Source organism: Lontra canadensis, unplaced genomic scaffold, assembly GCF_010015895.1.
Source record: "Lontra canadensis isolate GAN:19392208 unplaced genomic scaffold, GSC_riverotter_1.0 scaffold5, whole genome shotgun sequence".
NCBI lineage: Eukaryota > Metazoa > Chordata > Mammalia > Carnivora > Mustelidae > Lontra > Lontra canadensis.
In genome coordinates, this window is record NW_022630999.1 from 38,624,392 (window position 1) to 38,693,258 (window position 68,867).

At 53.7% G+C, this 68,867-nt stretch overlaps 3 protein-coding genes across 4 annotated transcripts; 2 read left to right on the top strand and 1 right to left on the bottom strand.

Annotated features, from left to right (window-relative positions):
• Positions 1-6,206: 6,206 nt before the first annotated feature.
• SNCB (synuclein beta) lies at positions 6,207-14,996 on the bottom strand. Of its 2 annotated transcripts, none has more exons than XM_032851882.1 (6): positions 14,702-14,996; positions 13,927-14,056; positions 11,113-11,154; positions 10,774-10,892; positions 7,232-7,324; positions 6,207-6,861 (listed from the first exon to the last, which is right to left on the bottom strand). In XM_032851882.1, exons 2-6 carry the CDS (start codon positions 14,045-14,047, stop codon positions 6,829-6,831), a joined length of 408 nt encoding a protein of 135 aa, XP_032707773.1. In that variant the 5' UTR covers positions 14,048-14,056; positions 14,702-14,996; the 3' UTR covers positions 6,207-6,828. The 2 variants fall into 2 exon arrangements, with proteins under 2 accessions (XP_032707773.1, XP_032707774.1); XM_032851883.1 differs by having other exon boundaries at positions 7,232-7,321; positions 14,702-14,994.
• Positions 14,997-24,053: 9,057 nt separating this feature from the next.
• Positions 24,054-27,220, top strand: EIF4E1B (eukaryotic translation initiation factor 4E family member 1B). Its single transcript, XM_032851992.1, has 7 exons — positions 24,054-24,071; positions 24,162-24,358; positions 24,694-24,789; positions 25,530-25,593; positions 26,360-26,473; positions 26,623-26,762; positions 27,106-27,220. Exons 1-7 carry the CDS (start codon positions 24,054-24,056, stop codon positions 27,218-27,220), a joined length of 744 nt encoding a protein of 247 aa, XP_032707883.1.
• A 1,723-nt stretch (positions 27,221-28,943) lies between these two features.
• TSPAN17 (tetraspanin 17) lies at positions 28,944-38,083 on the top strand. Its single transcript, XM_032851884.1, has 9 exons — positions 28,944-29,165; positions 32,300-32,350; positions 32,442-32,588; positions 33,402-33,572; positions 34,195-34,320; positions 34,935-34,982; positions 35,625-35,741; positions 35,822-35,883; positions 36,435-38,083. Exons 1-9 carry the CDS (start codon positions 29,079-29,081, stop codon positions 36,469-36,471), a joined length of 846 nt encoding a protein of 281 aa, XP_032707775.1. The 5' UTR covers positions 28,944-29,078; the 3' UTR covers positions 36,472-38,083.
• The last annotated feature ends 30,784 nt before the right edge of the window (positions 38,084-68,867 follow it).

Here is a 68,867-nt window from a genome sequence, read left to right on the forward strand (position 1 = left end):
GCACCTCCATTTTCCTTGGGGACTACCTTCCCACCCCAGTCTATGTGGTGGCATTGGATGGGCCTCACTGTCAGCTGTAGGGGTGGGCAGTGACCTAGGACTGGCCAACCACCATTCAGTGATTAGTTCTGGGGGTGGGGCTAGAGCCCAAGACCACAACCAGGGCAACTGGCTCTCACACTTTCCTGGCCCTTTAGGGGTTGCTAAATTGGTGGTGTGTCTCTATGTGGAGCTGCTGGGGGTTCATCTCTGTCCCCATGTGGAGCAAATCTGCCCAGGCAGGGTTGTGGCTCACCCTGGGGCTCAGGCTCATCTTGTGATAACTAACATGGTCATCACACCCGTGTGAGTGTGTGTGCGCACGTATCTCGGGTTGGTCTGCTGCTGGGAAGCCATACACACTCTTACGCACCAGAAGATAAACAAGTGCCTGCAGCTCCTTGGCTGGCACCCAGGCTGGGGGTGGAATAAACAATCCCGGTGACTTTCTGAAAATCAAGCGTGTGTGGCAACAGGCGCCATGGAGATAAGCAGACTGTACCAGAGCAGAGACGCAGCCAACCCAATTCAACCCCTGTGTGCACGCGTGTGTGCCTGCACACACACACACACACACACACACAGAGCTCATGCTCTCTCATGTTCATATCCACTCCACATTCCCCCTTTCACACTCATTCCAGCTTTGCTTGAGGTTAAAGTCTTTTGAGAAAGTCTGAGATTGCCAATACAGCAGCGTCCACAGTTTCTCAACTCCTTTGCCTGAGCACTGGTCCTGGTCTAGGCTGAATTTCAGCAAATCATGGCCTCTCAGAGAGGTGTGATGTGTGTGTGTGTGTGTGTGTGAGTGTATGTATGTGTGTGAAAGGGTAGGGAGAGGGAGAGAAGGGGTGGGACCATATGGCAGACAGTGCCACATAAACCCACTTTCTGAAGAATTCTTATCTGTGCTTCAGAAACATACACACAGAATACGTTCACCCAGTTCAAGAAACACTCATCCAGACCCTCTCCCCACTGAGGCTTGTACCCACGCCCCTGAATACAAGCACTCAGGTATGTATCCATTCTCACACAAGCAATGTATAATCCACTCTACCCTAGATGATGGCGGTGGTGGTAGTGGTGTTCCGTTCATGGACTGCCCAGGTGTTTTTCAATCATCATCTTATTACATTTAATACTTAAGGAAAACCATCTGAGATTGATAATGTTTCCCATTTCCTAAGTGAGGAAACAGATGTTCAGAGAGAGGTTAAGTAACTTGCCAGGGTCACAGAGCTAGAAAGTGACAACACATATACGTGTGACACCCCGTACCTGTGCAGGCACACACACACACACACACACACACGAAAACCCTGCCTCCTCAGTCAGCCCAGATAACTGATGTCTGTGGGGTGACCTTCCCCACCCTGACGTCCTCATATGCATCACTCCCAGGCCCTCCCAGCTCTGCCCTGATATTCCTGAGAGCCCCTGGACTAGGCACCTCTGAGCACAATCTGCTGCCCACATAGGCCCCCTCCCTCCCTCGCCACACCCCCCCTCCCTCTGGCAGCTGCAGGCCCCGGCCCAGCTGGGGGCGGCCCTAGGATTTGGATGGGTGACTCAGGCTGAATCATGGCCCAGCTGCTCCTTGGCAGGCCTTTCTCCCATTCTCCCCAGAGAGGCTATTTTGAAGGCAGAGGTGGGCCTTGGGGTGGGGGACAAGAAGAGGGGGTAGTAGGGGATGGGGACAGGGAATAGGGGTGCTTGAGAAAGAGGAGTGAGGCACAAGAGCACACTCTGCTCTTCAGTGGCCTGCAGGTGCTCTCAGGCAGTCCCTACCCTTGGCCTTTATTCTGACAGGGAAGGAGCTCTATCTTCCCCCAACACAGGTCATGGGCTCCTTCTCTGATCCGAGGGCCCACTTTGGTTGCCCTGCCCCATCTCTTGGCCCTGATGATGACAACAATAACAACATTTACTATTCTAATTGATCACTCACATGATACAGCCCTCTATAGTTTGCAAAACACCTTTTCATCAGTATCTCATTTAATTCTCTTATCAGTGCTCTGGGGTGAAAATTCATATCCTTACTTTTGAGCTGAACAAACTGAAGCTTGGAGAGGTTACCTGAACTATTCAAGGTCACCCAGTTGGTGAAATGACAGAGCCAGGAACCAAGCTCAGGATTCCCGGTCCAGCCTGTGGAAGATAAGCATCAGGGCTAGAGAAGAGCTACAGCTGGACATGGTGGGGTATAGGGGCAACATGGTAGGGGGACTGCAGTGTGGCATGGTGAACTCATGGTTGGGGCATCAAAAGGGGCATGGTGGGGGTGCCAGGATGGGTCAGTTGGCTAAGCCTCCAACTCTTGATTTTGGCTGAAGTCATGATCTCAGCCTTGTGAGATCAAGCCCCACATCAGGCACCCATGCTGGGTGTGGAGCTCACTTAAGAGTTTCTCTCTGCCCCTCCGCCCTCTAAAGAAAAGGGGGTGCTGGTGGACCAGCACGAAGGGGCACCGTGGAGGGCATGGCAGAGGCATTCTTGGTTCCTTAGTGTGCAGAAGGATCGTGACAAGATGTTTCTCTTTACCCTCTGCAACTCATGGGTTATGGAATTTTTTATACTGTTAAATCTTCCTTTTCAGTGTCTCAGGCCAATATCCCCAAATTAACAAATTCAGAGCTGTGGCGTTGCTACTGAGAAGACCTCAGCTGTGGGGACTTTGCTTCCTGAAGCCTCAGTTTTCTCATCTGAGAAAATGGGTCCAGGCCTCTGGGGGGTAGGCCACTGAGAGGCCCAAGTGAAATCACAGGCAGCCTGCCCTTTAGAGGCTGTGAAGGGCTTTACCATAGCTGCTGTTTTTCACATTTTGTTTTATCTTTTAAAAAACACCCATGGGTGCTGGGCAGAGGGCAGGGTGGGCTTCTGGGAGCCTGGGGGTGGTGCTGAGGGGGGGTGTGGGTGACAGCTCTTCCTTCCCCCCTGCCTGGGCTCGGCCTGGCCTTCCCCCACCCTCAGCCCAGAGCCAGTTTCTAGGCAACGGGATGGATGCAGGGATGGTTCGGAGGGGAGAGAGCTATAAATAGGGAAGGGAGAAAACAAAAATAAAGTTCCAGAGAAAGCTGTGGAGCCAGATTACTAGGGGTGGGGGTGGGGAGACTGGGAGGGAGACAGGCAAATGGGAGGAACACCAGGACAGCCCTCAGCCCTTTGTCAGGGGAAGAGGACAATTTTCAGATGAGCCAGCCAGCAAAGGCCCACCAGGGCTGACATGGGAGTGGTGCAGGGGTGGGGGTAGGGCCTTGAGTGCCCAGCTGAGCAGAATGGGGTGGTAAGAAATCACTTGTGGTTGGAGAACAAGGGAAAGATCAGTGGAGGAAAGGATTTCGACAGGCACAGTTGAGGGCAGCTACCCAGGTGGAAGAAAGAGCACAGGCAGAAGAAGGGAAGGTGAGGTGGGGCTGGACCCACAGACTGGGGAGGCTGGGCCGGGCTCAGCCTCACTGACTGTCCACCCGCCATGGACACAGACACAGAGAGGTGGGCCCTTCCTCTGCTACAGTGCTCTTCTCCCCAGATCTTCCCATGCGAACCCCCTTTTTGTTCAGGTTTCTGCTCCAACCTCACCTCCTCAGATACCTGATCTGATCACCCCAATTTAATACTGGTCACAACCCTCTCATTGTCATCGTCTCTCACATCACTGTTTTCTGTTGGTCACGGAACTCCAGATTATCTTGTTCCAAGTATTTGCTGACTCGTGGGATGTGAGTCCTGTCACAGCTGTTGCCTGCAGCCCCTCCAGTCTCAGACACAGCAGGCATCATCGAAGGACTAAATAATCGCACACAACACACTCAGGCAACAGCCACAGACACACGTGGACACAGATACACCTGCATCACCCATAGCTCAGCCCTCTCCTCCTTGCTTGCAGCACCCGTGAAATTGCGTGTTTGTGATTTCTGTGCTGCAACCGCTTCCAAGTTTCCCTATGGTAGGTGTTCTTTGTCTTTCTCAGAGCAAGTCCGTTTTGGAAAATTCTGAAGGAGGTGAGCTTCAGACTCAGAGATGTGGCTGAAATGTGGTCTTTGCCACTTCCCCAGCAATGTGACCCAGAGCAGGCAACTTCGCCCCTCTGGCCTCCATTTTCTCCTCCATAAATTGGGGAGTTAGAATAACAAGGAATCCTTGAGGATGGTTTCAAATAAAATTAATGGAGTCAAGTGTTGGATGCTGGGGACCTACTGGGCACTTGAGAAATGGCTTCATCCTTTCATAAGAGAGGAACCCATGAGCTGTGTCTTCTCACACGTGTACCCAGAGTCAGGAGTGCCCTGTGACACAGGGCTGGCATCTTCTGAGGATGCGTCTGGGCCTGTGCCTGGAATGCATTTAAAGTGACCCTGGCAGATGAGAACATTAGTCTCTGAGCAGGAAACCAGGTGCGTGGCTTGGCACCCAGGAAGGAAGAATAAACCTCCCCACAAGCCAGATGGTGAACCTGGTTTCAGCATCCAAAAATGGAAATCAGGTGCTGGTAGCGGGAGGGGAGGTGGCAAACTCAAATTCTTTACCAGCCAGGTAGTTCATAAAAATGAGGAAAGTGGATGAGATGAAGACGAGAGGGAGGGAAAGGGGCTGTCGCTAACTGGAATCAAATGAGAAAAATTTAAACTTTGGGCTAGCACAAACATCCCTATAGGCCAAATTTAACACGAGGGCCACGACTTTGCAATCCTCGCGATGAGTGGGTTTGTAAATAGGGTCTTAATTCAGTCAAAAGGGATCTGAGATCCCGGCACCTGCATGCTGAATCAGAGGATCTGAGCCCACCGGTTTGTTCTCTACACGCACGTCTGCCAGCTGCCTCCTACTTCCGGAAATAATGGCTTGCACACTGCAGGCCAAGGTGACCCGAGTGGACCGGCCTCCTGCAGGGTTCAAGGCCTACCCAGGCCTGGCACCATCTCTCGCTCCCAACGCCTCAGGAAAGGACGAAGCGCTAACACCCGGGGGTTGATTAAATGGAGCAAGCTCCTTCCGGCCCTGGGGCTGAAGGGCGAAACAGGGCTAAAGTCGGAAAGGAGGTCGCACCCGGGAGAAAAAGGGTGACGTCTTGCACAGACTTGGTGGGGGCCCTTGCGGCAAAGCAGAGCGGGGCTTCCGCATGAGCGGGGGTGGGGCCTCGTACAAGCCTGGTAAGAGCCGCTGCGGCAAATGAGGCCAGAGCGCCGCACCGATGGGGGCGGGGCTTGTCACTAGTGGGGGCGGAGCTTCGGCGTGGGGCGCCTCAAAGCTGAGGAGAGTAGCGCCTTCGCCTTGCGGGAGGCGGGGCCTTTGCGCCTCACCGCGGCGTCTCCGCCCCCTTCTTCCCCACACCTTGGCGGTGTTGGGGGCCCTCTAGTGCCGATCCTTATCTGCTCAGGGCTTCGGACCGGCTTCCCAGCTTTCTGAGGACCCTTGCCCACCTTTGCGGAGGCCGCAAACCTCCGAGCGCTTTTCCGAGAGGGATGGAGCGCCGGTTGCCCGCGCTCTGCCTCCTTCTGGGGCAACTGTCCATTCCCCTTGTCCCTGGACGGGTCTTTCTGCGTAGGTCAGTTGTGCGCAGGGCTGAGCGCCTGTAAACGTTCTGCCTGAGCGTAAAAGGCTCTTTCAGTGCCCGCGCTGCTGGTTTCCGAGGGCTCCTGGCGGCGCGCGTAACTGAGTGCGCGCGCGAGTCCGCACGTGCCGGTCAGCAGGCGTGCATGCGTGTCTGCACGTGTGCCCCTGCCAGGGTGCGTACACTCAGGCGGGCGCGCCAGGACCATTGTACGCGCACACATGTCTGCGTGTGCGTTGTCATCCGCGACCCTGCTTTGCGTGTACAGAGAGGTGAGCCCGTCCACCCTGCGCTGCGGTGGCGAGGGGCTTCATTTCGCCTTGCACCCCCAGCGGGCGCTTTACAGTCCAGCAGGTGGCGCCGGAGGCCACCTTCACGCCTCCCAGCGAACCGCGATTCCCAGTCTGGGTAGACCCTCTCCCCTGCGTCATCCTGGGCGGGGTGGGGGAGGATAGGAGATGGAGAAACTGAGGCCCGAGGTGGTCAGTCTTGTACCTGGGCTGAAGGTGCCAGGCACCAAAGAGCGGAGCGGAGTAGTCTGGGGCGTGGAAGCCCGCCGGCCGCCCCCACCCACCGCCCAACCCTGCCTTGCCCGAGCGGCGGCGGCTACAGACAGATTGGCTTTATTCGTGGACACGCGGAGCGGGGAGGCACCCGGGCCCGCCCACCCAGGACACGCTCACACGGGGGTTGGGGAACTCTCCATGCCACAATCACGACACACGACGCCCGCGTTCGGACTGGGCTGGCTGAGGGAGGGGGCATGGCACAGCCTGGCTCCTGGTTTGGCTAAAAAAAAAAAAAGGTTCTTGGGGTCGTTGTGGGAGTGGGGTGGGAGGCTCTGGGGCTGCCCGGAGGACCCTCAGAGAGCCTCTGTTGGGAGTGTGTGGGGGGAGCCGTCGCTTTCTGATCTTCTTTTAAAAATACATAGAACATGCTACATCCGCGCAGACATTGGACGGGGTAGGATGGGGAGGAGGCAACATAGGTGGGGCGAAGCTACCAGCCACGGCCACAGCCCAGCCCCGGCCCTGTCCAGGCCCCAGGGATCCACGGGGGCGGGTAGGACAGACAGATGGACAGACACCAACACAGGCTCCAAGGGGGCCCTTGGAGTAAAGGAAGATCTTGTGTTTGGGGGGAAGGGGTAGAAGGACAGCCCTGGTTCTGGCGAAGGGGCAGGGGACAGGGAAGGGATTGTGCTGCTGGTGGGGGGCCGTCCTGGGCCCTTACGCCTCTGGCTCATACTCCTGATACTCCTCCTGCATCAGAGGGATGGGGGTGGAGTGGGGAAGAGCAAAAGAGGAAGGGGTTGGAAACCAAGTGGCCAGGTTCTGGCCCCGAGACTCCTCCCCCTCAAGGAGGAACAGTGCATTCCCCTCTCCCTGGGCAGGGGAAGAACCTGGAAATTGGGGACAGCCGGGACTTCCCTGGGCAGGGGTGCCTGGGCCCCAGTGCTTGGCCCCATCTGTTCTCCCTCTCTGCTGCCACCTCCTAGGGCCTGGGTTCTAGAAAAGGGGGTGTGAAGTTTCCTGGCCCAACCCTATCCTCTCAGGGACTTCCCACCCCAGCTGGGAATGGTGGCAATCTTCTGGGATGCCCAAAGACCCACCCAGCCCTGCCACCACTCACCTGGGGCGGTTCCTCATAACTCTCGCCTTCTGGCTCCATCAGGGGCTCGATCAGTGGCTCCTCAGCAGCTTCCTGGGCCACTTCCTCTGGCTGCCGGCAGAGAAGGGACAGGGCCATGAGGGCAGCTGGGAGATGCTCCCCCAAATTCCTACCCTGGGAAGCTTTTTTGGCTGATTGGGGGAAGGCTAGGCTTTGTTGGCTGTACAACCAGAAATTTTAATTCAATTGCCTTGGAATCCAGTTGCCTTGGAAGTGGACTAAGGCATGAGGGGTGAAATCCCCCTAGATCACCATGAAGCTGGGAGTGGTGAGAAGAGGGCCTCTCCATACCCCTCTCCCCAGTGCCTGGTAGCCTACTGCTCTTCCATCATTTGGACTGGATGGGATGGGGAGATAGACAGTATACTCCATCACCGACTTATCCTTACCTGCCTTGTGTTAGGCTCTGCTGAGCATGAGGACCCCAGAGAGAACCCTGGAGGCTCCTCTGAGCTGGAGGGAGATGGAAGCTCTGAGACAGGGCCAGGCAGGAGCTTGGAGCCATTCCCCTGCCACCTTCCACCCATCCCTCCCCCAGGGTCCTGTGTGGCCTGGTTTCTTCAGCTGTTGCTATTTTAAGATAAGCTGGAAGCAACAGCTCATGGTGTTGCTTGGATGTGTGAGCTAAGACTCTCCCCTCCCCCCTGCATCTGCTGCCCTAACGGGTGCAGACCAGCAGGCACACAAGCAGGGGGGCTGCCAGACACATGGCCAGCCACCTGTGTGTGAGCACACATGTATGCACACATACGAGACAGAGCTGGCCGCACACGCCCACCCACAATCACCTGGGGTCCATGCACGGCTGCACACGGTCACATGTGGGTGGCACACTCCTGGACCCCCGGAGGGGTGGAACCTGTAGGTAGGAGGTTATACCACCTCCCCATTCCCCACATATAACCACTGTCCCTCCCTACTGGGCAGAGATAAGAATCCTGGGAGCCTGGAGGGCTGGCCTAGAGAAGGCTTGCCTGACCCCCATCCAGGTAGCCTCAGTTCCTTCACGTGGCCAGTGGAGGCGGGCCCTGTGGGCACCCGAGTATACAGCTACTGCCCTGGCTCATTTTCCCCAGTGTACAGATGGGTATATCAAGGCCTAGGAGGTGGGGAAATTGGAAGTTTGCCCCAAGTCACCCAGTATTAAAAATCCCAGCTGGAACTCATTGCTTGGCAACAGCCCACACGTCCAGCAGCAGCAGAACGGAGGTGGGCAGTATGGCCCATCAGGGATGGATGGCGCACAGCGAGAGGGGAGAAGAGCCCGTGCTTTGTGGTAACATGGAAAGGGGGTTAAAAATACCCAACTCATCTATGCTGACAGAAGTCAAGGAGCAATGACCCTTGGTGAGGGAGGCAGGGCCAGGACCAAGGGAAGGTGAATGAGGCACTTAGGGCACACATTTAAGAAGGCCCCCACTCTTAGGGCCATGCACATGAGACCCCAGAGTGGGTGTCCCCCTCAAATTTTGGGCCCCCATATCCTCCCTCATCTTACCCTTGTCTTGGTCTCGGGGGTCAGGGACTGGAAGAAGGCCTAAGGAAGGCTTCTGAGGGGCTGATGTCCTGTGTCTTAATATGAGTGCTGGTTACACCGGGGGCTCGAGCTGTGAAAATGTATTGGGGCTGTGTGCTTTTTGTATGTATGTTGTACTTCAATAAAAAGTTTACTTTAAAAACATCCCAGCCCGGCCACTCATTAGCTTAGGTCAGTCACTTCACCTCTGGAGTCAGCTGCCTTAGATGGGAAATGCGATGGTGCTGTCTGGTCTGTAGGGGGACAGGGAGGGTCGCATGGTAAGGCACCGAAGCAGAATGGGAGGTGGGGACACTCGGAAATGTGCACCCTGGGCTTGCGTGGGTTCCACATGCCTCGTGGCCCCAAAGGGCTGCTGTTTAAATAGTAAGTCCATGATCCTGAGCTCCCTTGTGAGCAGAGGCTTGGGGTGTCAAAAGTGCTGGTAGGAAGGAGGAGGCCTGAAAGCAATGGTTCTGGGCAAAGGCCCCTCGAGGCTGAGAGCTCAGGCTCAGATCTGGCTTTCTCTGCACCCCAGCTCCCAGCACGGACCCTGGCCCTGGGGCGGCTACCAGCAACTTCACTGCCGTAAACCTGAGCTTCTCCTCCCAAGTACCTTCTTAGAGAGGCAGGCAAGTCACTTCACCTCTCTGGGCCTTGGCTCCTTCATCTGTAAAATGGACATGCTGTAGTGCCTTCTTCCCAGAGAATATAAAGATTCAGTGAGTTACTCCAGGTGCTGAGTCTAGAGCCTTGCCTGCCCACATAAGAGATCAGTGAACAGGAGGGATCCTTGGAACAATAATACATGGGGAGTCACACAGCTGGTAAAATGCATACACGGGACCTAAGCCAGAACTTCCAAGTCAAGCCCCAGACCAGTGACAGGTGAAAGGGTCAATGTGTAAAGGCCTGTGATGAAGGGTGGTCCTTGGACCCGCAGTACCAGCATCACTCTGGCATCTCTTTGAAATGCAAACTCTCAGGTCCCACCTCAGACCTACTGAATCAGAAATTCTAGGGAGGCGGCAGACAGTCTGTATTTTAACCTGGCCTCCTGCTGGTTTGGATGCACACAGAAGTTTTGAGAACCTCTGATAAATACCTAATGTGTGTAAAAGCCCTCTTGCATTCATCTTCTGTCTTATAGGCAAAGAAGCCCGCTCAGAGAGGTGATGGACTCTGCCCAGGGTCACGGAGTCAGGACGTAGTAGAGGTGGCACTTGAATCCAACTCTGGTGTTTCAGAGTTCACAGGTCTTATGCTATAGTGGGTCCCAGTGAAGGTGTCTTCCTTCACGCACGTGGGGTTACTGTTGTCCTGTCTGCACAAGTATGCGATGGACAACACAGCCCTCCCCCGTGGCCCACACTCGCTCATGCCTGCCTCAGGGCCTTTGCCAATGCTGTTCTACTGCCTGAAATACAATTCTCACAAAGCTCACCTCATCCCTTGGGGGTCAGCTCAAATGTCACCTCAACAGAGAAGCCCTCCCAACTACAGCAGTCCCTTTACGCCTCGACTCTCTACCATATCACCTTTGTCTTTTCTTCATAGCACTTAGCCCCGTCTAAAACCATCTCATTCATTGGTTATCTATCTTCTTCCACTATAGCATCTGCTCCCTGAACATAGGAACTTATTCGCCATGGCAACTTCTAGAATAATTCCTCTCTGGCATGGATACTTGTTGAAGACAAGAAAGAACAAACAATCTGTGACATGCGGACGTGGCCCAAAGTGGTCCGGGTCACACTCAGAAGCAGGATACATGTATACAGCCAGAACTGGGGGCACAGTCACAGGGACTACCGCACCCCTACCCACCCTGCGAACTCATTCTGAGCCGAGTCTAGCAGAGCTCCATAGAACGTGAGGCCAGGTGTGCCTCCAGCTGGCTGAGGCATGTTTATGGTGTGCCTGGCATGTGTGTGCATACACGCGTGGGTGTGTGCATGTGCGTGTGTATGGCAAGAGGACAGCTCACCTTCAGATCAGCGGAGAATTCCTCCTTCTTCACCAGGCCCGTGGCTGCGGCAATGTTCCCAGCCCCGGAGAACACGGCTCCTCCCAGATGGGACGCCTGCTCCTTGGTTTTTTCAGCCACTGGAGCAGGGAGACGATTGGGGAAGGGGGTTGGGGGCCCAGGTAAAGCAGAAAGAAATGCGTCTCTCTCCCACATGGTGTTCCAGCTGGCCTCCCTCATGGAGCACACTCTCAGGAATCCTTGGGGGTGCCCTCTTCCACCGCCACCCCCCTTCCAGATCCCGGCCAGATCCCAGGCCCGAGGTGAGGGAGGGGAGCTGTGCCAGGGCTGGGCTAGTACCTGAAGCCACTCCTTGCACCACCCCCTCTCGAGTCTTGCTTCCTGCAGGGACAAAAAGGAGCACACATCAGGACTCTGAGCTGAGGGAACAGAGCCTCTGGCAAGCGTGGTGGTTATGAAGTGGGCAGAGGGACCCAGTCGGCAGTGGGCATCCTGGCCCCATCACAAATCCCGCAGATCCCCCACCCCCCATCACAGCACTGAGTCCTCCACACCTACTTCCTGAGGAGTTCTCCCCAACCGCCGGCCCCTCCTCCACCTGAAAAGATCTCCATGCCTACTGGGGGGATGCTGCCTGGGAGCCAACACTGCTCAAAGCGCATTCCTTTACCTCTCAGCTCCGGGGTGAGCAGGTGAGGGTGGGAGTGGGGGTGGAGCGGGCGGGGGGGGGTGATAGTGGTGTGTATTTGGAAAGGTTCCTCTGGTGCCCTTGATACCTGACTGCCCACATCCCACCTATGGACCCTCACACCCACCAACCCCCACTCCATTTCTTCTAAAGTCTCTTCTAACTGGGGTGTGAGTTCCTTCTTCTGGCCAGAGTGAGGAGCTTCTCAAGTATGTGATGGGTCCGAGGGTGCCTGACACGCATGGCACTGGCTGGGTCTTCTCGGGAGGGTAACTGCTGGGAGAGGCAAGATGGTCTGATCCGAGGTGGGCGGGAAGGGGGGGCAGGAGGCTTCAGGGTAGTGGGGAGTCTCCTATTCTGGGAATGTAGCAATACAGACAACAGCTGGTAGACCCTGAAATGGGTAATGGGTGTCTGGGAGGGCTGAGGCTAGTGGAAGCAGAGGACAGCATGGGAAGGCAGAAACGCCCCAGGCTCTGGCCAGCCAGACAGAGACAGTGGGGGGTGGTGGTGTGCTGCATTGCATCCCATCATTCCTCCCACAAACATTTGTTGGCACCTGCTCTGTGCCAGGTCCTAGGCCAAAGGCTCACCATCAGATGGGGTAAGAGAAGAGCAGATTTGGTGCCCTGGACCTCAAGTAGTGGGGCAAGGACTTCCATCCAGCCTCCAAAGGGTACATGGTAGAGGAGGGGCACTACCTGGGCCTTGACAAATGGGGAGCAGGGAGATATGCAGAAAGGAGACTGGGGAGGGTATCTCAGGCACAGGAAACCACCCAGATAGGGCACAGAGAGGTGTCCTTTCCGGGCCTGCACAGAGCCCAGCAGTGCTATCTGTGCGCCTGGAGAGATGGACACATGGACTGAGGCAGGACGGAGAATGGCATTGAGTTACAGGCTGCAGGAAGCTGAGGCTTTAATGTGTAGGAACTGGGGGCCATTGGGGGTTCCTGGGCAGGCGGAAGAACAGGAGGTGCCAAACTAAGGGGAAGGGGGTGCTTCGAGTCTGTTAGCAGGGAGACCGAGCTGGTTGCCAGGGATACATAGGAGCGAAAGGGCGGCCAGATACATAGGAGGAGGGCAGCCAGAGCTGGGGCCTGGCAGGTGTGGGCTTAAGCCTCCAACTTATCTCCATCACCTGTGCCCTAGTTCCAGCCACCCTCATCTGCTGGCTACACTACCCTCCACCAGGCCTCCCTGCATTTGGTCCCTCCACAGAGACCCAAGGAAACTTTCTACGATGAAGTCAGATCATGTCAGTTCCTAGCTTACAATCTCTCCTGGCAGGTAGGTCATAATGATCCTTTGGCCTGGGCATCAAGACCCCCTTGTGAGCTGCCACTCCCGGTTTTTCTGATCTCAACCCCCACCATTGCTGCCTGCCCTCTGCTCTCTGGCCCTGTCTCCATCAGCCCTTTTCTGCTTCCTCCAACTCCCCTCCTCCAGCCAGCTTCTTATTCTTTGGGGTTCAGCTCAAATGCTAGCCTCTATGATTACGCTACTGCAGTGGTCCCCATCCCAGCCGCTGGATGTCAGATCCCACAACTAGAGTGCTCTGTATCACTATCAGGAGAGTCGGCACCTACTAGCGTGTAGTAAGAAGTCAGTATTTTTCAAATTGCCACAATCCCAAATCTGCCACAACCACGGGCAAATTAACCAGCCCTCTTCCGCCCACACAAAGGATCATTCTGCCTACTACACGCCGGTAAGCCCCGAATCGCCACGGAAATTCGGTAATCAGTGAGTTTGGGGCTTTGCATCCCCTTATGCAAATGACCCTGTGGGCTCCCTCTCCTCTCACACTTAGGATGAGAGATTTTAATCACTCGGCCTTTCTCTTCACACAGCTGGAAGCGGCAAGGAGGAGGGACCCAGAGGCAATGATGGAGCTCCTGGCATCAGGAGGCAGGAAGACCCTAACAGCGGCTCTGAGGTGGACCTTGCAGGAGAGGAGGGCTAAGGGGCAGTCCCAATAGCACAGGGGCTCTGGAGTCCATAAGGCTTGGCTCCAACTCCAGCTTCAGGTTTCAGCAGCTGTGTGACCTTGAGCACTGTAGTTAAACCTCTGGGAACCCCACTTTTCTTGGTCTGTGGAATGGGCGAGGGGCATGACGTGAGGTAATGGATGTTATGGCATTTCCCAGGGTACTCGGCAGAGAGTAAGGGCTAAACACCAGGAAATAGTAATCATGTGAATAAGAACAAGGCTGTCTGCTTTGACCCATGCATCTGTCCCCGGCCTTTCAGCTGAACCCCACCCTCCCCAACTCTTCCCTCCATTTTCCTCTCCCCATAGGTCTCATCACTGACCCAGGCTTCCTTCCGCTGGCTGAGTCCCCAGTGACCCCTACTGACCCCGCCCCATCTGCTGACTCATATTCTCCCGCCTAGACCCTGGTCCCACTCCCTCCAAGGACCCCCAAACCCCGCAGACCCCTGGAAGCCTTGCCCCTTGCCCACCGACGTAGAGGACGCCCTCCTTGGTCTTCTCCGCGGCCTCGGTGACCCCCTGCTTGGTTTTCTCCGCGGCGGCCACGACGCCCTCCTTGGCCATGGACAGGCCCTTCATGAACACGTCCATCCTGGCGGCCTGGGGAGGACGAACACACCGGCACGGGTGCGCTGGCCCCGCACCCTCACCCCATTCCTTTCCCTGGGACGCTGGTTACCACCACCCCCCTTCGCTCCTGAGACCCCGGCGCCCTTCCAGGCCGGGCCCCCTCCTGTCATACCCCCTCCCCAGCGGGAGGCCACAGGGCCGCGACAAGTCCCGGCGTCCTTGAAACCCGCGGACGCGGGAGGAGCCACTGCCTCGGTTATTCGGGGCATTGCAACCTGCAGCCCCGCGCAATCGGGGTGCTGGGCTCGGCGCGAAGTCCGGGGACCTGCCTGTATACACGACAGAGTCACACGACCATACACACAAACATTCTCCACCGACACGCTCACGTGCACATACAGGACACGCAGACGTTCAAACGCGCACGGACACCCTGACACACAGGAACACACGGGCCTGGAAGCACGACCACACGGCCACCCAGCCAGTTGCGGGCACAGGGCAGCAGTCACACAAACACCCCAGGACGCGCACCGACACGCACCTACCGGAACCCTCTCTGCGTTCTCGCGCGGGTTCCCCGTCTCCGCTCCCAGCCGCTTCCCATCCCGCCCAGTCCCCTCTCCTTCCCCTGCCCCTTCCCGGGCCCCGGCGTCCGGAGCGCGGCCGCCTCACCTGGAAGCTGGGCCCGGGCTGGGGATGGAGGAGCGGCTGCGGCTGCGGCGCGCGGACGCAGGGGATCGGCTAGGCCGGGCTGGGGTGGGCTTGGGGCGGATGGGGGAATCGGGGCCTCGCCAAGTGCCCAGGTCGGTCGGCAGCAGGCGGGGCGCGGGCCCTGAGCCGGGGCGCAGCGATGCCCGGGCCTTCGGTGCGTCGCCGACCGCGGATCGCGCCTTGCGCCCTGCGGGACCGCACGCTCCGGCTCTGGTTCCGGCTCCGGCTCCCGCTCGGGCGCTGCGGCAGCTCTGAGCTCAGCGCCCCCTCTGGCGGCCGCACCGCCCCCTCAGCCTGACTGACAGGGGGCGGGGAGGGTGACATATCCACGGAGCCCGCTAGCCTCCCGGGGCCGGTCCCCGAAGCACCGCTGGGGACCTCGGAGCGTCAGACCCGCATCCAGCCCCGGAGAGCCTAATCGGTTGGGGGAGACAATGCAGAGCGCCAAGAGTAGGAAAGACATACTGTCTGCAGTTGGCTTTGGGGTTCAAATGGATTTGAATCTCAGGAGTGCTTCTTATTAACTGTGGGACCTTGGGCTACTCAGTCTTCCTATCTGAACGCCAGTTTCTTTTCCGGCAAAATAATAGATGACTCGCTCAACGAATGTTGATTGAACGTTTAGACAGATGCTAGGCAGGTTTGAGGCTGGGGACAGTGGAAAAGGAAACCAAGGTCCCTGCCCTTGGGGAGTTTACAATGATGTGTTTGTGTGTGTGCAGAAATGGGAAAACAAACGTGTCAGCACTTAAACCTAACAAGGTTGTTTCAGCTTGTGAGCAATGTTATGAAGATAATGGAATGGTGATGTAACAGAATGACTAGAGGAGGGTGCTTGAGACAGAGTGGCCAGGGAAGGCCAGTGGGAGCAGAGACCCCAAAGAGGCATCCGGGTCAATATGGGGAAGATCCATAGGGAGGCAGCTGCACATACAAAGGTCCTGAGACAGAACTGTGCTTAGGAACAGATAAAAGGAAGTACAGCTGGATAGCCAGGCGTGAATGAGGATTAGACAAGACCATTTTTTGGTGTGTGGTTATGGTGGGGATTGTCAAATGGCCATAGAATGCCAGGTACACATAGGTCCTCAGTTGGAGCAATGACAGAATTATGCCCAAGAAATTATGGGATCTGAGAGGAAGAGGACTGCAGCTGATCAGGGGAATCAGGAAAGTCTGAACAGAGGAGGTGACCTCTGTGCTAGGTTTCATGGGAGAGATAAGTTTTTACCTGGAAGACAGGCTGGAATGGCATTTTAGGCTATGGGTATAGCATGGGCAAAGGCACTGTGGCGGGAAATGTAGAGTGGGTAAATGACAGGGGATGAGGTGAGGAGGCAGCCAGACGGTGCAAGGGCCTGGGAGGGAAAGTGTTCATAGGCCACTGATAGAGCTGCAAATTGGTGCATGGTTTTTGGAAGGCAGTCTGCCAGTGTTTACCAAAAACATAAATGCATGTTCCTTTTGAGCCAACAGAACAGTTCCCCTTCCAGGAATTCATTCCTTGGATTGGCTCACACAAGCGCACAAAGCCATTTGTACAAGGATGTTCACTACAGCACTGAAAATAATGCAAATGTCCATCTGTATGGGACTGGCTAGTTAACTGTGGGACATCTGTCCAGTGAAAGGATGAGCAGGACCCATGTGTACTGATATGGGAGTGTATGGAGAAATGGTGTGAAGTGAGAGAGGGAGGTACTAAACTGTAATGTGGGGAACTAGTCAGTTTTGATACATAGACACACACAGTTACATAAGACCCCTTATACACACATATATACATACTTACATCTAGATATGCAAAGATCATGCCAGCAAGGACTTCCAAAATAGGGATATAGCAGTTGCCCCTGGCAAATGGGGCTGAGAGCACTCAAGGAGGGAAGTTTTTTACATTTTATCACCTTCCTTCTTATGCTGTTTGGTTATTTTACTTTGAATAGTATTTTATTTTTATTTTTATTTATTTTTAAAGATTTTATTTATTTATTTGACAGAGATCACAAGTAGGCAGAGAGGCAGGCAGAGAGAGGGGTGGGGAGCAGGCTAAAGGCTAGCATGGGTGATGTCTGTCATTATTTGTGGCCTCTCAGCATTGGAACTTTCCCCTTCTTATGTCTGGGGGATCCCGCACATTCTGAGGCAGGGCCCACCTCCCTCTCTGGGAGCCGACAGTGCTTTCCTAGCCTTCCTCGAAGCCCAGACATGTGACCTCAGCCCCAGACACCTTAGCCCCAGCCTTGAACCTGAATTAGCAGGGAAGGAGGGCTCTTAGCTCTGGCGAGGACTGGTGGTGGTGGTGGTGGTGGCAGGTCCTACTAGGGACCATGGACAGCAGTGACACTGCTTCTGGGTGCATCCAGCACCAACAGTGCAACCACGTTGTCCATGACCAGCTGTAGCATCGAGAGAACCTTCTAGAGTCTGCTTGGCAGTGTGATTTGGAGCATTAATGCAGGATGCGCTGTCTTCAAGGGGGACTCTCTGGCCTTCCTGGAGAGTTTCTGAGCTGCCCAGTATTGGATAATAAAATCCTTATCTGCTTAAATTAGCCAGAAACGATTTTTGTGACTCTCGACTAAGAACCCCAGAATGTCAAAATAGATGATGAAGAAGCAAAGAGGAGGGAGGGGGGAAGAGAGAAAGACCACACGAAGGGTGTTGTATTTCTGTCATAGGAACTGGGAGGTCACTAAGGATTTTAAGCACCAGGGAGACTGAGATGAGATTTGCATTTTGTGGAACCACATGGAGGTGAACGGTTGGAGGGTCTGGGACACAGCAAGATCATGAGAAAGCTGGGGCAGAATCCATCAGGACTGATGGTGGAGCCCGAACCAGAAAAGCCTCAGTGAGCCTGGAACAGGTTTGGAGGGACAGTTGGGTGTTGTTTAGGAGGTAACCTATTATGTGTTGGGGAAGAGGCAGAGGGATGAGTTGAGGGAAGATTCCCAGGTTTCTGGCTAGGACAGCAGGTGAGAGATGCTGTTGCAAAATGAATTAGGCATTGAGGTGGCTCAAGACCTGGGTGGCTCAGTCGGTTAAGTGTTTGCCTTCAGCTCAGGTCATGATCCCAGGGTCCTGGGATCTCAGCCCTGCTTCGGGCTCCCTGCTTGGCAGGAAGCGTTTCTCCCTCTCCCTCTGCCTGCTGTTCCCCATGCTTGTGTTCTCCTCTGTCAAATAAATAAATAAAATCTGAAAGAAAGAAAGAAAGAAAGAGGAAACAAACATAGAGGAGATGAGGCAGCTTCCAGGATTGGGGGGGGGGCGGCGATGGAGAGCTTGTTTGAGGCCTAATAGAGCTCATTGTGCAGTTCCTGATAGACAAACTGAAGGAGGTATCCAGCAGATGGACATCGAGCTGGAGCTCAGGGCATCACTTGGAGCTGGCTGCAGGTATCTATTTGGGCCACTGTGTACTTGGAATTCTTTAACGTATGGCTTTCTTAAGCAGAGAGATACCTTGATTTGTAGAAGTTGCCCACATCCACGGTGTGAATTCTCTCTTTGTGATTGATTTTACTGTCAGTGTGATGTCACAGAGCGAGAACTGGGAAGAGATGGGCCACAGTATGGCCTTTTACAGTATTTTCACCATACAGATAAATTTAATAAGAACAATCTTAAAAGCATTGATAATAATAAAATAACTAGGAAGCTATGTTTTGAGCATTTATCATCTGTTTTAAACATAATCTATATAACCATAAGCTTATATAATTTAATTTTTGATAATGACCGTTAACACCTAGCTCACAAACTCCTGAAACTGTAATAATTGCTCTCATGAGCTGGTCTAAGGCAGCCCAGTATCCTACCAGATTTGGAGTCATTAGCATGCAGGTGGTGGCTAGAGCCATGGGCGGTGCGGTTGCCCAGGAGAACATGGAGAGTGACAAGGAGAGGGTCCAGAAGAGAATCCTGAGGCACTGCAAACTTCACATGTGGCCAGGGGAAGAGGACCTGGCTAAGAGACTGAGAAGGAGCAGCACAGGGAAGAGGAGAAGCTGGAAAGATTGGTAGCTGGGAAACCAAGGGGATGAGAGGACAGCTGGTTAAATGCTACAGAGGGGCCAAAAGCAACGAGGGGTGATGAGCTCTCAGATTCACAGCAAGGGGGCCATCAGGGACATTAACAGTAGCACAGGGGTTATGGGAGCCCAGGAGGGAAGGGGCACCTCCAGAAAGCCTCCAGGAGAAAGTGATATTCAGGCTGGGTTTTGAAAGATGAGAAGGACCTCACGAGTGATGGTGAACATTCTTTTTTTTTTTTTTTAAGATTTTATTTATTTAGGGACGCCTGGGTGGCTCAGTTGGTTAAGCAGCTGCCTTCGGCTCAGGTCATGATCCCAGCGTCCTGGGATCGAGTCCCACATCAGGCTCCTTGCTTGGCGGGGAGCCTGCTTCCCCCTCTGCCTCTGCCTGCCATTCTGTCTGCCTGTGCTCGCTCTCTCTCTCTCTCTGACAAATAAATAAATAAAAAATCTTTAAAAAAAAAGATTTTATTTATTTATTTGACAGACAGAGATCACAAGCAGGCAGAGAGGCAGGCAGAGAGAGAGGGGGAAGCAGGCTCCCCGCTGAGCAGAGAGCCTGATGCGGGGCTCGATCCCAGGGCTCTGGGATCATGACCTGAGCCGAAGGCAGAGGCTTTAACCCACTGAGCCACCCAGGCGCCACGATGGTGAACATTCTTGGCAGAAGATTCAACAGGTGAAAAAGTCCAGGGTGCAAAGGGAGCAGAAGACAGGGTTACATTGTGAATCAGGCAGGCAGTTCATCTGGCTGCTAATACAGAAGCTTAGGCAAAGCAGGTTTTTATTCCTTCACTTAAAGAAGCCCAGTGGTAGGCAGGCCACAGCTGGTTTGACAACTGCACATTCCTCAGGAATCTAGACTCCTAACTTCCTGTGCCACCATTCTTTTTTTTTTTTTTTTAAAGATTTTATTTATTTGACAGAATCACAAGTAGGCAGAGAGTCAGGCAGAGAGGGAGGGAGGAGGAAGAGCCCGATGTGGATGCAGGGCCTGTGCCACCATTCTTAGTACACGAATTCTACCTTCAAGGTCATCTCATGGTCCAAAACTGCTGCGGCAGCTCCAGCCATCATATCTATGCAGAAGGCAGGAGGAGAGGAAGTAGGGTAAAAGGGCAGCTGCCAGTTGTCAGTCTCTTTCCCAAGGAGTTTTCAGAAACTAACAACTTCTGCATGCCTCCAGGCTCTGCCTTGCTTTAGGGAGGCTGGAAATGTGTGGCAATCTAACTGGGCCTATGACTTCCCAGAATCAAAGTATGAGAGGGGGAGCATGGTTACTGAGAAGGCTACTAGCATCGCTGTCGCTATTTCTTTTTGCACCCAGCTTTTTTATTTTGAAAAACTTCAAACCTAGAGAAAATTTGCGAGGAGCACACTACAGCGAATAAAATCTCCAGAAGAGTTGCAATATTAATGTAACGAATACCAGAATATTCTCCAGCTAAATTCACCAGGTGTTAACATCTGCTACATATTTCTTTGACTCTCTATGTACTGTCCTCTCTCTATGTACTGTCTCCAGAAAGAAGGCGGCGTGGCCACTGGGCCGCCACTTTCCAGCACAAGGGATTCTTCACCCTGTGTCACACTGCGGCCCACCTCCTCCCCCTCTCCCCTTTAGGGTACAGGATGGCAGAGCCCAGGCCCCTCTGGGCCTCCTTCTGACCAGGTCCCGATCCTGCGAATTCTCTGGGACCTCTCCTCGGTTCCATTTTCTCTCCCCCAGGAAAATGGGGCTCTCCATTCCTCTCTTCCCTTTCCTCTTCCTAAGAACGTACTGAGAATGGTTTCGGGAGCTTGGGGGAGAGAAGGGTGGGAGAATGTGGGGAGGGGTTGGGAGAAAATCCCCAGCGGAGCAAGCTGGAGGGGCTGGAGCAGCTGGGGCGGCTGGAGCCGCTGGCATTCTCTTAAGAGGATCACGGAGATCCTGGTAATCCCAGCCCTGCCTGGGTTTTTTGAAAATCCAGCTGGGTCTTTGTAACTCTGTGTGTGGTGCCTGACTGCGTGATTAAACATTTATCAACATTCGGGCTGTCCGGAGGCCTCAGGTTGGGGAGGAAGGCCGGCAGGCGGGGTGGGAGCTGAAAACCGAGAGAGGAGTGAATGATGCTCATCGCACGCCTACCACATCGCAGGCCTGGCCTCCATTGTATCATTAATCCCTGAAATCAATCCTGGAAAACAGGCATTTTCAGCCCCCTCCCCCGCTTACAGATGAGGGGGCCAACACCCAAAGAGGGGAAGTCATATAACCCGCCATTGGCATCTATTCTTTCCAGTCAGTTTCTCCTGAGTGCTTACCAGGTGCCAGACCCTGTTCTAGTACCAGAGATACAGCAGAAAACAAGACCATGAAGTCCTTGCTCTTCTAACACTGAAATTCTAGTAGGAAGCAATAGACAGCCAATGAGCTAGTGGCCAGATGAGATGTTTTAGATGGTGCTGCTCGTGTCCAAATCAGTGATCTCCCTCCTCGCTTAGCCCTCCGAGTCCTTGCTAAGAACTACAGGTACTAGAGAGCACAGTTGTGAATGGTTCTTCTGTTCTAGTAGAGGAAGGCAGATGAGTAAAATAAATAAGGAAACTACATAGTGTGTTGGGAGGGGCTACACTGGGAGGCCCTCTTTGAGAAGGCAACATTTGAGCCCAGCCCAGAAGGACAAGAAGTCAGTCCCTCAAAGAGTTGGAGAGCAAATGGCAAGTGCAAAGGCCCTGAGGCAAGAGCCAGTCTGGCCTGTTGGAGGCTCGGTGTGCTTGGAGCACTGTGAGGCTGGACCATGCAGAAACCTGCAGGCCCACAACCTGGACTTTGGGTCACAATCTGGGTGTCCTGGAGGGTTTTAAACAGAGGACTTAAGTGATCAGGTTAATATTTCAAACGAGCTCTCTGAGGCAAGTGGAGAATGTTCTGTAAGGAGGAGGAAGTAGAAGTAAGGAGAGCGTTAGGACTTGGGCTATGGCCCAGGCTGGAGATAGCAGGCTTCCCTAGAGTGGGGGCAGTGGGGAATGAGAGGAATGGGCAGATTCAAGATATTTTCGGAATAGTATGGTAGGATTGGGGTGCAGGAGCCCACTGTGCAGAAGTCCGCCATAGATAGACTTGGGAGGGCTTTGAGTAGGGACCAGGACCCCATAGGTCAGAGGTTTATTCCTAGGGTCTTTCCTTAGTGATCTAACTCCAGAATCCACACGCTGTCCTATGGAGGAATATGTGGAAGAAGGTGGGGAGGGGCACTGCGGCTGGCAGGGGCGTTCCATGCCAGGCTCTGGGCCAGGACTCTAAGGCAGCTAAGACCAAGCCTGGCACTCAGGAAGGTCCTTTTTCCTTTTTTCTCCATCGAATATAGATTCGTGATCTCTCCCCAACCCTGGCCCTCCTCCAGCGCTTCCTCGGTCCAAAATTCTTGGACACTCTTCCAATCAGGAGGTGGGATTATGTCCCCGTCTTTGAATGTGGGCCCTGGGACACTAATAGAATACAGCGGACACAATGCCGGGCCAGGTTTTGGGCCCAGGCCTTAAGAAGCTGGCAGTTCTTGCTTCCTGTCTCTTGGGATGCTGCTTCTGGGAACCTAGCCACCATGCCGTGAGGAGGCCAAGCAGCCACATGGAGAGGTACATAGAGCTGTCCCAGCCAACACTCCCAGCTGAGGGTCCAGCTGACTGCTGGCATCAACTGTCCCAGGGAGGGACCGGATGACTCTAGCCCCAGCCCGTAAGCCACTCTGACTGACGGCACTTTGGAGCAGAGCTGAGCTGTCCCTAGTGAGCACAACCTGAACTGTAGATTGGTGAGCAAAACAGAGGACTGTTGCTGTTTTAAGCCATTAAGTTTGGGGTGGCTTGTGATGTGGCAACAGGTAGTTGGGACACTGTGGCCCACCTCTCCAGAGCCGATCCATCACCAGAGGCTAAACAGTCTTCCTTCCAAACACTTCTGACATCCGTCATGTTCTCTCCACCTTCCCTGTCACCAGATCTGCCACCTGGACAACTATATTAGCATCCGAATAGATCTCCTCCTCTCGCTACCAGAGTCTGTTTCCTGTAGAGAAGCCCAAAGAACTTGCTGGAAAGCCCATCTGATTACCTCCCCAGGCCATCTGTATCCACTTGAAGTGGCTCTCCATTTTCCTAAGATCAAGACCTACCAGCCTTTCCTCCCTTGGGCATCAGCCACACCGGTGTTTCTTTTTTTCCTCCAGTGCCCCATGTTCCCTTTGCCCCTGGGCCTTTGCACATGCTGCTCCCAGTCCCTGAGATACCCTTTTCCACCCACCTAGTTAACTCTTATTCATGCCTTAGGTATCAGCGCAAACATCACCTCATCCATGAACTGCCTCCAAACTAGTGTTCTCAAAATGGGCTTCTTGACCAGCATCCTCAGGGAGCTTGTTAGAAATGCCAGTTTTATCAGATTCTGAGGGCAGGGCCCAGCAGCCTGTCTAACAAGGCCTGCAGGTGGTTCTGATCCATGTACTGGAGAACTGCCACTCGAAAGCCCCCAGTTCAGGTCATGGACTTATCTTTCTCCATCTTCCCTTCCTTCCTTCCGAGATCTGAGTCTGTGACTACACGGGTGTTTGTGAGAGTCCCTGCTCTCTGGCTCCCCCTGATAGAGCAGAGCACAGGAGTTACTCAGTTTTGACCCCTCAGTGCCTCCAAGCACCCAGCCCCTTGCCTGGCCGGTACCTGGAGCTTAGGGCATGTGGGTTGGAGACAGATTGACTGTCAGTCTCCAGGTGGTCAAGGGCTTCCCTGGGTGTAGGGGGAGGAGACTAGTCTCTTTATAGATCTCAGACCCTAGAAGTAGCCAAGAGGAGGGTGAGAAATTTGGGGAGCCCTCAGCTCCTGCAGAAAAGAGTGTTGTTGAGAAGGAAGGGGAAGGGTAGCCAGAGCCAGAGCTTTTCCTTCTTCCGCCCCACCCCCTCCCTACTGCGCCCATTCTAGGCCCATCCTCCAGGGGATGTGATTGCACAAAGGGCAGATCCCTAATATTGACCCTTACCTTCTGTGACCCAGCCAGCCCATGGCCATGTGTGTGGTGGCTGGGTTTGTCTGGTCACACCTGTCCCTCTCCCACCTGCCTGCATGCAAAGGTGCTCACTAAATGCTTGCTGATGAGACGCATAGTGCAAGCTCTTTCCCTTCTGAGCGCCAGCCACACTACTCCGGCTCCTCCCCATCCCGTGCTCTGGGGGAGGGGTGGGGCAGTGCGGGTGGGTTAAAAGCTGGCAGCTGGGGGCCAACTGGGATGAAGCTCAGGTTGCCTTATGGCCGCCACCAGCCCTGTAGGTCCAGCTCCCTGCCCCTCATGCAGCAAGGGATGGGGCTGTGGGGGACGGGGCTTGCTGCTCACCCTGATTCCTTTCTTCGGTCAGGCCAGAGAGGCTGAGGGTGGAATCCGAAAGTTGGGGGAGAAGGAGGAGAAAAAGGAAGAGAAAGAGAGGGCAGCAGGGCTGGTCTTGATGGCAGAGGGGGCTCTGAATCCCCCCGGGGCCCTGCTGTCCCAGAGAAGAAAGGCCCAGGATGGGGCCCCCCAGGGGGTCAAGTTGGAGTTACACCCTCTGCTGAACAGGTAAGGCAGGTTTTGTGGCCTTGAACTAGACCTTCCTCTCTCGGCCTGGTTCCTCATCCAAGAAAGGTCAGAGCAGGCATAAGGCTTGGGCCCTATTGGCCCTTCTGGCCTTAACCCAACTGAGATTCTGTGTTAAACTCCCCCATCCTGCCCAGCCTTTCAGGATAACTAACCCCAGTCACCGTGGCGGGGTTGAGGGGGTGGGTGTCCTGTGCCCAAATCCCATCTCATCATTTGTCCCTGAAGGAGCATGACTTCCCCGCCAGCACAGGTGCTGCTTGTGATGGGCCCAAGAGGGCCGGCTCTCTGCTTCCTCCTGGCCTCCCCTCCCCCAGGTGGGCGCTGTGGTTCTTCAAGAATGACCGCAGCCGTGCCTGGCAGGACAACCTGCATCTGGTCACCAAGTTTGACACTGTGGAGGACTTCTGGGCGTGAGTGTCTGCTCCTGGCTGGGGAGGCCGGAGCCAGGGGACTGTGAGCTGGCAATCCTTCCCAGACCCCACCCCTCCATGGAGCTCTTTCCTCCCAGCTCTCCCTGGGACCTTTCAGCATTTGCTGAGGGCTGGGGCTTGGTGGGTTCTGCTTTCTGGGGCCTGGGACATGCCCCCCCCCCCCGAAACCTTCTCCGGGCTTCGGGAGAGAGGCTACGAGGGTGGGAGAAGCTAGGAGTTGCCCCAGACTCAGCAGCTCCAAGGCTTTGTGGCTCTGGGGAGGTTCTTTTCCCTCTCTGAGCTCGTCTCAGCCACAAAGGAAGGATTAGGCTGCCTGGTTGCTTCTGACCATCTGGTCTGACCATGGGTGATCAAGGGAAGGAATCTGAAAGGTGTAACACAAAGCCTAGGGGCAGGTGAGAGTCTGGGGCTCAACTGGGGAGGGGTGCCTGAACCCCCTCTCCCACCCAGCCCTGGGGGCTCTAAAAGCCTCCCTAGGTGGTTGGATGATTAGGGAAGTTTCCAGGGAGAAGGTGGCATTTGAGGGTTTGGGTAAGTAGAGATGGGATTCCAGGCAGGGGGTGGGAGGGTGTGAGCAAAGTCTTGGAGGCCTGAAGAGTGGGTGGAAAGTAGTGGAGTCTGGTGAGAAGTTGGGGGGGGGGGCAAGGCAAGTTGGAACCAGGCCATAAAAAAACTGGGGGTTTTTCCGGGGGGGGGGGGGGGGGGGGGGTTCTCTCCAGAATGTACAGTCACATCCAGCTGGCCAGTAAGCTCTCTTCCGGCTGTGACTACGCCCTGTTCAAGGTAAGCTCTGCCTCCCCCTAACCTACTTGGGGACCCTTCAGGCCTTCTCAGCTTCTGCTGCCTTCCTCCCTTGTGGAGGGTTTGGGGATGGGGGTGGCCACAGACAGCCTTCCTCAGCTGAGATGTGACTTCCAGTCCAAGGAAATACTAAACAGAAGCTTGGACAGCGTGTCAGGCTGGAGCTGTGCCTTGTAGGACCTTAAAGAGTCCGAAAGGGGATGGGGGATAAGCGGGAATTCAGAAGAAGCCCAGGTTTCTGGCCCGGCTCCTTAACTAGGGCCATGCCTCAGAATTGTCAGGGAATACTCCGCATCAATATCCAGGCCCTCATCAGTGTTCATCTCTGGAGGTCTTGACCCAGCAGGTGTGTGCGGTGGGACCCTCCCCTCCGTGTTTAAAGACCTCCCCAGATGATTTATGTACATACTACGGTGGCCCCTGAGGCTTCCTTAATACCCCCCGCCCCTGGCATTTGAACCATGGCCTCAAGGAACTCAGTTCAGTAAAGGAGACAAACATAAATGTATACTTACAAGGTTGCAAAAGGTGACAAGTGTCGAGGATCAGCGGCCTGGGGAGCCCATGGGAGGGTCTGGGGGGCTGAGTGGCTGGTGGTAGAACCTGCTTGTTCACAGGGGTTGGAGGCAAGAGGGACCCTGGCCTATGGAGGCTGATTTAGGGGCTGGAGCAGGGCCTGGGAAGGTGGTTGGGCCCACCTTTCCCTTTGAACAAAGGGAAGCTATTGATTGATTATCCCACCTTTTAGGATGGCATTGAGCCCATGTGGGAAGACAGCAGGAATAAGAGGGGTGGCCGCTGGCTGGTCAGTCTTGCCAAGCAGCAGCGCCACAGTGAGCTGGACCGCCTGTGGCTGGAGACTGTGAGTGGCCATGGGGAGAGGAGGGAGGGCTGGGGAGGGTCCCCCACTAGAAGAGGCTGGGCTGATGTGGTGTCAGTGGTCTCCAGGATAGTGGGAGCACTCCCTGTGACTCAGGTAGAGGTCTCACCATCCTCCCTTTTGGGCCCCAGCTGCTGTGCCTGATCGGGGAGAGCTTCGAGGAGCACAGCCGGGAGGTGTGTGGGGCTGTCATCAACATCCGAACCAAGGGGGACAAGATCGCCGTGTGGACGAGGGAGGCAGAGAACCAGGCGGGCGTGCTGCACATTGGGTGAGGGGTAGCTCTGGCGCAGGGTCTGTTCCAGGGGAGAAGGTGAGTGTGTGTGATGGGTGGTGGCTTGGCCTGTGAGGGAGACCTCTGGAACTTTCTGTGTCATCTCCTCCTTCCTTACCCACCTGTTACAGGGGTTTGGAATCCATATTTCAAGCTATTTCTAACAGGACTCTTCTTTTGCATTAAAGAGTCCTATCTGGGGTTTCCACGTAGGTAAGATGCAGAGAGAGTGATGGTGACTGGAACCAGGGTGGGAGCTCTGGGCAGAGGACCTGGGGTCCCAGGTTATCTCCAAGTCCCGCTGGTGACTCTCTCATTTCCTCTTCTACTCATCATCCAGGCAGGTCTACAAAGAGCGCCTAGGCCTCTCCACGAAGATCGTCATTGGGTATCAGGCCCATGCAGACACAGCCACCAAGAGCAACTCTCTAACTAAGAATAAGTTTGTGGTGTGATGAGACCTTGGCACCCCTCTCCATTCAACTGCCCCTGAGCCTCCCTGCTCACTCTCTGTGTGTGTGTGTGTGTGTGTGTGTGTGTGTGTGTGTGTGTAAGTGGTGCTGGGCTACAGTGCTGATGCTGGGCAGGACTGGGGGGTAGACAACTGGGTTTTCCCATGTCCTGGAGTGAATACGAACATTCTTTGAACTCCCATGTCCGGGAGTGAATAGGAGCATGTCCCTAGGCCTGAGTTGGGGCTCAGGCCTAGGGGACAGCTCTGTGGTCAGGGAGCCAGCCTGAGGATGCAGGAAAGGTGGAGGAAAGCCCTCAGTGTTTTTGTTTCATCAGAGGGTGGGTTGGGGTGAGTCACTGGGGGAAGCAGAGCTCAACTGAAGGTGGAAAGATGACAAGAGAATCCTACAGTCCAGCATACACCTGGGAAAAGGGTTGGGTGGCCTGAGGGTGACTCTTCTGTTTTGGGGGAGAGGGCCCAAGGCCCCAGACACTGAGAGCTGGGGCTCAAGAACAGGGGCTGGGGGCTGGGCTCTCATCTTTGTAATCACTCTACTTCAAGCCTTTATGCGTTTGCCTTCTCATGAGATTTGTACTGTATGTTGCACCTTCCCTTGACCAGATGTGGGTGGGTCCCTGGAGCAGGGCTATATGGGAGGTCACAAGGGTTGGAGGCTTGGAGGCAGAACCCCACTATCTCACAGAGAGACAAGTGTGTCCTCTTGCCCTGTCCTCAGCTGTGTCCGGGGTGTCTGGGCCTCGTCTGCCTCAGGGTCAGGCTGAAGTGGAGGTGGGTAGACAGACGAGATCCTGGCCCAGGAATGGAGGACAGCGGTGGTTAGGTCCCCTCATGGTTCTGCTTGAGGTGGATTAGCTGAAGGGTGATGAAGTTTAAGCCCTTTTTCTGTTCCTGTTCTAAATAAACACTTTTGAACAAAATTAGAATTATTTTCGAGAGTTCTAAAATGGAGTACTATTTGGGCCCCTGCAAACCATAATCACCTGTCTGGCCTTAAGGGGGGCTCATGTGAGACCCCCGGGGCCCAATCAGGCTCAAGCTAGTACGGGGAGAGGGGGAAGATGGAAAGAGTCAGGGACAGGTTTCCATGTTTGAGGGAGGGGTTCGAGACCAGGAGCTGGGTATATATATGCCCCTGGCAATGCCAGAGTGTCAGGGAGCAGCAGGCGTGGCCTTCACAAGACCCAACTGTCCTCTGGCCTGAGTCTGAGCCAGGAGAGGTCGAGATGAATTTCCATTGAGTGAAAAGCGCATCTGATTCGACTGCACTGTAATAAAGTGGACGGCACGTGTTTTAAAAACACCGTATCACCGTCCCCATCTGCTCATTAGAGCAGCAGTTACTCCTCTCTTGGACTGGACTCCGACAGCAAGGCTGGGGACTGGGGTGGCTCTGGTACTGAGCCTTGTAGGGTAGGAGTGACTGGGGGTGCTTCGTGCCTGCGACTTGCTGGGCCATCATCACGCTGCAGGTCCGCGGTCGCTGGGGAGATCTACGCAGCTGCCAGTACTCCGGGTGGGTCAGGCTTGGAGGCGGGGCTCCGAGTCGGGGGCGGAGCCTGCCCCTGGGGGCGGGGCTCGGAGGGGGCAGGGCAGGGGCGGAGTCAGGCCTAGAGGCTACGGGGCTCCGACGAGACAGCGCGGGCGGGGAGAGCAGGGCGGGCGGGTCGCCAGGGGCGGTCCCTGCGGGGCGGGCGGGGCCGGATCGGCGCTCTGTGTGGCCGCGGCCATGAAGCCGCAGCCGCCGGGCTAGGCCCCGGGCTGCTCTAGCCCAGGGCGGCCCGTGGAGGGCCGATCCCGGCCCCGGCTCCGGTTCCCGGGCCGGCGGGCGGCTGCTCACCATGCCGGGCAAGCACCAGCACTTCCAGGAACCCGAGGTCGGCTGCTGCGGGAAATACTTCCTGTTTGGCTTCAACATTGTCTTCTGGGTGAGAGCGGGGTGGGTTCCGGGCCCCGTGTTGGGGGTGGGGGGAGAAGGAGGTTCAGTCCCCTACTTGGTGGTGATGGTGGAGGAACCACTCCCTGCCTTAAGGACTTGGAACCGTCGCCCCCCACCTTCTTCCCACTCCCACCTCCACACCCACTCTCAGGACCACCCCAGGGAACCCCGGGGAGGCCCGGATTGCTGGAGGCGGGGCCCCAGGCGCCGCGGGGGTAGGGTATGGAGGTGGAGTCTCCCTGTATCTTCTCTAGCCCTGGTGGAGAAAGGGGAGGTGTTTCCTTGAAGGTCCCACGGACCTGTCTCCTGCCCAGCTCCTTTGCTACCCTGGAGTGTGGAGTGTGGTTGTGCGCTAAGCTCCGCACCTGGTTTAGTCCACAGGGAGGAGTGTCTCAGTGAAGGGAAGGGCCAGATCCCCTCGTCTAGCCTTAAGCTCCTGCAAGGCGGGTGGGAGGGTGGCGGGTAGGTCAGCCCGCTCCATACTGAGAGCTTGCGGGCTGGGAGGGCCAGTAGCTCTAGTTTACTCTGCTGGGGACAGGAGATCTCCCCTGTTGGGACGTCCGGAGCTGACCCTGGAGGAACAGAATTCAACATTCCGCAGCTGACAAAACCAAGCCTTTGGGGCGGTGCTGCCCCTGCCAGAAAAGGGAGCTGCTAGTGGAGCCCTCCCAGGGTGGCACCTGCCCCAGGGCCCTGCCAAGTCATCTTTCCCTTCTCCCTCCCGCATCCCATCTCTATGGCTCCTTGCTGCCTCTACAGTCTCTGTTCCTGCTGCCTTCAGTCAAAATGACAGGCCCATTCAGTTTTGTTCAGCGAGACTCTGGCCTCCTTACCTGGGAGAGGTGATACTAAAGCCTGCCCCTTGGGGTTGTTAGGCAGATTAAATGAATTCTAACTTGTATTTACACAGCTACTTTGTTATTTATTATCTACATTTTATGGATGAGGGAATAGGCACAGACAAGTTAAGTCGTTTAACAAAGAGTCACAAGGCTAGTTAAGTGTAGAGCCAAGGTACATACGGGGGCAGTGGGTGGGGTGAGGCAGAGCATGGAGAAGAGTGAGTCCCCGGATGCCAAGGGGGACAGGTGAGAGAAGCCCAGGATTGTTCCAGGCACACCCACTTTTGCAGGGGAGTGCGGTTGGGGAGCCAGAGCAGGAAAGGCCCCAGGTCTGGGACAGTGTTGGAGTTTCACAATGAGCACAGTGTAAAGCAGTGAGGGCTTCATTGCTGGTTGATGGGTCTGTTTTGGCTTTTGTATTGGAGGCAGATCTGTCTGCCTTCTTTGGGGGTAGGGGGGACATACAGATGGCCTGGAAGTTGGGAGACCAGGGAGGAGGGCTGGGGGGAAGCTGGGGGGTGGGGAGTGGGAAGTGAGGAAGTCTCCAGGGGAAATTATGAGGCTGAATTGACAGGACCAGGCCCCTTAGGGAGGCCATGAGAAGGTTTCAGGTTTGGGTCCAGGTGGCTGGAGGGAGGCGCCAGAGATTTTTGTTTGTTCTAATGGAACCTTGACCCTGGTGTTAACGCTGCTAAGAACCTTTCAGCGATTAATACAGTCCAGACTCCTCCAGTGATCTCTAGTCCCTTCTGGGGTCTGGCCCTGCTGCCCTTCAGTCTGTCCCTTGCACCGCCGCACTGGATCTTACCCCTGGGCTTCCAGCAGTCCCTCCACCTGAAATTTTCTTCTCCTTGATACACTTCCTCATCATTCAGAGCTCAGCTAAAATGTCCCCATTTTCCCTAACAAAAGAACACCTCCACGGCCCTCAGTCACTCCTCACCAGCCCCCAGTCACTCCTCACCGCATTACTGTTTGCTTTTCTTTTTTTTTTTTTAAACTTCAAGGTTCTTAAAGATTTTTATTTATTTGACAGACAGATCACAAGTAGGCAGAGAGGCAGGCAGAGAGAGAGAAAGAGGAGGAAGCAGGCTCCCCGCTGAGCAGAGAGCCCGATGTGGGGCTCTATCCCAGGACCCTGGGATCATGACCCAAGCCGAAGGCAGAGGCTTTAACCACTGAGCCACCCAGGCGCCCCACTGTTTGCTTTTCTTTAAAGGATCCATTGGTATCTGTAATTCGTTGTTTGCTCACTGTGGATTTTCCCCACTGGAGTGTAAACTCCTTAAGGGCAGGGAGCTCATTTGTCCTGTTTGCTGATGTACTTCCCACACATGGAACCGAGCCTGGGACACGGAGGTGTTTGCCTCAGGCAGGTGTGCCCTAGCACAAGGCCATGCAGTGGGATGAGGCGGGAGCAGTGATGTTTGGTTTCACATCCCAGATCTATGTGGGGGGAGGGAAGGAAAGACATTTTTCGAGAAGAGTACTGCAGCGAGAAGAGTCTTCAGAGAGAGAGGAAAGCATTAAAAGTGGGTGGTCATGGTGGAATGGACTGGAATTGGTGGGGGAAGGGGAAGGAGCCTGGGAAAGTGGGTGGGTGGGGACGGTGTGAAGAGGCAGGGTCATGGCCTTGTGCTGGGACAGAAGGGCCACTCTCCATGTGAGACTGGATATCTGGGGATCTGCTCAGGCTCAGGCATATGGCCTGGACATCCAGGATTCTGCACAGTAAGGAACTGAGGCAGGATGGTGGGTGGTGCTTAGAAGGTCCAGGCAGAACTGTGGCCAAATGTTTTCAAGTTCATAGCCTCTGGCCCAGATGGGGGTCCCTAAGCTGGATCCTGCTCACATCAGGATTCCTGTCATTCAGGGGTTTTTGCTTGTGAGCGTTGAAAACAGAGCAGAGCAGAGCAGGGCGGCTGCCACAGAGTTGCCGGCAGCAGGATGGCCAGATTGGGAAGAGGCAGGAAGGAGGCTAGCAGCCCGGAAGCTAGAACAGGCTTGGTGGGAGGAGAGGCTCAGGACATCACTGTTGCTGCTGCTTGGCAGGAGTGTCCCAGCCACCCTCTGCCGCAGTGCTGAGTTCCGGAAAGTGCTAGGGTGAGAACTGAAATGTGTTCTTGGGGAGGTAGAAAGGACCCGGGACCCCATTTATAGTCCAGTCCCCTTACCCCTCCCCTTTCCCAAGACCCTGACTACTAGACAGTGAGGGACTCTCCTGGGGGTGGGGAAGGATGCTGACACTCCAATGCTTAGCTCTTCGCTGCTGCTTCTGTAGGTGCTGGGAGCCCTGTTCCTGGCCATCGGCCTCTGGGCCTGGGGTGAGAAGGTAAGGCTGGGTGGAGCCGGGTATGGGGCTGCCCTAGGTTGAGGCGGGGGGACCATCGGCCTGACTACTTGCCTCTGCTCCCCTGGCACAGGGTGTTCTCTCCAACATCTCTGCACTGACCGATCTGGGAGGCCTCGACCCTGTGTGGCTGTTTGTAGTGGTTGGAGGCGTCATGTCGGTGCTGGGCTTTGCCGGCTGCATCGGGGCCCTCCGGGAGAACACTTTCCTGCTCAAGTTTGTGAGTGCACCCCCCACCTAGATCCGCTGGGGATCCCAGCCTCCTCCCACTGACTTCTTCATATAGTTCGTACTTAATAATGGCCAGTTTATTACTGTTGTGTTATTATAACAAAAATCATCAGAATTGTATTTTCTGTGTTTATAGGATCCTTTCTGTTATGCCTGAAACCCTGTGGCCCAAGCATAAAAGGGTATTTATGGGCTCACCAAGGAAAGGCCAGGGGTATGCTGGGTGCCCACTCATTTGGATCCAGGGGCCATCACAGTGTCACTTGGCCTGGTCTCTCTGTTTCTCTAGTGTGTCCTTCCAGTAGGCTCCATTCCCCATGGGACGGAAGGATGCCCACGAATGGGTGGGGGCTCCTACTGGAGGCTGAGGCTTTCTCTTCCCAACCAGTGGGTAGGGCCTTTAATTGCATCTCTTTGGTTCAGATTGGCTGTTTCTGGATCAATCCCTGTGGCGTGGCCCCGGGAGAGGTAGTGCTCTGATTGGTGGGCTTCCGGCGCATGCCCAGTCCTCTATCAGGAATGGGAAAGGAGGTGGAGATGGCTCTGGCTGGGCCTGAGAAGCTAAAGGTGTATGTGGAAGGTGGTTTCTCAAAGAAAACAGGGTGATTACCTGGGGAATCAGAATGGATGGGTAGGTCAGAACCGCGATGTCATTCGCCATCATAAAACAATACTAATAGGAGAGAAGGTGGGGACTCTCTCAGCTGTCTTGGGGTGGTGGTGGTGGAGGAGCTCCGCCGCGTGCCACCCCCCCTAGGCCCTGCATCTCTGACGCCAACCGTCTGTGTGCCCCCCACCCCAGTTCTCAGTGTTCCTTGGCCTCATCTTCTTCCTGGAGCTGGCAACAGGGATCCTGGCCTTCGTATTCAAGGACTGGATTCGAGACCAGCTCAATTTCTTCATTAACAACAACGTCAAGGCCTATCGGGACGACATTGACCTCCAGAACCTCATTGACTTTGCTCAGGAATATGTGAGTCCTGCGCCAGCGGGTTCCACCTGCGGGAGGCGGCTGCTGGGCAGATGTGGGAGAGAGCAAGCTTCCTGTGTTCTGGGGCCATTCCTCTGTCCACTACCCAGGGGAAAGGGCCAGACCCCTTGTCTGAGGTGAAGCCAGCTTCTGTGATCCTTGTAGGTCCTCAATGTGCCTAGTTCTGCGGGAACACGGTGTTGGGTAACAGAAGCCGGAGGCTCCAACCTGGCAGCTCCTAGGCCAGGGTTTACAACACACTTAAAGGAAGAAATTTGATAGAAAAATACAGATTTCCCCTTCTAAGAAACTCTGGACCGCTCGTGTTGGCTGGGGTTACAATCCTGCTGTCCACTTTGCTGGTATAGGGCCTCTCTGTTTGCCATCATCTCTGCCATTCTGTATCTTTATACCTGTTGGCCCTCTTCTCTCGTTTATGTTCTTTGTTTGGCCTCTGAATGTGTTCGAGTTCGAAACCTCCCCTCTCCACAGAAGCCCCCTGCCTAGTGGCCTCCTGACCCCCTCACAGCCCGGCCCTATGCTGTCTCCAGCAGCCCAAGCTCCCAGCCAGATGGAGCTCCTGGGGTGGGCCTGGCTCACCTGCGGCTCTCCTCTTGCCCCTTAGTGGTCTTGCTGTGGAGCCCGAGGGCCTAATGACTGGAACCTCAATATCTATTTCAACTGCACTGACTTGAACCCAAGCCGAGAGCGCTGCGGGGTGCCCTTCTCCTGCTGTGTCAGGGACCCTGCGGTGAGTGGGGCCTGGTGGGGACGGGCGGGGACATCGCAGTACATGGGCCACATGTGGGGAAAAGTCCCCCACAGGGCTCGCTGGGCTCGGCCCACTCCGGGGGCCTCGGGTGCTGGGGGGAGTCCTCCTAGTGGACATAAAGTAGACTTTGTGTCCATGAGCAGCAGTGAGGCCTGCTGGGGGAGGGGCTGCACCCTGCAGCCAAACCTGTCTTTTCGATAGTGGCAAGCCAGCTGCTACACCACTGGGCCACCATTCTGGAGTGGCAGGGCATGGGGATTCTTTATGGCTTTCTTCAGAGCAGAAACTTCTCCCAGGGATATCTCTCCCATCATAGTTCACCTGGGACACTGGGGGCCAGGACTCTTCCCATTCTTATAATACATGAGCAGACAGGAGTTCTAAACAGGAGGCAGTTCAGGTTGACATTGTCCTGGCACCAGGGAAAGAGGTGTGTGGGCCTCAGTGAGCCTCATGTAGCAGTGCTGGGCATGGACAGAGTCCGTGGTTCCATCTCCTTCCCCTGAGAAGCAGGAATCGTTGCAGCGCTGGGTGCCTTGGGTCCCTGTGGGGTACCCCCTCACCAAGTCGCTTATTGGCCTGTTTTTTCTCAGGAAGATGTCCTCAACACCCAGTGTGGCTATGATGTCCGGCTCAAACTGGTGAGAGGGTTGGGGACAGAATTGGGGGCACTGGGAAGGGAAGGTCAGCCTCTCATAGGCTCCTCTGAAAGGCCTCAGGGATTCTGTGGTTGGGGGTGGGGCTGCTGAGTCCTAGGAACCATCCAGGCACCTTGGGCTTGGTACTGCCAGTCATGGGGACAGTGTACTGGTGGGCACAGACACATCAGTGTTTGCTCATTTCAGTTCTTTGTCAAGCACGCACTGGTGCTCACACCTGGCAGCCCTGGATGCTGGGAATTCCTGCTTAGGAGATAGGCAGACAGAGCCCCTGCTCTCAAGGAGCTCCCACTCCAGTAGAGGGAGAAAGACAGTAAGCTCATTAATAAACACACATGAACAGTAATGTGACATTTTTAACCAAGAGCTTGGAAGAATATAAAGTAAGGGAGGTGATGGGATTGGGGCTGGGTGGTCAGGGAAGGCCTCTTGGAGGAGGGGACATCTGTTCTGAGACCCTGATGACCATCAGGAGCCTGTCATGCAAAGGCCCTGTGGTAGAGCTCCATCTAGGCAGTAGGTGCTAAGATGTTGGTCCCTGGGGTAGGGATGAGCCTAGCAAGCTAGACTGAGAGGAGGCCTGTGGGAGTGGGTGGGCCAAGCCCCTTGCCTGTTTGTCCCCAGGAGCTGGAGCAGCAGGGCTCCATACACACCAAAGGCTGTGTGGGCCAGTTTGAGAAGTGGCTGCAGGACAACCTGATCGTTGTGGCTGGGGTCTTTGTGGGCATCGCTCTCCTCCAGGTACTGCCTCAGCCCAGCATGCACCCTACACCCCTGCCCTGCCAGCAGACCTTCCTCACTTTGCCCCTTTGTCCCTACAGATCTTTGGTATTTGCCTGGCCCAGAACCTTGTGAGTGACATCAAGGCAGTGAAGGCCAACTGGTGAGGCTACCACACTGGCCATGGCTACCTGCCTGGCCTACTCAGGGACCCCCACGTCCCCTGCCACCGTACCCATGATGGGCAAGGCTGCAGGTGTTTCTGCTTGGACCCAAACAAGGGGTCCAAGGGTCTTGAGTGTGGGAGTGCTGTGCACCCGTGGGGACAGCTGTGTGCCTCTGCTTGCGCTGCCTGTCCTGGAGCTGTGTGCACGGAGGGTGGGTATGTCTGTGTGAATGTGCACAGGGAGCACCTTCTTGGCTGCTGTGGGGTGGCGGGCTCTCCAGGGAACTAGGAATGGCACAGCTAAGAGGGTGCTGGCTGGGTGGGGTGGGACTGGCTGTCCTGTCCCTGCCCAGGCTGGGACACACTGCTTTGTGCTTGGCTATTAGGGCAGGCTTGGTGGGCTATTGCCTGGGACACAGCCTCACTCAGCTTCAGAGCTGTCTTCTCTACTAGCTGGGACCTTGACCCTGCCAGAAGCCCCCTTCGGCCTCAATGTGTCAGACTCTAGAAATGGTCCAAGAGTTTTTTCTCCCTTGTTTGCCTCTCAGGATCAAACATGATGATGGCTACAAACTACTCAAATAAACAAACCTTGAAAACCACTGGCTTACGCCCACCATCTCAGAGGTTCCATGGGCCGCAGGGCCTCAGCCGTGTCATCCGCCTGGGGCCCCAGCCCGGACCCACCCTGCCAACATATTTTCTTGGCCTGGGTAGTATATACATTGAGCCAACCTTTAAAACTTGGCATATTTCACGTAAAAGTCCAGATCCCCAGCATCTTGTGAAGAATGGCCATCTGGCTACAGCGGCTCTTCTGTGGCTTCGTCTCCTGGGACGTGCGCTTCCTGTTCTCTGAGGGACCCACCTGGCCTTTTCTACTCACCCAAGTGTCCTGCCTGCCTGACCCTGGAGGCTGGGAGCTGGCCTCCTCCACCTCTGCAAGTTTTTCCACTGCAAATGCTGCAAGGCTGCTGTGGGCCAAGCCCGGATCGAAGCCTGGAGGGTGAAGAATTGGGGAGGCTGGAGCCTGCCCCGAAGAGGCCACAGCCTGGGAAGGGTCTGGCCCTCCTGGGGGCTAAGATGGGTGCCAGCGTGCCCAGGAGAGTGGCCGAAGGGTGGGATGGAGATCAGGAAGGTTTTGGGCAGGAGGTAGCTGGAAGCCTGAGCTTGTCACCCATGGGGATGGGGAGAGCCCTGTTTGAGGGCCATCGATGGTAGGACTCCTAGCCTCTCTTGGAATTCAGTTCAAAATCTTCCTAGTGGCCTGTAGAGTTGCCTCCTGACCACTAGAGGGCGCGCCTGCACAGCATTACCTGGGTCTGGCTTTCCTAGGGCAACCCCACCCAGTACAGCCCTGTGCCTGGTGTGTCCACCCTGCTTACTAGTTCTTTGGGTTTCAGGGAATTTACAAGCTTCTAAAGGAGCAGAGTGGCTCAGATTGGGGAAGCCTGGCTGCTGTTCTCAGATCTGCATAAAGGGGTATGTGTGGAGTGAGTATTTGTGAATCAAAGGAGAGGTTTGGCCTAGTTCCCAGTCTCTTAACTTAGATGCCCTCAGGGCCGGGTGGGTTATAAAAATAAAGTAGGCCTTTGAATTGTGAGGCCTTTGGGACTTTAATTTTTCCCACTATTCCTGGAGATGGGACATAGAGTAGAGAGACATTGCTTTGTGCTGAGAAATACTTGCATGATGAGTCTGAGTCGCTAAGGGCAACTGGCCTTGAGTGACATCAAGGTGTGGTGGGGACTGTGGCAAACCACAGATTCCCATCTGAAATTGGTGGCTGTCCTTCAGTTTGAGCTAATGGCTGTACAGCGAGAATGTAGGTAGGTCTAATGGGAGAAGTCTGGGGAAGCCAAGAAGCTAGATTTTTTATGTGAACTATCCCAAGTTTTAAGTTGTTTGCAGCTAATGAGAAAAACCTCTTAAACCCTGCTAGTCAAACAAAAGGTGTGGGGGCCATCTTTGGCACACACACCCCCACCACCACTATAGGTCCCTCGGGGACAGTGCCCCATGGGGGCCCTGGCGAGTCCGAGGTTCAGGAATGCTGGGAGCTGCTGCAGGTGGGCGGGGTGTGGGCCAGCACCCATCGTGGCTCCCAGGTGCGGGCTGGGCAGTGTCCGGGGGTCTCCGGGAGACACAGGCTGTGGGCGGGCTCTACATGCTACAATAAACGGGGCTCATGATATTGTGCATGTGCCTTGTGGTTTCTGATTGTAAACGCTTCTGCCTTTCACTTCACCTCAAACCTCACAGCACCTCCCGAGGTGGCCAAGTCTTTTCCCAATGAGGAAACCCTCTGGGGGAAGGGGTTCCCTGGAGCACACAGCTGGGAGGGCTGCACCCTGCCCCCATCTGACCCCTCTTGCTTGCTTGCACTGCACCAGTCCTGCCCTTCTGCAGCATCCAGGTGGAACCTGCACACTCGAAGTGTCAGCTCATGAGGGGCAGGAACATGTCTCAGCCCAGATGTCCGACCGCCTGCTTAGGTGTGTGTGTGGGGGGGAAGGTCAAGCTCCTGGCCCCTGTGCCGTGCTCTTCTGCAGGAGACACAAAAACGGGTAGGGGCAGAAGCATCGGTGTTAGTAATACATGCTCTCAAGAAAGGAAGAGGGATGGCTAGACCGTGACAGTTGGGGTGCTTGGGAGAAGGGGCTCCTTGATGGGGAGGTAGAAGGGCTGCCATCTCTGGGAAGCTCCAGGGGAACAGTGTTCTCTAGGGTTGAGTCCCAGTTGCCTTAGAGACCCTGCTGCTGGCATGGGTTTGGCATGAAGGAACCTGGGGTACCGAAGAGGTGGGAGTGGTGAGAGGGGCAGAGGGAAATGGGGGAACCAGAATATATTTGGAAATGGGAATGATGAGATGGGTATGACTGGTGGGAGTGATTGTGACCCTGGCTAGGGACCCAGGATTCTCCAAAGCTTAGTTCTGCTATAGGATATCCATCTGTCTATCTTTCATTCACCCTCTCATCCATCCACCTATGCACCCATCCACCCACCCATCCGTCCACCTATCCACTGATCCAACCATCTAATCCATCCATCCATCCATCCATCCACCCATCCATCCACCCATCCCTCCATCCATCCATCCATCCACTCCTCCCCACCCACCATCATCCACTCAGGTACTCCCTGGATGGAGGCTGGAGTTACCGAGGCAGCTCAAACTCACCCTTGTCCTGGAACCCACGGTCTCTTGGCAGAGGCAGTTGGAATAGTTGTAATGTATATATCATGACAAACTCATGATGATCACTGCTAGGTGGCATTTCATGCTATCCCCAAAGTGGAACCCAGAGCAGTTCTTTCTCTTGTGCTAAGGAATCCTTACCCAGAAGGGGATCTCTCCAGATGTGTAGAAAATACAAGGAAGCTTTATTTATCCTCTCCCAGCCCACCCCTCTAGGTAGGTCCCTAGGCTGTGGGGACCGAGGTCACCCTCCCACCCTCTGTCAGGGAGGAGTGTACCCTGGTTATGACAGAGGTGGCCATTGTCTGACAGCCTGGGAGCCTCCCAGAGTCCTGGGCCTGCAGAGTCTAACCAGAGGAGAGCTGCCGGCAGTATCTGACATCGGCTTAGAGGGAGGGGGTCCTGTGACATCAGGCTACTCCAGATGGGGGAACTGGAAAGGAAAGAGATCCTGGGCTGGTGGGCCCTTGAATCTCTGGATGAGGAGGTCAGACAGGCTCAGGAGGCCAGGTTAGGGTTTCCTCCAGAAGATGGGCAGTGAGGTTAATCAAGGTGGTGCAGACCTTGGAGGGAGCCACTCCCAGTGATCACCAGAGGGCACCAAAGCACAGCCCATGCAGTGTAGCCACCTCCGCTGCGGACAGGGGGCGGCTCTGGGTGTGGCCATCACTGCGGAGGAGGAGGGGTGTGGTGGGTGCTGGGGCTGAGCAAGGCCATAGCCATGGTTCCACAGACCTGGGGGCCCACCTTTTTGGAGCCAAATCCAGGCCTTGTCATCCTCTGGCCTCTCTTCAAGGACTCAGAGCCAATGATGCTGCCTGAGTCCACCTTCAGGCCCCCACAGATGGTGGGAAGGGGGTCCAGGCAACAGGCTCCAACACATACACCTTCACTCATTCAACCAGATTTACTGAGCACCTACTATGTGTCAGACACTTGTAGTATAAAGATACATAGGAAGAGGGCACCTGGGTGGCTCAGTCGTTAAGGTCATGATCCCAGGGTCCTTTGATTGAGCACTACTTCAGGCTCCCTGCTTGGCGGGAAGCCTGCTTCTCCCTCTGCCCACTCCCCCCTGCTTGTACTCTCTCTCTCACTGTCTCTCCCTCTGTCAAATAAATAAATCTTAAAAAAAAAAAAAAGATACATAAGGGACAAAACGAAGTCCCCCACCCCTGTGGCACTCACAGACCAGACCGGGGTGGGAGGGGGTGGTCGGTGGTCTTTGTCCGCAAAGGGCCAAACAGTAAACATTTTAGGCTTTCAGGTCATACAACCACTCAGCTCTGCTTTATGGCAGGAAGGAGCTCTTGACACAACAAACAGATGGGCGTGGCAGTGTTTTCCTAAGATTTCCTGGACACTGAAATTTGAATTTCATATAACGTCCATGTGTCGGCACAAAATATTATCCCCCTTTTGATGATCAACCATCAAAAAATATGAACCCATTCTTAGCTCTGGAGCTACATGGAAACAGGCAGTGGGCAGGAGTCCTCCTGGGCTAGAGTGGCAGACCAGCCAAGGAAGGAAATCCCGCCCAGTGAGCGTCACAGTGAGTCACTTAGCAGCGGAAGGCTGAGCGCCATGGGAATATCAGAGAGAACAGGGGCCTTGGGAGTGTGTGGGGTCGTCAATGAGTGGTCTTGCTTTCTATGAAAAAGCGACATGAAATAAAGTCTTTAATTTTAATTGTTTTATTTATTTTTTTTAAAGATTTATTTATTTTAGAGAGAGAGAAGAGAGGGAGGGGGGCAGAAGGAGAAAGAGATTTGCCCCGAGTACAGAGCCCTATGCAGGGCTTGATCCCACCACCCTGATAACATGACCTGAACCGACTCTCAACCGACTGAACTGCCCAGATACCCCTGATTTTAATTTTAAATTATTTTGATAGCACAGGTAAAATAGGAACCCAATTGCCTTAAAAAAATGGATGAAACTAAAGTTCCCTAACTCCCGTTCTACTCCCCTCTCCTGCCTTCCTCCCCTGTCACCACCGCTGTGAGGCATAAATCCTTCCAGACATTTTATATTTTTTAAAATTTCGCACTCATGGGGCCTCTGGGTGGCTCAGTTGCTTAAGTGTCTGCCTTCAGCTCAGGTCATGATCCCAGGGTCCTGGGATCGAGCCCCCACATCAGGCTCCCTGCTCAGCAGAGAGTCTGCTTCTCTCTCTCCCTCTGCCTGCTGCTCCCCCTGCTTGTGCTCTCTCTCTGTCTAATAAATAAATAAATAAAATCTTCAAAAAAAAATAAAATTTTGCACTCATGTTACGTACACATAGAAAATATTGGTGTCAGTGTGTGTGTGTGTGTGTGCGTGTGTGTGTGTGTGTGGTGTGTGTGTGTGTTTGACGTGCCAGGACACCACTCCTGCCTTGCTGTAGCTTGCTTTTCCAAACCCCACAATATGTTTTGAAGACCTGGTCATGTCTGTGCATGTTGAGCTGCTTTGTTTCGTGTGACTGCTGGGGTGTTTCCCTGCAAGGACAAGCCATGTTTTGCCTCTCTGTCCCTTAACTGATAGGTGGTCGAGAGTCAAGCTGTTACCACTTGGGCTCTACTCCAAGGCTCTGGTGAGAGGCACAGGCAAGCCCTTGCTCCTGGGGTTTAGACTGGAGCAGCTACCCCTTCACTGGACAAGAGGATGAGGGCTACGGAGAAGGGTGGCCTCAAGTCAGGGCTGATGGCAGCGTTGGCCCCGGCAGGACCCTTCCTGGGCCTGGGGCCTCATTTCTGCTCCTCAGCCCAAGCATTGGCCTGATAGGCAGCATTTACTGCCTCTGGGGGCCTGGAGCTCAGCCCATCAGAGATGTGAAAGCCACACAATTAGCCCCTTGGCATTGCCAAGACCGTTGCCATGGTGATGCCTACCTGGTCCCCTGTGCAGCTACGCAGACAGATGGGGACATCGGTACCCTGTGTACAGAGGGGCCACCGCCGTGGCCCAAAGTTCTAGTTCTTGGCAGAGGCTTAGACACCTGGAGGCTTGGACACATCTGGACACCTGGGTCCTACTTCCAGGTATGATCCTCTGGAAATTAGCTCTCGGGCCTGCCTCCCGATCAGGCCAGACCGTCCGTCCCCAGGCTGCTCCAGCACTCGCCTGCCCCCATCTGGGGGAGTCTCCTGGAATCATGCCTGGGGAGAGGGGGTTCCGGGCAGAGGGGCCACATGGAATTCCAGGTGGCTTGCCTGCCAGCCAACATTTGCAAATTATCTGTGTCAGCCAGGCCCCCCTGGGTGCCCCGAGCCTGGCAGCAGCTCTGACACGGTTTCTGTCCTCAGGGGGCTCGGGGGCTGGTGGGAGATTCGGGCAGGTGAGTCCCCAGGCTTGACAAGTGATTTATTTGTTTGAATAGGCGGTGCAGGCATGTGGTTAAAAATCACAAGCTGCATGGAAGGATACGTGCAAATCCCTTCTCGCCCCAGTCTCCTGGTCACCTTCTCCTCCCCAGAGCAGTCACTATTGTTAGTCCTGGCCGTGTCCTCCTGGAGATGGTCTGTGCATCCAAAAGCAGATCTCCTCAAGAAACAAAGCAAGCCAGAACCCAGTCCACGCACTGCGCGACTGGCGCCTCCAGCAGAATCTTCTGTCTGCATTTTTCACTGACCAGCATTTCTGGGAGATAATTACATATCAGTATGGAATGGATAGACCCACCCCGTTCTTTTTAACAATAGTAAAGCGATAATAATAGCAGGAACTTGTACTTACTATGTGCCCATGCTCCTCTAAGCACTTTTTTTTTTTTAATAGTTTATTTATTTATTTGACAGGGAGAGAGAGAGAGAGAGAGAGAGAGATCAGAAGTAGGCAGAGAGGAGGAAGCAGGATCCCTGCTGAGCAGAGAACCCCCCAGGGGCTCGATTCCAGGACCCTGAGATCATGACCTGAGCCGAAGGCAGAGGCTTAACCCACTGAGCCACCCAGGCGCCCTTAAGCACTTTATTTTTATTAACTGACCTCCTTCCCCAAACAGCTTGGACACGGGCACTCCGCCTATCTCGCTGCACAGGCGAGGAGGAGGCTGGGGGAAGGCCCCATGGTGTGATGAGGCCTCCTGGACTTCCATGGCTGCTCCTGATGGACATGTGGGATGTTTCCAGGCAGGGAACACTCTTGTACTTTTATCACTGGGCACTCGTATCTCAGAGCATAAGTGCATGGAAGTGAATGGTTGGGTTAAAGGGCGTGCGCATTTTTAATTGAAATAGCTACTGCCAAATTGTCCTCTGAAGCGATCACACCCATTTACGCAGAGCTGCCCCTGTCCCTCCTGCTCCCAGCAGCACGACCAGCTCTGCCTTTGTCCGCCTTCTCTCTCTTTGCAGTCTGTTAGAAGGAAACGATCTCCTCGTGGTTTTCCTTTGCATGACTCTTACAAGAGAGGTCAAGCGTCTTTTCATACAGAACAGCACCATCTGGCAGAGTCAGAATCCAGCAGGGCAAGGTCTAAGGAGGTCTGGGAGCAGGAGGCCATTGGGGTGAGGGTGGAGGTGGACACCTCTGAGCTGGCCCTTGGAGCGTGGGGCACGCAGAGAGGGCACCTTTGGCAGAGGGAAGGGCCTGAGCCAAGGGCCTGATTAGTCCAGACCCGAGGACGGCCCTCTTCTTAGCAGGGTCACCGCTGCTTCCTGAGTCCTTATTCCCCAGCCAGGCTGTTTCCTCTTCTTCCTAACACAGCTTGAGCTGAACCTTGGTTCCTGGGGTCCCTGCCCCACAGGGGGCTCCTTCCAGGGTCCCCAGAGGGAGCCTTCCTCCCGGATGCCTTTAGTGAGGTAGCGCACATTGGCTGCTTCCCCTATCCCCTCCCTTCCACCCCTGCCTCCAGCTGGGCGAGCGTTCATCCTCATTAGCACGGTTCAGCGGCCAGCACTGGTAATTGATCTCCCTCTGGCCCAGTGTGGACAGCGGCTAATGGGGATGAATGGGGCGGGAGGTGCCGCCAAGGGACGCTCACCCGGAGGCCCGCGCAGGAGTGGAGAGGAGGGCAGGAGATGGCGATGCATTGAACAGGCCCATGACTCAGATGGGGAGCCTGTAGTTGCCTCTGCCCAGCAACCAAGGCTGCCATCTGGTCCTCAACCCAGGACCTGGGGCAGCATGAGCACACAGGTGGGCAGAAGGGCTCTGGAATTCAGCTGTCTGCTGGGGTAAGGGCAGGGGCCGTCTAGGGGGCAGGACTGGAGTTCTGGGATGGCATCCCAGGAAAGCATCAGGGCCCTAAAGTAGGGCAGGCAATGTCCTCAATTAGTCATGTGTGGGGGAGAGAGAAAGACATTTCAAAGCAGGACCAAGTAGTCATGGGAGCGACCAGCAACAAGGATTCCATTGCATAATCAACTGACAAATATTTATTAAGTGCTTACTGTGTGCCAGGCACTGGGTAGCTAGCAGGTGACCAAAACAATCAAGACCTTCTTCGTGATAGAGAGGAACTAGGAAAACAAACACTGAAGACGGTAATAAACGGTTAGTGGTCAGAAGGCAGGAAACAGCGTTGTGTGTTAGGGTGATGGGATAGAGGTGGCACTTTAGGAAGGAACGTGGGGAGGCCTCTCTGAGGAGGCAACACGTGAGCTGAGACCTGAACAATGAGAAGGAAAAGCAGTTCAGGCAAAGGGAACAGGAAGTGCGAAGGTCCTAAGGTGGAGGTGAACTTGGGGTGTTTGAGGAATAAGAAGGGGTCATTGTGGAGCCTGGCTGGTCAGTCAGAAGAGCATACGACTCTTAGGGGTGGTGAGTTTGAGCCCCACGTGGGAATAGAGATTACATTAAAAAAATTAAAAAATAAAATCTTAAAAATAATAAGAAGGGGATGAAGAAGAGACCACTGTGCTGGAGTGTGGCCCATGAAGAGGAGATGAGCTGAGAAATTGGTGGCAATAAAGCAAGGAGGGTCATGGTCAAGGCCAGAAGCCCCATTACCAGGTCTGTGGGGTCATGGTGGATGGGACCCCTTTCCTGAGATGGTCTTGGCCATATACCAGTCCTGCCTGGGTTGGCTGGGCTGGAAGGTCCTGGGGAAGCCAGGCTTGGCTTGGCTTGCCACTCCCTTGTCACTGTGCCTGCAGACTTCAGGGGGACAAGGGGGACTCCTAGGGGTGTCTGGGCCAAACTCAGCCTGATTTAGAGGAGACACAGAGACCTTCTTTGCCATCGAGGAGAAGGCGACCAGTGCCTGCTACCTGCACATCACAGTTACATCCTGTATTGTCTAACTTCTGGATGACTTGAGATGAAACTCAAGTAATCCTCCCAGAACCGAACAAATCTACTAATGAACATTAACTTCACAGGATAAAGCTTAAATGGGAGTGGAGGCGACGGGGTGGCTCAGTCGTTAAGGGTCCACCTTTGCTCAAGTCATGATCCCAAGGTCCTCGAATCGAGCCCCACATCAGGCTCCTTGCTGGGCGGGAAGCCTGCTTCTCCCTCTCCCACTCCCTCTTCTTGCATTCCTTCTCTCGATATGTCTCTCTCTGTCAAATAAATAAATAAAATCTTAAAAAAAAAAAAAAGGCTTAACACAGAAGCATGTTGGAGTTAGCCTGGCAGGTAAGCAGGAACACTCTAGAATTCTTACAGGGTTTTAGACATAAAACCCATATATGTGTTTTATGGACAATTTAAGCAATTTCCAAGGGTAATCTTGACTGTTCTCTTGATTTTTGCCGTCTGTGCTGACTTCACTATCAAGTGCCCAAGCGGCCATTCCTGCAGGGCTAAGGTGTGTCCTGGACCCACAGCGGGCCAGCATTTGCCAACCAGCAGAGGTGTCTCACATGAAAGGACCACTCCAGACGAGTCCCCATTCTCTGACGGCTTGTCAGAGAACTCCTGCATTGATGCTGGTCAGTTTCTTCACATCCTTGAAGGACCTACTCAGATGTTCCTTTGTTTCCCTGGCTGTCCCTGGTCCTTCTCACCCCCTCCTATGGGTTCCTGTCTACTGTTTATTAAAGCTCAGTATAGTAAAGCTTTTGGATTACACTTCCCAGTAAAAAGTGATCTAGAAAGAGTATTGGATAAATTTCAACATCAATTTATAACTTATTTCCTTATTTTTAGGAAAATATCTTATTTAGTTATACGTCAGGGAGAGAGAGAGAGAGCACAAGCAGGCAGAGTGGCAGGCAGAGGCAAAGGGAGAAGCAGGTTCCCTGCTGAGCAAGTAGCCTGATGTGAGACTCAATCCCAGGACCCTGGGATCATGACCTGAGCTGAAGGCAGAGGCTTAACCCACTGAGCCACCCAGGCACTCCTAAGTGTCCAACTCTTTTTTTTTTTTTAAAGACTTTATTTATTTATTTGACAGACAGAGATCACAAGTAGGCAAAGAGGCAGGCAGAGAGAGAGGGGGGAAGCAGGCTCCCTGCTGAGCAGATAGCCCGATGTGGGGCTCTATCCCAGGACCCTGAGATCATGACCTGAGCCGAAGGCAGAGGCTTTAACCCACTGAGCCACCCAGGTGCCCTAGTGTCCAACTCTTGATCTCAGCTTAGGTTTTGATCTCAGGGGCCCAGAGTTCGAGCCCCGCATTGGGCTCCATGCTGGGGGTGGAGCCTACTTAGAAAAAATTAAATTAAATTAAAAAAATCACAATTTCTTAACAACTAGAAATTTTAAGAAATTTCTTTATCCCAATAAAGGGCATCTATCAGACATACAGAGCACACTTCATACTTAATGTTGAAATATTTAGCAGGAATAGGGCAAAGATGCTGTTAGTACTACCATTCAGTATTATAGTGGAATCCTAACCAATGCACTAACACAAGAAAATAAATAAGTATAAAGATTAGAAAGGAAGAGAGAAGGGCTGGGACCATCTCCTTCATATTGTTTCCAATTAAGTGGATGCTTAATGAATGTTTGTTAAATTGAAGAAAAATTCAGTGTGTTCTCAAAGATGTTTCTTGAAAAAGTCAGGGACAGAGCTGATCCTCCATTACCAAAAGTCTAAGAAAATTCACTGATGCTCAGGTGGTTTCATGATCATGTCCAGCTAAAATGACAGAAACCAGAACTGAACGACAGAACTCTTGGCATGCAGGAAAGGACTTAGTTTTCCAAAATGATTGGTGTTGGTCTCAAAATAGGGACAAGATGTTTAGGTCACTGGAATTTCTGTAGCAAGAGAAGAAGATGGTACCTGGATTCTGCATCAGGAGTGGGGAGCTGGCGCAACAAAGCCAGACAATTACTTCTAGATAAGATCTTTCTGCTTTTTCTCCTGGGGTGGTTACGCAGTTATCCTGCCTTTTTTCCAACTGGTTTTAGAATATTGAGTTTAATTCCAATTTCCCATCCATTCCCTGACAGGTCCAGGTTCTTGATGTATTTATGATATTAGCCCAGGAAAAGGAGCTCTGGCTCAAAGCAAACTGGCTGTTAGGCACATGGCCCCCATCTCTTGTCCCATATTCTGGATTTTCTTTTGGGAAGATTCTTCCCCTACCCTCAGTCCATATTCTTCATGGGAAGTGAGAACAGGATGCAGGCCTGATCAGTCAGCACACTCCACCCCTCAGCAGTGAATTGGGCAAAAGATGCTTGTTTCCCCATCTTTGCTGGGACAGAGAAGTTCCCTCTCCTTGGAGTTCTGGAGATGCTAGGGACCACCTTCCCACCCATGGTCCCAGAGTGAAACTGACCCAGAGAAACAGACTTAGGAGAGTGTGGCCAACCTTGGCCCAGTGACCACACTGAAGTCCTAGATCTAGCCATGCCTGATGCAGAGCTTTCTTTCCAAGACAGGAGCAAAAAACACCTTCTCTCCCCACTTTATCTAAGCTGGTTTGAACTGGGTTTCTGACATGTGCAACCAAAAGTGTTCTGATGGACAAAGTGGGAATGAAAAAGTCTCCGTGGGAGAAACCAAAGGTCTGGGTCATACAACGCCATCTCATGGGGAGGGAAAGACACAAATAGCTTCCAAATGGAGCCCACGTTGGCACTCCCTGCTTCTTCCTTCATCCTTTGCTGACCCTTCCAAGGAGGCTGGCCCCGAGATCCCAAAAGGAAATACAGAATGATCAGACACCATGCTAAGTCATTTCTGTAAATTTAACTAATTGAGGTATAATTTATGAACAATAAAACTTATCCATTTCAAGTGTATGTTCTAGTGAGTTTTACAGATTTATCCCCCTGTGTAACGCCCGCCCCCGACAATCAAGATAGAGAACATCACCCAGAAGGTGCCTTGTGGTCCTTCCTTGTCAGTCTCTGTGCCTCCCTGCACCAGACAACCACTGATTTGCTTTCTGTCACTGTGGGTCTGATTTTTTTTCTTTAGAGTTTTACATACAGTCAATCCTCAGGATTCACAGATTCTGTATTTGTAAACATGTTTACTCACTAAAATTTATTTGTAACCCCCAAATTAAGACTCATGGTGGTTTCATGGTGATTCACAGACATGTACAGAGTGGTGAAAATTTTAATTTGTGGGGCGCCTGGGTGGGTCAGTCATTTAAGCATCTGCCTTCAGCTCAGGTCATGATCCCCAGGCCCTGGGATCGAGTCCCACGTTGGGTTCCCTGCTCAGCAGGGAGCCTGCTTCTCCCTCTGCCTGTCCCGACCCCCCCCCCCCCGCTTGTGCGCTGTGCTCTCTGACAAATAACTAAATTAAAACATATTTTATTTTGCTTGAAGCACATGTCCCCCGCTGAGGTTAAAGAAGGTGACACTCCATTTTCTTCTTCCAGCTCTCATACTGTAAACAAGTGTCCTTTGTGACGTTCATTGAGTACCCTGTCTTTGAGATTTTTGTGCTCTTTGTTGGTGGTTTTACTGTTTAAAATAACCCCCAAGGGTAGGGCTCCAGGGCTGCATAGTGTTCTGAGGTGTCAAGAAGACTGCGACGCACCCTGTGGAGAAACTATGTGTGTTAGATAAGCTTCATTCATATGAGTTTAAGTGTTGCCAGCTGTGGGTTCAACGTTAATGAATCAATAATATACATTACACGAAGTGTCTTTCTGGATACAGAACCTCACATACAACACGGTTATGTATTGATTGGCTGACGGAGGCTTGCAGGAAGCGAACCCTGAATGCCCCTCGGAGCGGTAGGTCCGAATTCACAAACGCAGTGTCCGCGGCCACTTCTCAGAACGTGGTGACCGCAAACAGCAAGAACCAGCTGTGCACGAAATCCTGCAGATGCGGCCTTTTGAGTTTGACTCTGCCACGAGGCCTTCATTATACTTTCGAGAGCCATCCACGTTTTGGGGTGTATCAGTGGTTTGTTTCGTTGAGTGCTGAGTCGTATTTCATCAGAGGGACATGTGTTTCTTTATTCATTCGCCGATTGACGGAGCATTTGGATGGTGTCCAGTATCTGGCAATTGTGAATAAGGCTGCCACGAACTTTCATGTTCAGTCTTTGTGTGGATATATGTTTTCATTTCCATTCCAAGTTATTTTCATATAAACAAATCAATTTCATGCTTGTTTAATCCTTACAGCGGTCCCGAGGAGTGGCCTCATCTTACACGTGGGGAGGTAGGGACTCAGAGTCGCAACGGCCTGCTGAAGGTCACACGGCTCCTAGCTCCTGCCTCAGCCACACTGCCTCTTCCCTGGTGGAGGTCTGAGGGTCCCTCGTCTGGGTCAGCCCCACGTTGTGGTGGGGGACTTCGGCTCTGTCACCGTCTTTTCATAACCCTCCATTCCCCAGCCGCAGAATGTTCTGTTTCAGTTCCCTCCAAGGAGCCCTTGGCTTTCTGAGCCCCTGCTCTTAAGCCTGTGAAAGCCTGAGCAATGCGGCCAGGCCCAAAGCAGCCCCTGGGAGTCTGAGCCAGCCTGGAACCAGAAGTCACAGTCTGTTTGGCCTCACTTGTTAGCTCGCGGGGCTTGAGCTGCTCCAAGTCCACTCCCCATGCAGGAGGTGATGGTGCTGACTTCTGTCTGTTAGATTGCTATCGGGGCAGCCAGCTAGAGGAGGACGGCATGCCTACGCCTGTCCTCGGCTTTTGAGGCCTGACACAAGGACTGAGAAGGAGCCGGAGCAGGCTCCGAGCAGCCCTTGCTCCTGGTCCTTCCCAGGCCTCCATGTTCTGCCTGCTGTCAGTCTAGTGAACTGCTAGTCAGACTTCCATGCATTCCTGGAACTACCTGCTTCGTGCAGTGAGTTAACCCCACAGACCGAATTTGCTAGTCTCCTCCCCCTTTAGGGAACTGAGTCTCAGCTCTGGCTTATCTCTTCCTAGGGATGTTCCTTGGCTTGAGGAAGAGGGAGAATCTGGTATATGGGAGCAACTGGTACAGACGGAGGAGTCCCAGGCAAGGAGAGAGAAAGCTTGGGTTTGAATCCTGACTTGTTTCTGGCCCTCTAGGGCTTCTCTTCCTCATCTCTAAATGGGTACCGTTACTGCTGTTTCAGTCATTGTCATCCACGCCTCCCGTGGGCAGGCGCTGTTCCTGGTGCTGCTGGAGCCTCCTCAGCCAGGCCTCTGCTCTGATGGGGCCAGGGGCGGACAGTGAGATGTCACTTGAGCAAGATAAGAGGGTAAGTCCTGGGGCCCTGCAGGCCAGTTCGGGGCATTGTCTGGCCTTGGCAGTCCTGGGGTCAGTGACTGACCTGGCTACCTTAAACAAGGGGAATTTATTTGAAGGGTAGGGCCAAAATCATGGCCCTGTTAGGAATCTGAGTCATGAGAATTTCAAGTCTCTTTAGGGTGTGGCCATCAGGATGTTAAATTCTGTTAAAGAGTCTCCCATTCACAGAGTGGGGTCTGCCTGGCCTCACCCACCCGTGTTAGCACACACCAGGGTACACGGTCTCAGGACTGACAGCTGCCAGGACTGTCCGTGGCAGGGAAGTGGGGAGTCCTCGGGTGCTGCTCCCCACAGGGTGGGGGAAATGCAGGGAGGCCAAAGCCACAGGGGTTCCCTGGTTGTCAGGCCAGGACGCAAGGGAGGCCCTAAAAATGCGCTGGAAACGGAACTGCAGGCACTTACAGTCTGTGGTACTGCAGGGCTCAAAAGGGGAGGTGGCCTGACCTGCGCCCCACACCTATGGAGTGGGCTCCCCCACGAAGGGCTTCTCACCAGTTCCTTTGATGGCGAGGCATCTGAACCAAGGAGGGGCTCCATGTGCATTTGGTAGATGCCAGCGGAGTGAATGAAGACTCCGCACACATGATTAGGCTGTGAGGCACTGCCAAGCCAGTCCCGTGTGGTCCCTGCCTTCTGGAATTCAGAGCCAAGCCACGGAGACAGACATGCCCTGGACTAGAGACAGAACAAGACACAAGTGACAGCCCCATCACTGAGGCGTGTGGCTAGTGCCTTGGGAATGCCTGGGGTGGGTGGTCAATCTAGACAGGCCGTCAGGGACTTTCAGGGGAGGTCTGGACTGAGAAAGTTGAGAAGCAGAGCATTCCTGGCGGTACCCTGGTTTCTTATTCTGGGGCCCTGGCTCTGCCCTGTGGAGCTTGGAGAGAGCTGGGGGCTGGGCAGACAGGTGCAGAGCTGTCCAGTGGGTGAGCTGGTGGTGGGGCAGGAGTAGGAGTAAGAAGAGCCCTGGGCTGGGGGAGAGTAAGGAGCCAGGACTACCAGACTTAGCAGGCTGCAGAGGACACCCCAAGGTTACCTTGGCCTGTGGCTCCTCAGTTCCAGCGGCTGCCAGCAATGACAACAGTGAACCAGCAGCCTCTCCGAGTTTTATTATCATTCAAATGAGGACGTGGAGAGGTATTTCATTTGATTGGTAGACTAATAGGAGCCATTTATCTACCTTCTCTCAACCTTTCATATCTGTTTCACTATTTTATGGGATCGCATACATCATAGTAAAGGCAAAAATGTATTTTTTTCCCCTGACTTGGGGCTGGGTGGGGGGGGCAGCAGGAATGGGAAGGAGGCTCTCAGAGTGGCTGGCAGGAGCTGAAGGAAATGAAATCGAAAAAGACTATTATTGGTGACAGACAGTTACATCTGAAAGGGAGTAAGAAACTCCCCAGTGTGGGCGCGGATGAGGAGTTTTAAATGGAAGATCTAACAGCCTCCAGCTCTGGGTCCAGAGAGAGGGTTGGGACTGGAGGAAGGCCTGAGGGGTGGGGAGACAAGGTAGGGAGAGTGGGCGAGGGGGCGGGCGGGGAGCCAAGAACAAGGCTGACACAAGGGGCATATGGCCCAGCTGTTGGAATTCTTTGTCCTTCTTCAGTTATGATAAATTACACATGTCATACAAGGATCCGTTCTTCTTTTGAAAAAATTAGAACATTCCAGATAAAGTCCCCTGTGACCACCAGCACTAATCCCACCCCTTCTCCCCCTTTCCCAGAGGGAACGACTATGATTTTTTTTTCCCTCTTGATTTTACAAATACATAAATGTACCTTAAAAGAGTTAGTACTCTTTTGTGGATTTTTTTTTCCTTTTTTAAAATGGTATCATACAGTATCATCAGTTTCTCGTTTTTTTTGCACCAACGTGTTTTCAGCTCCGTGTGCATAGATCTGCGTGGCTCTCAATCCTTCCTGGAACTGCATGTGGTCTTCCCTTCCACAGCTAGTCCGAGGTTTATACACCCAGTGCCCCCTTGATGAATACTTAGGTGGCTCCCAGCTTTTCACAATCAGAAACCATGCTGAAAATGATCCCTGTCTTCTTCCCAGGCAGCTGGGCCAGTTTCTGGAAGACAGGTGAGCACTGGACTCCCTGGCAGTGCAATTCTACTATCTGCATTCTTTATTTCAACCCATTTTCTGCCCTGCAGTGGAATGTAAGACTTGGTTATCTCCCCTGGCGGGGGGAGGGGCATGCATTTACAGCTGGACGGAATACTGTCCCATTGCTGCCCAAAGTGTCTCTGCTGTGCTATGGGGCTCCAGCCACTTGTCCCCAGCAGCCCGTTTGGGGCAGTCATTTCCCAGGTGAATGTGACTGAAAGCACACAGAGCTTCATGCTCTGGTTCCTGCCCATGTCTTGGGCAGGAAATGGATGGCAGAGAAGGGAGCAGCCAAGACCTGGATGGACAGGGCATCAGAGTGGAAGAGAGGAGACTTGACCCCAGAGCTCCAGGGTCTGGGCTCCAGCATCTGTGGGTCCTTTCCAACAAGGTGAGGGAGGCAAAAGGCCAATAGGCATGACGCTGGACAGAATGATGGGGACACAGACAAGGGCTGGAGGGTGGGTAACAGCAGGAATCAGAGGGTACCATGTGGCTGGCCAGCAGGGCCAAGGAGGGGGTTTAAGGCAAAGTCCAAGTCTGTGGATGGTATCAATGCAGGGTAGGGGATGGAGAACAACAACCTGGAGGGGTCCTCACTGGGCATCTTGCTGCCTTGATGGACCTGCCCCCGAGGCAGGGACCCCCTCCCCTGCAGCCAGCCCCCACCCCCACGTGTAGCTCTCAGCACAAGTTGTCCCCAGAGATGGCCTCATCTCTCCTAGTTGCTTCATCTCACCCAGCCTTCATCTTCCCTAGTGTGGGCTGGGCATGTCCGCAATGACCTCTTTATGCAATCACTGGCAGGGCTGGGGAGGAGTAGCCCCCAGGGCAGCTGATGATCTGGTCACAGGGAGCCCCTGAGCTTTGTTTCCTGGTTGGGTGAGGTCCTCTGGTACCCTATGTCCTGACGGGGTGTGGTGACAATAGACAGGAGGTGAGAGGTGGCTTGCAGCAAGGTCCTTAGTGCAGGAAGCTTCCCAGTCCCAGAGCACTAGGGGGACAACTGGACCTCCCAGTTGTGACAAAGGGAGACCACCACCCACACTTACAAGCAGGGACCAGACAGGGACACAGACACCTCTTTGCTGCCAACGCTCAAGAGAGAGGACAGCCAAGACATGTCTTGGGTGAGTGCCAGTAGGGAAGACATTGACCTATAACCCACCTGCGACCCCCTCCACCCGCCATGTTGAGACACCACCCACATTTGCCGAAATCCAGGAACAAGGAGATGGGGGAGAAGGAGATCTGAATCAACAGAATTTAAACCCTAATCACTGAGATAACCAATTCTTACATTCCACTGCAGGGCAGAAAATGGGTTGAAATAAAGAATGCAGATAGTAGGAAGATATCGTCGTGGCTTTGGCACACTCGGGTCAGTGGCCTGAATAGACATACAAACCACAGCTTAACAGGGGACAGTGACTGGGGACTCCCACAGGGGGCCATGGAGACGGCATGGGGAGGCTGTGCGGTGTGGAGGAATAGCATCTTGGAAGTGAAGTCCATGGAGTGGTCAAGGGGCTGCCAGCTGGGCCAGCGAGGCCACGAGCCTGCTGCAAACAATGCATCTGGCACCGTTCAAGGGGGCAGGGGATTCTATGCTTCACTACAGATTGTCCCCTGTCATCAAGATCTAGTCTTTGAAAGAGGTAAATCAAACCAGTCTTCCTTGCCTCTCTTGCTCCTGACTTCCCATCACATGGAATGAAGGGCAGGCCCCCCTGTGCCTTGAGGGGTTCACTGTCCCTGCTCACACCATGCTGCTATGCACTGGGCCCCATTTCACTATTCTGCAAGCCCACGCCCATCTCTGGCCCGGTGCACCTGCTGTCCTCTCTGTCTGAAATGCCTTCTCCTCTGACCTTCCCCTTTAGCTCCTTCTCCTCATTGGAGACTCAGCCCAGTGTCTCCTCCTCAGAGAGGCCTTCCTGGGTCCCCTCCAGGGCAATCGCGATCACAGGACCCTGCGCAGATGGTTCAGGCCTCAGTTCCCAGCATCTGACATCAGCTCATGCAGTCACTCTCACTTTCACACCGACAGTCTCCTCCACGTCCAATATCAGCAGGCAGGGTTGGGACCTCAGATGCACCCCCAGCCCCCAGACTGAGCCCAGAGCAGAACAGACACTCAGGAGGGTCCCTGCCCGCACACCAAATGCCTCTTGAGACCTCAGTGCCAAGGATGGGAAGAGTCTCCAGGGTTACAAACTCAGGTAGGCAAAGATGGTTCTGTAATACTGAACTCAATTTCTATCTTAGCCCCTATTTTGGTCAACTCCGTGTAAATATAGTCAGTTCAGGTGTTCTTGATTAATTCTGGGTCTCCTTCTTCAGTTTCAAGTCTCCACCTTCTCATTAAAGTAGAGGAGGGGCCCACAAAGGGTCAAGGCCTTGAATGAGGGCCAAGTTCACCCTGCATCTGTGCCACTGTCCTTGCTGTGTCTTCATTCTCAGAGTTCTCCGTTGAGATCCCCAGTTCCTCCTAGTCCAGGGTCTTTCTTCTGCCACGTGCTCCACCCTGGCCACTGGGGTCCCCCAGTCACGTTCCAGGGCCACTCTGGTGGCCATCTCACTCCAAGACCAATATTGTGGCTCCCTGGGGCACACGGGAACCTTCTGAGCTACCGTAAACCTGTCTGTCCTCACCCTTCTTAAAGGAGTTTCTTATGTCTTGCTGGCTGGGGGACAGGTAGAGGGGCCTTGCTGCTCCCCAGGCCTTGCCTCAAAAGTGAGGCACACAGGGGCGCCTGGGTGGCTCAGTCAATTAAGCGTCTGCCTTTGGCTTGGGTCATGATCCCAGGACCCTGTCTGGGATCGAGCCCCATGTCAGGCTCCTGTTCAGTGGGGAGGTTGCTTCTCTTTCTCGCTCTGCCTGCCACTCCCCCTGCTTGTGCTCTCTCTCTCTCTCTGTCAAATAAAAAAAAATGTGAGGCACACAGGGCCAGACTAACTCTCCCCACCTCTCCCAGTACCCTCACTCCAGGGTTCTCCCAGCCTGGGTGGGGCAGGCTTCTTCTAGTGTGGTGGACCAGAACGTTCTGACCTGTTGCTTGTGCTGTGTTAACCTTAGACATTGGGCACCCTGGGGTCCTCAGCATAGGGGGGACACGGGGAGGAAGGGAGAGTAAAGGGTGCAAGGAAGAAAGCTGCCAAGCTCTACTCCCACTCATCAGGGTGGATCAGGATGGGGACGAAGCTGAGGGGTCCCAGGTGCCAAGGGCCTGTGAGCGAGGCTCGTCCTGATGGGGTGTGCTCAGGTGAGGGCGTGACAGAGGGCTTCATCTTGCTTTATGCAATGGCAGGAGCAAGCTAGATTTCTAGTGTGGACAGATGGAGGCTGCCATGCAGCTCTGCTACAGGCCTAAGCTCAGGGGATGGGGTGGTGGAGAGACCCACCCCTCGCCATCCCTGCAGCCCGCCCCCCGTCTGCCTGCTCCTTTTCACTTGGCTGACTCCTCATTAGATTTCCATCGCAGCCTCCAGCCCCCAGCCCCCACCTCCCCCACTGCATGGCTTAATTTCCCTCTCTCTGCTGCAATTTAAGTCTGCAGAGTGACCGGGCTGGAGGATCCTGCGGCAGAGAAAGGGGACTGCTTGGCCGGGCCTCCTGGGCCCTGGAGGGGGCTGGCTCCAGGACCTGGGGACCCAGGTGGCAGTAGTCAGGGGAGGCGTCTGAGCCCAACTGCAGCTCAGTCTCTCTGGTCAGGCATCACTCAGCCAGACACTGCCCCTCCCTTCCCTCTGCAGGAGATGGGTCTGGAAGATTTCACACCCAGCCCGAGCGCCAGGCAGGCAGGCGGGCAGGCAGGTTTGTGTGGCTCCCAGGGAGAGTAGATCTAAAGAAAAAAAAACAGGAGATTTCATACAAATATGTGGATTCCTAGCTTCTCCCCTAGCCCCAGCTAGGCCGAGCCTGCTTCTTCGCTCACGTAGGGGTCTTCTGGACCCCCAGGGATGTCTGGATTCGAGACCCCACACTGAGTGTGGCACAGCAGGGGCCAGAAAAAGCTCTCTCCCTCCCTCTTGGCTGTTCCATGGGTTTCCGGAGGGCAAGGATTCTCTCTTCCTCTTTCTGTATCTCTGTATATTACTCATTGTAATGCCAAGCCCAGTGCCTGGCATATAAAGGTGCTGAATAAATACATTTTCAATGAGCAGCTGCATAACTGAGTGAGTGAATGGTGACAACTGCCCTGGGTTATGAGGCTGAACAGGATTTTGCCATTTGAAAAGGTGAGTCTGACTTGCAGGCCGAGGAAGCAGAGGGACAGAGGCTGGGGGCACCAGAGGAGTCCAGGGCACTTGGAGGTGGTAGGGGTGAGGCTGGGAGGTCACCCAGCTTGGATTTATTATCCAATCATCTGAGATTAAAAACTCCCACAGAGTCTGGGGATCCACTCCAGACTCACTGAGTCAGACTCTTTAAGAGTGGGTGGGGGGGGATATTTTTCCTTAAAATGTCTCCTCGGTGGGGGACAGGGAGCCCCAATAGGCCTGGGTTCCTGACTGTGTGGCTGGGAGGTGGTCTGTGGCCGTGTCCACCCCTGCCTGTCCCCTCCCCAGCTGAGACAGGGTGCTTTCTCAAGAGCCACCTGTACCCCTCCCGAGTGATGGTCAGACCCCGTGTGTAAATCTCAGCCACTCACCACATTTTAAGTAAGTTTTAGAAGGAAGGAGAAGTATGAAATGACTGTGTTTGTTTTGCCCAAGTGAAATCCATTTATAAAGTGCAGCACTTGTTCAAGAAAAAAACAACAGCTATCGACAAAATATAAGAAAATAAATTAAAGCAGCAGTTCTTTAAAAGGAACCTGTCCAATAATTTGATTTTTTTCCCCCTTCTTCCCTCAAAGGCCAGAACGACACAATCAATCTTGTCGTTCCATAGGCTGTCTCGTTATAGCTTTTTCTTAAGTGGAGGGGAAATAAAGGGAAAAAATGGAAAGAAAATAAGGAGGCCTCTGTAGCACCATCCCCTCCCTCCCCAGGATGGGTCCCGATTGGTCCCTCAGCTTCCCCTGCCCCAGGTTTCCTATCGCGCTGGCGGTCCAGCCCTGGCCTCCGCCCCACCCCAGCCTGTGCCCAGTCAGCTCAGGGCTTCTGGTGCCAAACCTCATGACCCACAGACCCGCTAGGGACACTGTCCTGTCTCCTAGCCCACAATTTCTCATCCTGACAGCTTCATCCAAATAACCGATATCTCTCATGAGAAAAGCATGGAGCAAAACATGGGGGCACTGAGGGTAGATACACTGTACACGGGTGAGCTCATTTTGTAGGCAGCTCTTTGCTTCCAACACACGAAGGACCTTGGATGGAGGGGGTTCTCACAGCCCCCTTTGTTACAAGACCCCCTTCCCTGAGTGCTGTCCCTGCTGTGGCTGCCATCAGCTGTATACACTGGGGCCTGCCCCACAGCTGGTGGCACTCTGACCACCCCACCTTGGGGACAGGGAAAGCTTGTCGGGAATCAAAGCAGCGTTGGGGCACCTGGGTGGCTCAGTCAGTTAAGCATCTGGCTCTTGATCTCAGCTCAGGTCTTGATCTCAGGGTCGTGAGTTCAAGGCCCACGTTGGGCTCCACGCTGGGCATGGAGGCTACTTTAAAAAAAAGGAAAGAAGAGAAAAGAAAAAAGCAGCTTTAAAGTCAGTGTCTTTGGCCAAATAGCAGCACCCCTATGAGTTTCTCCACTGGGAAAGCGAGGTCAGTAACACCCAGAGGTTGTTCTGAGGATTGAATGGGCAGTGACATGTAATAATAATAAAACTTAGAATTGGGCACTAGCTCGGTGTCTGATCCGGAGCTATAGTCCTTTCCCGATATTATTGGATGAAATCTTCAGTTCATAGGGTTATGACCTTATTTCACAGGTGAGATTCGAGCTGGTCTTTGAAGGATGAGCAGAGTGGTGAAAGTTGGCAGGGGCTCTGAACAATGTGTGCAAAGGGTCAGGGGAGGGAAGACCGTGTGCATTTGGGGAGCCCTGAGTAGATTGTTGTGGCTAGAGCACTGTGTGCTGTTGGGTTGGGGGGGAAGACGTTGGGATAAAGAAAAGCCAGTGTGGGCAGGACTGTTTGGGGCGGGAGAGGGAGAATGACCTGCCTGATGGCATTTATGGTCTGTTTAGTGCCTTTGCCCTCTTTCCCAGATGCCAAGAGGGAAGTGCCAGGATGTGACAAGTAGGGCATGGACCCTGGCCCAGACATGTCAACTCAAATCTCAACTCTGCCATCTACGGCCACGGCTGTGAGCAAGTCTGCTCATTTCTCTGTAGTTGCTGAGGTTGGCTCACTCAACACTCACATCCAACCCACCTCTCCTCTGCCTTCCTTTATCTTGGAGTGCAGAGAGCTCTGTTACCCAATATCTCTTGCAGCAAGTGACACAGATCCAGCCAATGAGCTGGAAGTAGAATCCTGGTGAGGGGTGTTTTAGAAACGGGAAAGACCTGGTAAAGAGGGAGACATACTCAGCTAGACCAGAATTTTGCCTGCTCCTTCCTGCCTTGAATGCCAAATTACATCAGGAGCAGCAGCAGCCACTTTGTGATCGTGAGGGGCAAGCTGAGAGTAACAGCCTAAGAAAAAGTGGGAAGAAAGATGGAAATTTCCTCAGTCTATGAGGCCATCATTGAGCAATTGGACCAATGTTAGCAATCACCTCTTGATATTAGCTGGATATTCTGTTACTTCCAGTTAAATATGGTCCTAATTAATACACTCCCCAAATCTCAGTTTCCTTTACTATTAACTAGCTAATAATAGTTATCAATATCCATTATACTCATGTTGTGTGCCAGGAACTCCTCTAGAATGCTAGTGGCAAAGCAGTGAACGAGAAGTAAATAAGACCCCAGTTCTTTTAGCATTTACATTTTGGTGGGAGAGACAGACAATGAACCCATAGACCAGAGCGTATCTGAGAATGAGAAGTGCTACGAAGAAAAGAAGATGGTGTGACAGTGAGAGGCTATCGTGGACATGACATGGAGTCTTCATGATGGAACTCTGTGAGTTAGTGATATTTCAGCTGAGATCTGAATGTGAAGATAATGACAGGATAAAGTGTCGGGAGCAGGATTCCAGACAGAGGGAATAGCAAGAGCAAAGGCCTTGAGGCAGGGCTAAGCTTGGTAAGTGGGCAGACCAGGAAAAGACCAGATGGCTAGGTGGCAGTGAGGAGGGGAGAAGATGGAGGTGGGACCAGAGAGGTAGGTGAGGGTCAGATGACGTATGTCTTGATAAGCAGAGCGGATTTATTATGAATGCAAAAGGGAAGCCACTGGAGGGCTTTCACAGGAGTGTGGGACAATGACTTGAGTATCTAGCACACCATAGGTGTTTAATAAACAGCTACAGGGTACATGGTGCATCCACTTGGTGGTATTCCTTCCCTTCTCAGGTTCAATTAGTCCCCTCCCCTGTTCTGGCTGCCTCCTGCCTCCTCACCTCCTGAGCTGGACCCCTCCCACCAGCTTTTGGAGTTTTCCTGGCCCTGCGGCATCCTCCCCCGGGGCCATTTGCTCCCTCCAGAGCGGGTGAGCATAATTGCCGCTTTCCACAATGACATAAAAATCTAAGAGGCACAATCAATACAGCGCACACACACATCATCGTCTTTCATTGCAAACGATAAAAGCGTAAACAGCAGGGGTGGTAGCAGCTCTGGAGGCGGCAGTGGGGGCAGGGCGGGCTGCCACTGCCTCCCTGCCCATTATTCCCCTTCTTGGGCACCTTCTCCGCTCTGGGGGGTGACGCCCCTCATAAAAACCCATTAGAGAAATGGTTTCTCCCTCTTTTCCTTCCAGATGCAGCAACCTCAGTCTCTTTAACCTGACTTCAGAAATCCAATTTGTCTTCCCTTCCCCTATTTTTAATGCTTTTTTTTTTTTAATGCTTCCCTGAATCTTCTATGTCTCCAAAATACAGAGCAGAGAGTGCCTTCCTGGAGGCAGAAGGACTTGCCAGGGTCTTGCCTGTCAGGAGCCCATGAAGTGACCTCGGTGGGGAGACCGACCCTCAATATCCAGCTTCTTTTGCTGTATCCAGCCTGCTCTCCACAGCTTGTCCTGGAACGTGCACAGAAACCATTACCTCCCCAGCTCACACAGACTGCTGGCAATGACTTCTTCAAACTAGTTACTTAATGAACGTCATCCAATTCCGACTCAGCCTTGCCACACTCTCATTTGCGAAAGCTAATCTGCTTTACGATTCTAACCTCTGGCTAGAAACTGCTCCCAATTTCATGTCATCCATAAACTTGATGAACGAGTAGCTTGCTTCTCTGCAGTCATTCATTTATTTCTCCAATCAGCATTTAGTGAGCGCCTACTGGATGCCCGGCCCTGGCTACAGTGTTAAAGGGAAGGCAGGTCCTGTCATTGAGGTGACATGGAAACGGGTCCATTCAGCGTGGTCCTGCTCAACTTGGCCAGGGGACAGAGGGCTGACTCCATCACAGGAAGGGTGGTTAAGGTGGCCTTGAGATGCTGGAAGGAAATCTGCCAACTCGAGAAGAAATGGTGTTGCCATTAGACCAGAATGTGTTCAGGCAGCTAGTTAAGGGTAGTGATGGGGGAAGAAGTGTATTGATATCCATAAATCCAAGGGGTGACAAGCTTCAGGCTTAAATCCAGCTAGGACCAGGACACCTGCCTTGGCTCTGCCCATTTCTGCTTCTTCCTGATGCGCCACATGCCAGCAGATGGCTACCATTGGGTTCAAACCCCGGCAAAAGAAATCTGCTCTTCTCTCAACAGAAAAGTAAATCTCCTGGGGTCTCCTTGGTCTTACTGGGGCACTTGCTCCTTCCTGATCAATCAGAGTGGCAGAGGGAATACAGGCACTCTGATTGGCCAGGACTGAGTCACATGGTGGCTATGGCCCTAGGGTTGAGTCCTACTCTGCTGGGACTGAAAGGTGGATAGGGATTCCCTGAGTAACTGAAATGTCTAAATGGGTGTTGGGCTGTCTTCCCAGGTCGGGGAAGGGGGCTCATGTGGGTCCTTTCTGATTGGCGGGTAGAGGGAAGCACTCACCGGCTCTGAGATGAAGTCGGGCATCTGATGCCTCCTGCTACCATATTCTCCTGCTTGCTGGCCTGTTCAGCATACTTAGGTACACCTTGGAGACATCGGGGGTTGGGTTCCAGACATTGCAATGAAGAGAATATGGAAATAAAGTGAGTCAAATGAATGTTTTTGTTTCCCAGTGCCTATAAAATTTATGTTTACTCTATACAGTAGTCTATTAGGTGTGCGATACCATTATGTCTAAAGAAATGTACAAACCTTAATTTAAAAATACTTTATTGCTAAAAAATGCTAACTATCATCTGAGCTTCCAGGGAGTCACCATCGCTGATCACAGATCACCACAACAAATACGATGATGACAAAGTTTGAAATATTGCAAGAATTACCAAAATGTGGCACAGAGACACAAAGTGAGCAAATGCTTTTGGAAAAATGGCACTGATAGACTTGCTCGACACAGCATTGCCACAAACATTTAATTCATAAAAAACCACGATATTAGCAAAGCACAATAAAGTGAGGTATGCCTGCATTCTGTTTTTCCAGACATTGGATTTAAGCCAGGCAGCAAGGAATTTCAAGCCAGTTCTCCTGTCCTCAGCCTTCTCATTCTTCAAGCTCTTTCCTGCCCTTCTCAGGAACCAAACCTCCAGCCATTTCCAGAAACCCCATCAGGCTGGCCGCTGCACCTTCTAGCTAGAACTCAGTGTTGGAGGGTCAGCTGAGCCGGCCTCGCCTGGTTTACTGGGCTGCTCATTGGCGGATCTTGAACTATACTGATCCTATCTGAGCACTGTAGTCTTCCCTTGGAACTTATGATAAAGCAGTGGGCTGTAGTGGATCGGCCTGGGCTTTGGGGACAGCGATATAGGCTCTTGTCTATAGGGATGAGGATTAGTTCAGCTGTGAGTGACAGACACGACCCCAAAGAGAAAACCAGGCCTGAAAAACAAGATTTTTCCCTCAATCAAGAGTCTAGATGCTGGAAGAGAGATTTCTCAAAGTCAACATCGATCATTCTTTCTTGCTGCTCAGCTGCCTTCTCCAAGTGTCTTCTACAACATGAGCCAAGATGCTGTTTGGTTCTAGCTCTCAGGAGGAGCAAGGGACAAACAGGTGCACATCGTCCCTTTAAGGACTCTCCCCAGAACCGCACACCACTCTTGTGTTTACAGTGTCATGATCGGAATTTAGTCACGTGGGCAAAATGGCCACAAGGGAGGCTGAAAAGAAAGTCTTGATTCGAGGCAGCCATGGGCCCAGCTGAAGATCACAGCGTGGGGAGAGTGGATATTGGGGGGTAGCTAGCAATCTACAGCTCAGACTCCCTAAGCTCTAAGGAGTCCTCCTAAGTCCTAAATCCTCCTAATCTATAGATCGGATGGTATCCATATCCATGACTTCACAAGTCACCCTGGGAGAGGAAACTTGTATTTCCCACGTTATGATGAGGAAGTCGAGGCAGAGAGACTGAAAGATTTGCACAGCATGCCCTCTGATCTCTTCTCCTGCCTTTGCTAACCTGTCCTTGTTCCTGTCCCGGCCCCAGTACCTAGCTCTCATTGTCAAGGAGCAGGGTCTTTTCTGTCCAATTCATGGGTTTGGGTCCCCAGCAACCTGGGTCCCACATGGGTTTGCAGTAGCTGTTCCCCAGAGGAGGCCGGCAGCATGGCCCAAACCCGCAGCCCTGTCTCCATACGAGGCTTACACGTCTTCCCCTGGCCGTGCCCATTTGTTATTGATGCTGGGGTTAGTTTTAACAAAAGTGAGCTCTGCTACTCCGGTTCCTGAAAAATTTGAAAACCTTTCTGTTTGCACAGCCCGTCTGTAAACGAGGACTAAGCCACGTCCTTCAGCTCTCTCAAGGGTTTCTCGACACTTTTCGAGTGAAAAATAATGTGAATAATGCCTTCCGAGAAACTCAGGGAAAGCGGCGGCAAGAGCCCTAGGTGCTACTAAATGATAATTGTTCTGGGCCCTGGGAGGGGGTTCTGGGCCCGACCAGGGAGCTGTTTCCACGGATCATCCAGTCTGGGGTTGGGGGAGGGTGCTGCAGTCTGGAATGATACCTGCTCACTCTGGGGCAGGAGGACTTGGGGGCAGGGCCAGGAGACCCCAGCAGTGCCCAAACTCAGAAAGCAAGAATGTGGGCCCCAGCAGGTGGGTGGTCAGTGACAGGTGGCACCATGGAAGGTCCAGGGCAACAAGGATTCACGCATCAACCTTCGGTTTAGAGGCTACCTCCAGCCCGGGGACAGGGGGCAATGGCACACATGGGTCAGGATCCGGTCCTAGGCTGGGAGAGGGAAGAGGCAGGTTTGCAAGTGGAAGATTCCCCTATAGAGAACACAGGGTAGCTCCAGGTGCCAGCATCCCCCACGTGTGTGCTCTGCTCAGATGGCCCCAGCTGGCCTCTGTGATTCACTGTCGCAGCTCCCCGCCCCCCGCCCCCACCACAACCCAATCCTGTCTCCATACAGTACGCAGAAGGCTGCCACCTTGGGTCAGCTAATTCCCCTCCACCTTACAAAACTGCAATACATTCACATTGACCCTGACCCCACAAACTCCTTCCTATGCCCTTCAGGAGCCATCCCTCTGCACTTTACCTCCTCCTCTTTCTCCTGCTTCACCTCCCTCCTGCCACATTGCCTCTCTCAGCTCTTCAAACCTACCACATGAGCCGCCTCTGCCTTTGCACTTGCTGTTTCCTCTGCCTGGAATCTTCCTCCGGTAGCTCTTAGTACAGACAAGCCTTGGAGAGAACTCTCAGCCCCTGCCCTCTTTGCACCTTTCCCCAACATTGCTACTATCCAGTTTTATCTTGATCCCTGTATTTAAGACCACCTCAAATGCTACGACTAGTTGACTTGTTGAATTCCTGTCTCTGCAATGAAATAGCCCCAGGGCCCGGGAGACCTACACCTTGTTTCCTGGTCTCTCTGCAGTGCCTGCCGCAGGGCAGGTCTCAGTGCATTGAGGAGGGAAGTAGCCTGAGTTTGGCGCCCCTGGGAAGTGAACCCTGGGATGAGGTTTTGAGTGCAGGTAGCATCTTTGAAAGATGATGGGGAATGGGGAGGCAGCCAATAAGAGGAGTGTTCTCCAGCAGGTTACCACTGTGAACAATTAGAGCACAATCCTGGAACCCTGGCAGCCAGTATAGACAGCTTGCCTTGGAGTTCTCCTACCCAAAGGGAGAAGGATATGGGGTATTTATAAAGCATCTCCTGTCAGTTGTTGGTTGAGGGCTATTCTTGGGACGTTTTCTTTCCTGGCACTTTGGGGCCTGAACACAGGGAAGAGTGGCCCTGCTGAGGCCAGAGAAAGGCCTCAGGAAAGCACTAGTCTGAGCAGAGCAAGAGGTCTGGGCATCAGGCACAATTCAAACCTAGTTACTCACATGGGGGTCCAAGATCAGGGCCTGACTGAGTTGGGTAATCATGTTCAGCCTTTGCTTTCCCTGAGCTGGGATGCCTTTGGCTGCAGGCAGCCATGCAAAATCAAAATGAATAAGGACCTTTCTTATCTCCCATGGCAGGAGGTCTAGAGGAGTGCTGCCTCCAGGCACAAGAATCAGAGACCCAGGGACATCACCAGGGACCTCACTGGCCTCTTTCTCTGCCTCTGCTCAGCCCCAACTTCAGTCTGGCAGCCCTCAGGGTCCCAATGTGGCTGCTAAGGTTCCAGGATTCATGTCCAGATGCCACAATGCATAGAGACAGAGAGAAGAGAGCATCTCTCCCTGTGATGATTCTCTTCTAGGATCAGATACGTCAGACCTCCCTTCATATGTCATTGACTATAACTGGACCACACTCCCTCTCCCTCCCACTCTGGGACATGGGTCATGGGAACACTAAGAGTCAGGTGAGAAGGAAATGGACACTGGGCATGGGCCTAGTGGTGTCTGGCAAGGACACGTTCTATTCCCTGGCTGAGGAGACGGTGATAGAGGAGCAAGAGCACAAGCCTTGGGAGGGAAGATGTGCACTGGTCCCTGCCTGGGCTTGACAGCGGCAGCCTTGAAAGGAGTGTCCTAGTATTTGTTCTGCAAAGAGACCCCATGTCCTGGCAGATGGCATCCTGTCCTCCTCAGGGTTCTGGCTCTTCCAGCAGCCTCTGAGGCAAGCCTGGGGCAGGTGGAGTTTGGAGAAGCTGGGGAGAGGGGCATCTCTGCTCCCCTCCATGGGTTTGCATTTTCTTCAGCAGCTAATTACTTAGGATGGATGATTCTGATTCAGATGGAAGCCCCCTCCTCCATGCGCCTTCCTCCAGCTGGGATGGAACAGGTGGTGGAGAGAGCAGAGGGCCCCAGCGTCACTGCTGGCGGGGCCATTCATCACTGGGGGTGTTTATACCTCACTTGGGGCCAGAGCCCCGTGGAACAGGTGGTGCCCTGGGAGGGAGGGGGAGCTGATGGGGAATTAACTCTTTTCTCACTGGCTCCCGAAGGGGGCCTGGCCTTGTGGCCACAGGGGGTGGCTGAAAATGTAAGGGAATCCTTCACCCAAGGAAACCGAATGAGGGAATAAAATGCAGGGGACATTTCAACTTTTCCAGTAGTTGGAAGATTCAGAGATTAAGAAGATTAACCCAAGAAGAAGTCTTAAGAAGAGTGGCTCTAGCGTTTGGCTGGAAGTAAGGGTTGGGTAGGGTAAATAGCCCTGATTAGGAGCATTTACGGATTGCCATGGTGTAACTACTCTCACCAGGCCTGAGTTCCAGCTGCCCATTGTTTAACAACCAGCTCACAAATCTTGAATATTTAACAATTTGTTCCCAGGCGCCGGGAGGAGCCAGCCCCAGAATGCCCTGTGTCTGAGGCTGTTCACGCAAAGCATCGAATTTGTTTCTTCATTGGTCCATAAGAAATCACGAAGCACCCTTCGTCCCAGTGCCTGCTTCCATGAGCACACAGATGTAGGACAAAATCCTCTCAGTGGACTGGAGTGACTGTGACAGCAACCTAACAGGGTGGGCTCAGGGCTTCTGTGCGTTGTCCCTTTAGGGTCTAGACTGTGAGTCTAGGAAGGGCCTTTGAAGCTGCCTCTGCCCTAACTGGGCAGTCCTAGTGACCTTGGGTAGTTCAGTCCCTCTCTGCCTGCCATGAACAAAGAGGAGGGTAGACGCTCGTGGCTTTTTCTGCTGTTATTCTGCAATTCGCTTGTACCCTGTTTCATATGCTCCTTTTCTATTCCTCGCCTGCCAAAGCCCCCCCCTCCGGCAGACCCCTGCCTGGGCAGACCCTCCGTGGGCATTGCCAAGACCCTGAGGCATCCCTTGGGACCAGCTCTGTCTTATTTCTAGAGGTCAGAGTGACAGCGGAGTTGAGGCACGGGGACTCTGGCTCTCCCAAGTGCCAGCGTGTGGTGCACCTGGGAAATGACAGCCTGGCTCTTGGGCCATCTTTTCCCCAGCAGCAAACCTTCCAGATTCCAGGAGCAGGTGGCGTCAAGGGATAGCCTTCATGCCCAGGGTCACATCTTACCTCGGTGTCTTCCTATCTGGGCACAGGAGCTCAAATTCCTGCCCTCGCCAAACCCTGGTGTTGAATTAAGAAATCGTGGAGGACTTTGTGAACCTTAAAGGGCTCTGCAAATATTTGTAAACACAAGGGTTTGGGTTATTCTGTGCATCTGGCTGATCCCTCCGCTTCCCAAGTTCCCACCTGGGGATCCCACAGGGACCTGCTGGGGCCTCACCTCTTGTTGCCCTTGGCCACCTTTTATCATCTCTCTGCAGGGTGGGCAGAATGGGGTGACACCCCCACAGACAGCTTCACCGTGCAGACCCGGCCTTCTGTTATTTTCTCTTGCACCTGAATCTTTAAATTATCCGTGTCTCTTGGCGAGCCACGGCTATGGCGGGAAGCTGTTAATAATAGATACAAGTGACTGTCTCCTAACGAATTGCTGAAGACGGTAATTAGCATTTTAATTTAGGCATTTTCTTCGCACTCACCTCTGGAGACCTGGGTTCGAATCTGAAATTGGGGTCACCAGTGGAGGTTCGCCCGTGTTCTCCCCCTAAGTCCCCACGGGTGTTCGTCTTTGTCGCGCAGGTCGCCGCAGCCGAGGGCCGAGTGTGGCCTGAGGGGGGCACTGTCTGTCTAGGCTGCCGAGCGGCGAGCGGCAGAGCACCGACCTGCGGCGGGCTGGGTGGGAGGGCCTGGGAGGGAGTGGGAGGCGCAGACACTGCCCCGCCCGGGGTGCAGGGCAGGGCCGGGGCGGGAAGGGAAGAGAGTAAAGGCGCGGAAAGAAAGGAGCTTTGGATGTGTGGGGAGAGCAGAGAGCCGGCATCAGGGAGGGGTTGAGCTGGGAGGGAGGAGGGCTGCGTAGATCCCCCTCTGTGCCTCTCCCAGGCCAACGCTGTCGCTCTTTGCCTTTCACAAGCACTAATTTTCTTGATTTTTCTTCAAGCCCCAGGAGCCTGTGATGGCTGGAGTGTTAGGATAAATGACTTAATGGACTTGTCTTTTTTCTTCCTTTCGTTCACAAAACACGATTTTAAAGCAACAATAACACGGAGAGTTTTCTCTTTTCTCAGTGACTAGGGGTTGGGGACAATGCTTTGGGGTCCAGAGACAGCCAGACTCATCCAGGTTTATTGTGAGTGTGTCTGGCATGGGACACACCCACAGCCCCTTTCCCAGATCCCCCCACCTCCACCCGCTTTGGGTAGGGAGAGTAGGCAGATGTACAGGGCTCCTTCTGGGGGAAATCCCATTTATCTACTACTGCTTCCCAGCCCCGCTTCCGGCATTCAGGGTTGCTCAAAGATAGCCACACACGTTGAAAAATTACCTACATTTTTCCCTTCGTGCAAAAGCATCTTTGATGTATGAGGCAGCAACTCTAGACTCCCAGAGCGTTGGGGCAGACTTGAGGCTGCATCAAGAAGGTGAACAGGTCTGGATGTGGAGGGTGAGTTTGGAGGGCTGGAGGCCCAGGGTGGTGGAGTGAGGTGCCGGGGGAATGGCCTGCTCTGAATGCTCTAAGCAGAGATGACCAAATCCCACGATTCTCTTAGGCTCAGTGTTTCT

What these genes read in the sequence shown, in the direction of transcription:
- SNCB (XM_032851882.1), bottom strand. Translation starts at nt 14,047, where the DNA reads ATGGACGTGTTCATGAAGGGCCTGTCCATGGCCAAGGAGGGCGTCGTG. An exon ending in GGTGCAAGGAGTGGCTTCAG is followed by an intron (nt 10,893 to 11,112) that starts GTACTAGCCCAG and finishes TCCCTGCTCCAG; the next exon opens with TGGCTGAAAAAACCAAGGAG. An exon ending in AATTCTCCGCTGATCTGAAG is followed by an intron (nt 7,325 to 10,773) that starts GTGAGCTGTCCT and finishes CTTCTCTGCCGG; the next exon opens with CAGCCAGAGGAAGTGGCCCA.
- EIF4E1B (XM_032851992.1), top strand. An exon ending in ACTGTGGAGGACTTCTGGGC is followed by an intron (nt 24,790 to 25,529) that starts GTGAGTGTCTGC and finishes GGTTCTCTCCAG; the next exon opens with AATGTACAGTCACATCCAGC. An exon ending in GCGGGCGTGCTGCACATTGG is followed by an intron (nt 26,763 to 27,105) that starts GTGAGGGGTAGC and finishes CTCATCATCCAG; the next exon opens with GCAGGTCTACAAAGAGCGCC.
- TSPAN17 (XM_032851884.1), top strand. Translation starts at nt 29,079, where the DNA reads ATGCCGGGCAAGCACCAGCACTTCCAGGAACCCGAGGTCGGCTGCTGC. An exon ending in ATGATGTCCGGCTCAAACTG is followed by an intron (nt 34,983 to 35,624) that starts GTGAGAGGGTTG and finishes GTTTGTCCCCAG; the next exon opens with GAGCTGGAGCAGCAGGGCTC. An exon ending in AAGGCAGTGAAGGCCAACTG is followed by an intron (nt 35,884 to 36,434) that starts GTGAGGCTACCA and finishes TTTGCCTCTCAG; the next exon opens with GATCAAACATGATGATGGCT.